Genomic DNA, 72,089 nt, shown 5'->3' with positions numbered 1-72,089 from the left:
ACTTTCTGGGGTACAGAGTCAGCTTGTTTTGTACAAACTGTCTGGCTTACTAAGACAGTCTTGTCTTAGACTTGCCAGCCAAGCGATATGAGCTACTGATGTACGTCTGGAAAATATTTATGATAAAAATTATGGTTGCAAAAAGAATAGCAAGTGAGTAGCTGATCCAGCTGGCATGCAAATTGTGCATAATGTTTATCAGCACAAATATGTTCATCAGCACTACCACCTAGTCCTTCTGGAGAACAGTAGGTACTCCGGGATCTTTGTGACCATTAAGCAGTAGGGTTTCCTGCAGCCCTGATAATAAATTTATTCCTGTCTTCTGTGAAACAGGAGAGGGCGTTTAACCATCTATCATACTGTCTGACAGAGCAGCATCAGGGTTTTTTTCCATCTCAAAGTGCATCAGGGCAAGTGAGGCACTTGAGGCCTTGGACTTCAACTGATATTTCAACTGGACAGTGCAACACCTTGGGAGTTCATTGAGCCTCTGGCACTGGGTAGAAGAACGCTCAGCAAAATCACCCCTCTCAGAAAACAGAGCATCATTTTAAAGTGCATCCCATCTCTGACATCCCTCCTCTGCCTAAGCAAGCTCTACACAGTGCAGCAGCCAAGTTGCATTGCAAAAGGGCGTCCCCAGGGCAAAGGCAATGCCAGCTGTACCCAGTGAGCGCTGTGCAGGTGCAAAATCACTGGAGGCAATTGGAGGGGTCAGAAAGGCCACAAGACAGGGAGGTTTTGCAAGGACATGGCATGAAAACTGCTGAAACTGCTCTTTGCACACAGGAGGAGGAGGAGAAGGGAGGCCCACCTGTGAGGAGTGTGCAGAGGGCAAGGCTGGGTTAAAAACAAAGCAGTGCCACCAGGAACTGCTGGCTCCACATGTCCTGCAGCTTTGTCTGTGCCACCAGGGTTCCCTTGCACAATCTGGATCTCCCTAGAGCCCCCATTCTGAGACAAATCCTCTGCTCCCCATGAGCACTGCTGAGCTTCCACTGCTCCCGGGTCTCTGCCATCTAAACAGCCACCTGTTTTCACAAAACTCAAGGAATTTAGTATTTTTATCTTGAGAGTGGTCAGAAGGCAGACATGTTTCCCTGGGAAACCAGGCTAAAAACAGACCCATAGTCTTCCATGTCTTTTGAACAAAATAATTAACCTGGGAACTGCTGTATTAGAGCATATCTTAATGCTGCTGAGGGAGGAGAAATCAGTTCCCAGTCACCTTCCACATTACTGTGGAAACACTGAAGGCAACATTTAGTGATTTCTAAATCAATCAGGATCTGCTTTAGCATCTGTCCCTTCTGAAATATCCTGACACCCACTCTGTCAGCAAAGACCAGCAGAGCATTGGAGCTGCCTCACTAGCCCAGCAAACACCAGTCACACTAGTTTTTCACTGTATGCCTTTCCAACCCTTTGGCAGTTCTACATTAGACTGTTTTAAAAGGGCCAGATAAGAATGAGTCCTGTCAGCAAAAAGTATGATTTGGCTCTAAGTCCATAAATTCTGTGCTCAGTTCCTTGATGGATGAGGTCTGCTAGTGTGACACAGTTCCTTGTATTCCCCTCTCTTCCCATAATAAAATGGGAAGAAAAGCTCCCTTTCCACCTCATTTCATATAAATGTTACTTCTTGGTCTCAGAACAGCTTGGTCAGCTTTAAGATCCAAGACCAGCTTTGTGCCCACCCTGCTCAGGCTGTCTAGAAATAATTTTGCTCTAGCGTGGGTCACCCAGACTGTGGGATAACTGGAAACTTCAGTGTTTATTAGTTTTCCTATCCAGGGCTGAGTGATTTTTAAAGGAATAATTGTTTCCAGATGTCATGCATAGTTTGCTCTGAAGGAATACTGCAATCTCTGCTAAGGTGACCAGCCTGGAGAGGTTGTTTTTCCCTAGTGGCTCTCTCAAGAGGATTTGGGAACACTGTGTCTCCCATGTGGACCCTGCAAATGCAGGTAAGACTCAGGGTTTCTGAAAACACTCTTGGTTGTATGACACATTTCACAAAGCTGAAATGTTGAATGTGCATCTGTGATACAATTTTTGGGTTGCTCTGTAGGGAGAACATTGTACTGGGGTGTTAGAGCAAGGCTCAGTCAAAACCAGCCAACCCTAGAAGACTTAGATCTCCACTTTTATAGGAGCATCCTCACATTACATGGAAACACACTTCTGATTATGCCAAGCCCTCTCTGACTTCAGAGTGCAAAGGCTGGAAAGACAGAGGCACCTGAAGAAGCAGCACAAGTTAAAAATAAAACTCTGCACTATGGAAACTCTGAGTCTTGACTGGTTTTGAATGCATTTCTTTAGTCAGATGATTTCTGTGCTTTTACTCTCAAAGATGTGCACACACATGAGTAAGTACAGAGTTTATGTAGCATCAAAGATTAGGTCAGAGCACAGAATAAATACCATGTTATACCTTACAGGAATCAGTAGTTACATTATCCAAACTTTGAGAGGATGCTCTAAATTACTCCTGAGCAGTTTCCAAGTTACATCTGGGTGCTCTGCTTTCAAGAGCCCTGCTCTGTCATAGATAGTAGGTATTAGCTAACAAAGGCTCCTGGATCTGTTAATCTACATTTCCAGTTCCAGAAGACATTATTTCCATAAACACAATTTCTTGTTGAAAGGTAGATATGTTGTACACATCACACACAAGATGAGCAAGATTTCACACAAGGCCCATGTAAAGAAGGAAGGGAAGAAAGCACCTTCTCCAGGACACAATAAAGGCATGTATTTTGGACACAGCTAGACCAGCTAAAACACTCATAAATGAAAATGACTGATGAAGACAGAATAGTTGCATTTTGTTGTCTATGAAGTCCTGCAGGTTTGCTTATTTGCAAGGAAACCTTGTATGATACCCAACTAGCCTTGTAAATTACTGGAAAATGCTGGGCAGCTGCAAGTGAAATGTGGGGAGCTTTGGGGGAAAAAATGAAGACATAAGTTGGTAAAAAAAAGCTTTAGTAGGACTTAAATGCACTATTTGAACCTTTTCTGCAATGGAATGATTAATTTTCTATGTTTGAAAATATTATTTCAATTCTGTGTAGTGCAGTAAATGCATTTGATTAGCAAAATCTACGATTTTTTCCTTACATCTTGTATGAAGAAAAAATTCAAAATTGCAAATGAAATCCCCAAAAAATGAAAAATTAAGTTATCTCTCTGCTTTACAACTAAGAGTAGGTGGTGTTGAAAACTGTCCTAATAACACAGGACAAGACTGACAGCACTAAAAAAAGGGACTAGAAAAAAAAAAATAGAGCTAGAAATAAATTGGCCTCTGCATCAGAGCATTCCATAATAGGTAGGAAAATATGTTCCTTTTTCTACAGAAATAGATTATACAGAACACCATAATTTTGTGTACAACACCTACTTCAAAACAGCCCAAAAAGCTGTAATGCCTAAAATAAGAAAATGACCAAACTTATGTCCATGTTCAGCAAAACTCCAAATTTCATTGCAGCACTATATCACATGAATAGTTAGTAAGTACATGCTAAAGTGTACTGCTGAAGGCAAAGAAACATGGGTCAAACCTAAAGGCTTGCCTGGGTAGGTCAGAAGGACATCCAGGGCAGTTTAAGCCTGTGTTTAAGAGATTCCTTGAATGGGGACAATTAATTTTAGTTGAGGGCATGCAAAGCACCACAAAATTTGTGATACTGCTGGGAACAGGCTGTAGCCTCCAAATCTGCACCCCTAAATGCACTCTAAGCAGTAAATATCTAAAATATTAAGGGAGTTTGAGAGATGATATGCTAAGCAATTGATTGTATCAAAGAATTACTGCAGATGGTAGTAGGGCCACCTGTCAGCACAAGCTGTCCCTTCACATTCTCCTATTTTCAGTTGTTTATAACTTTCTCACGAAATAGACTTTTTTTTGCTAAATATCTGATGCAATTAGGGATCTCTTTGCAATCAAAGAAAACCTCACCATCATTACCAAGACAAGCTTCTGAAATGTTCTGTTTTGCCCACATTGAAGTTGTCCACAATTCTACCCATTTTGTTGACAAGTCCTATTGCTTCCAAAATACTAAATCCTGGGAGTGGGATTTGGCACAGACTATCACAGTGAAGAATGTTCTTTTTGGCATCCCCATAAACTGTCCCAAACCTGACCAGGCCATGGTGAAAAGTGATCACAGTTCATGCAGGGCCAAGAGACCCTGGTCTCAAGGTGACTAAATCTTCTGACATCCAGCTGCAACAGTTCAATGCACCACTCTTTTCTCGGTAAAGTTTACATTTATTAATTTAATTTGATTATTTAATTTAATCTGATTATTTTCATTCTGATATTCCTGAGTGCTGAGTTCTTTAAATTATGCTATGACATCTTATATCATCAAACCACTCACAAAGCCTTCACACACAAGTATATAATAGTAAATATCTTAAAAATCACCATGCCACCTAAGTGTTCCTCTAAATACTTGCATTTTAACTAAAAACAATATAAAATAAGTGTAAGAAATAGCCTGCAAAAAGGAAAAAAATTAGTTTTCTTTTCCTTAACAGCCAAAGGACCCCACATCAAAACAGTCCATGGTGACCACAGCTCACACTTGCATAACAGTCACTTGCTCTGCCTTAGATTTGCTTTCACAGGTCCCATAAGCACAAGCAGTGCCAGGAGAAACTATGCTGTGGCTCAGTACCAGGAATATACATTACTTTTGCACATTTTAAATAATACTAAGTACTTTTTTTTATTTGTAGCTGCACTAACAGGTGTTATTGCAGCATCTGGGAAATGTTCTATGTAAAGATCCAATTCAAATTCATGGTTAGGCTAATTTTAAAAGTAAGTCTCCACTTTAAAGCAGAACTAAGCCTTGACAGTGCCCAATCCTGCAAGATGGCTAATTTTAAGAGGCAGAAATCCTATGAGATCTGATATTTTGCAAGATTTCCTATCCACATGCCTTCCAGCTTGAGAAGCAATTCAGAACCACAGCTATGGGCATGAATCCAAGCTTCAAAGATACAACGTGGACTAATCTCTATTTTAATCCCCACTTCTCTTGGGTATTACAAAACACACGTTTCTGGGTTTGGAGCTTCTGACTTTATCACTCTAACTTTGGAGCTGATACCTCTTGGTTCAGTTGAGAATGAAACACTTAATGACCTTACCTGGTAATGAGCTTTCCTTGCCCTTCTGATTTCCATGAAGAAGGCAGCATTGCCCTGCCCAGCCCACATGGATCAGCAGTGCTGGCAGCTGCTGAAAAGCAGAGGTCACTGTTCTTCAGGGGTGGTGTCCCTCTGGGATCTCCCTCTCTCCAGCTGTGGCTTTCAGGGTCCTCTTCTCCCTGCACTAGAACATCTCAGAAATCCTCTAAACTTGCATTTGCCAAGGTGGAAGCAGTGATTTGAGCACTGCAAGACGGCCAGGTTAAACTCCTGATATCATCAATATTCAGACACTTGCTAAAATGAACAACGATGAGTTCTGTATGCTGGCACTCCATAGTCCAGTTTGAGACTGATGGAACATCTCTAAATATGCTTTGATACAGTATAATAGCAGCTTGTTTGGATTGAGTTAGTTTGAAATGGAGATTACACCTTTTTTAATAAGATGCAGGGCATAATGGGACTTTAAAAATCTCTTGTAGCTTCTAAATTTTTCTGCAACAGAGTAGATGAAGTTGTTGAGGACCTGAATATTTCCAAGAACTCATCAGTGATTCAGTGTGCCATGCTCTGAGCAAACAGGCCCCTGGGGATGGTGCATGCCAGTGGTCTAACAACATCTCCAGCCATGAAGTAGTGGCACAATGTTCATTTCCCTGAGGACCTGAAAATGACATTTCCTGTAAGGCTCTTTGGATTCCCCTCTGGACAGGGACAGGTTTTTCCAGCATGGAGGTTTCTAAGCCCAAAAAGGAGCCTTGCTTTGGCTTCCCTGACCTTTTCAGCAGCCCCTAGGAAACATGTGGCAGGAAGGGAAGCTACTTTTCCTGATGCCATTCAGCTGCCAAAACCAGTAATCCCTCCACAGTATTCCTGCATCCCTGCCTGGCCCTTAGGCCACAGAGCAGAAGCCCCACGGGCATCAACCTGCCCCTAATTCACCCCCTGAGCCAAACCCACTACAGTGAATGATGACAGCAACCAGGGCAGGGGTGGTAAGAAAATCTGTGACCCCTTAGGAGAGGGCTGTGCCATTAGAAACGTGGAATATTCTATTTCAGTTGAAAGGGACTTACAATGTTCATCTAATCCAGTTGCCTGACCAAACAAGATGTCTGACATACAAAATATTAAGCAGAAACCTTATTTCTGGCATTTCTTCACTTCTACATCTCAGAACTTGCAACTAAACCTACTCAATATGTTGCATATGTTGTTTATTAGATTATTTGCAATCTTTCTTGCTGCTGAAGGGTTAACAGAGTGTCCTTACCTCCTGATGATCCTTAATTATAAATAATTAAGGGCACGGCAGAACTCTTCACTAAAAACCACTGTAGTCTTTTCCAGAACTGATTTCTAATCCTTTCCAGGACAGCTACACAATTTAATATTTTTTTTAAAAGTGCTGAAGCATATTTCACAACTTGGGAGCTGCCTGCCAGGGCAGAGGGGTGCATGGTCCTGGCAGGGAGGGCACAGCCTCAGCTCCAGCCTGCCTGGAGAGCCCAGCCAGCTCAGTGCCACTGCCCCAAGCAGCAGAGGCTCAGGAAGGACCAATTCCCAGCCCATCCAAAAGGACACAGGGATTTACTGCCCTGGCCACAGGGAGGGGGTGAGTGCTGCAATGGGGGGCTCCTACACAAGTTTGGAGAGGGCAAAGAAGGCACAGCTGAGAGGGAAGCGCTGACTGCCAAGGCCAAGGTGGCCACCTCAGCCCCTCTCCTTCATTACAGCTCTGCAGCTTCCCCTCCTTGTAGGTCACAGAGAGGTGACAATGGGCACTAAGGGAATTAGCTGGCTGAGCTCAAAAAGAAACCCCAAACAAAGAGGTGGGCAGCAGGTCCAAAAAGCTGACTTGTAAAAAACAAAACCTAGAAAGATCACTACTGAGACCCCCACATCAGAAATGCCTTCTCCTCTAAAGCCACTGACACACTTCTTGCTTTGTCGTTCATCTTGTAAACCAATCCATCTGCCTTCAAACCAAAAATGCCATGTAAATATGAAGATTATTAGGAAGCCTTTTTTTTCCCCTAGAGTAAATTAAACAGCTGGAGGTTACATTTTTTTAATATTGACAACCATTACCAGGCGTGACATAAAGCCGTTGGCTGCACACACAGCCCCACAATGTTTCACTGGGCCTGATGCAGCAAAATCAAGCAACTTGTGCCTTGTATCCAGCTGCAAATGCCAGACAGACTCCTGAATGCCACTGAATTTACAGCAACTGTCACACCCGAAGAGCTGATGCTCCCAGACAGTGGAAGTACACAATTAGGTCACATTAAACATTGAGGAAATACCACAGGAGTTCCACATGCCAGCTACAAGTGAGTGACACTGGGAAACAGCTCGTAGCTGGCAAATGCCATCCCAGCATCAGTGCATAATTTCTGCTAAAAGTTCCCAGATGAAATCTGAGGGTGCAGAAGTGCAAGCAATCACCCAAACAGGCAGTAATAACATTTCCCCACAAGGCAGAGAAGTGAGACAGGCAAGAACCAAAGACAGGTTTATTCCTCCTGGGAAGCCACCACTACCTCCTGTTCACAGAAAGGGAGTGGCTGGGGACTGCATTCCTTCAGGAGGGTTTCCTTTAGGGCCAGAAGAACAAGATGAAGCAGCGATGCTCACAGCAGAGGCCTCAGACTTGTGTAGGGTTTTATTCCCACGTACAGCATCAAGCATAGCAACTGGCTCTCCTAGCCCTACCACAGGAGGAAAAGTGTTTGCAGTGTCCTTACCATTGCACACACATTACAAAGTACATTCCTGGCCAGAGGTGGACTGGTGAGAAATGCACGGCCCACAGAGCCCACTCTGCTTACAGAAAGCCTTTTGCATCCTGTCAGCATCACCAAACTGTTCAGCCGAGTCCAGTCTTGCAAACCTGAAATCAAAGATAGTTGTCAGTTGCAAGGTAGCTATTATCACAGACACTCTGTTGCACAACTTTTGGTGCTTGCCATAAAATTGCACTGAAAAAGACGTCTATGCCCAAACAGTGATGATTATTTAAAACATTATTAAAAGGGCTCTGTACAGGACCTCAAAAGGAGGGCAATGCTGCATGGGGAGAGAACAGACCATAACATATAAACTTCAACACTGTGAGAAGTGTCAGTTTATGTCTTTTTACTCCAATGTATCTTGAAGTTACTTGTGGAGTCCACTGATTACAAAAGCACGTTTAATTTTGCCTGTGATCAAACACATACCCATGATGCAGCAGCAAGCAGTGCACCTCAGGGAAATGTCACACAGTTTTTCGGATGGTGAGTGGGCAGCACAGCTTTCTCAGCACATGAATTAACACCTCAATTCTTTGAAAGTTTCCATTTTTCCAATTTCTTCACCAGGCTTTTTCAGTAGAAACACTAGTTGTCACGATCAGTAATCCTGTTGCAATATTTCCTCACAGAGCATCCCCATGGCTCGCTCCCAAACACAAGAGCAAGGCTATTCTTCACACTTTCAGGTCAGCCCTTTAGCACAGGCCAAGAGCAGCATGTCATCCCAAAAGCAGCAGTCAGAAGGGCACAGACAGATGTGTGTGCAGGAAGTAACCTCCTGAGGTATTGCTGCTGCTGCATGACCAGGGGCTGAGAGCAAAGCCACACACCAGCACACACTAAGAACCAAGCTGAGCACTTAGAGGAAACAACCAACCTCCAAAATATTTTGAATTGTGTAACTTAATCTAAAATCCAGCCCAGAACAAAGACGGTAAAGTTATGACACCCTCATAAATCAGATTTAGTATGGTCTGTCACAGCACAAGATTACAATGTTAGGCTTTCACAGACTGGTTAAGATTGGAAAGGGACCACTGGGTTCATCTAGGTCCCAGTCAAGCAAGGGTTCCCCAAAGCAGGTTATTGAAGAATGTGTGCAGATAGCTTTTGAATACCTCCAAAGAGAGAGACTCCACAACCTCTCCACGCAACCTTTTCCAGTGCTTGATCACCCACACAGTAAAGAAATCCTTACTCATGCTCAGGTAGAACTTCTTGTACATCAGTTTCTGCCCATTGCTTTTTGTCCTATTCTTGGGTAACACCAAGCAGAGCCTGGCTCCATCCTCCTGGCACCCTCCCTTCAGATACTGACAGACTTTGATGAGGTTCCCTCTCTGGCATCTCTTCTCACAGCTGACCAGGCCCAGCTCCCTCAGCCTTTCCTCATACATGAGATGCTCCAGTCCCTTGATCATCTTTGTTACCCTCGGCTGGACCCGCTCCAGGGGCTCCATGTCCCTCTAGTCCTGAGGAGCCCAGCACTGGACACAGCACTCCAGACGGGGCCCCACCAGGGGAGGAGGAGGATGAGGAGGATGAGGGCTGGGTCGGAGCCGGGCGGCGCCGGCTGCTCCCTCTCGCGGCTGCCGGGCCGCGCCGGCCTCAGGGGTCGCGGCCAACGGGGCCTCGCTGCGGCACAGCCCGGCCTGAGGGGAGGGCCGGACCCGCCTGCAGGGACACAGCCCCGCTGCCCCCCGGGGACACGGCCCCGCTCCGCTCCCCGGGACACGGCCCCGCTCCGCTCCCCGGGACACGGCCCCGCTGCCCCCCGGGGACACGGCCCCGCTGCCCCCCGGGGACACGGCCCCGCTGCCCCCCGGGGACACGGCCCCGCTCCGCTCCCCGGGACACGGCCCCGCTGCCCCCACCCAGGACACGGCCCCGGCTGGGATCCGGCAGGAGCGAGCGCCATGGAGAAGGGGAATCGAACCGAAATACATATACCCCACTCTCCCAAGCCGTAATTGAGGGCGAGAGCTAATCAAAACGGGCCCAGCCTAAGCTGGAGGAGACCTGGGACAGAGGAGCTTGCATGGCTGATACCTGGCAAAGCAACAAAAAGCCTTCACCAAAAATGATTTAATTAGTTTCTGTTTAGCATAACTTTCCCTCCCTTACTCCCCGTGCCCTCCCCACGACCCCAGCCTGCCTGGGTTTTGGGGAGTAATTTTAGGGCTCCGTGTTTCTGACCAGATCTCATCTACTGTGACATGTGACAGAGCCCAGTGAGTGGAAGGCTCCAGCCCACAGATACCCAAGAAAATCTAAGATTCCCTTGCTGCTCATGCAGTTTTGTTAGATGGTTTGTCAAAAGTTATTGGTGGCTATTTTTTAAATGGAAGGAGTAGTGAGAAAATAGCTTTGCAGCATATTGGGCTAGCAGATTGTTCAGACTCTGTACAGGGACAATAAAGCCTTTAGGAGCCTTTGATTGACATATATAATGAATGTAGCTGTCAAACTTTTGTGCAGCAATTTTATTTTGGCAAGCTATTTCACTGGCCAGGGTTTGCATAAAAGGAATAATCCACATTGTTGTGGTGCTGCTATTTACAGAGCCTAGAGGACAGTGGCATCAGTACGGAATAAATATTAATATTCAAATTTCTTTTGAAATACATAATTCTGTATGCAACCTATACTACATGTGCATCTTCATACAGGGAGAAAGGCATTGTTCTGCAGAGAGAAGGGGGCCTGGAGCTGCTGGGAGTTGTTCATTCACTGATTCATTATGTAGCCTTTGAGAAGGCACTTAGTCACTCTGCAGTTTAATGTTTCTCTCTGTGAAGCAGAGAACAAAGCCTCAACACAAACTGCGATCACTGTTATCAGTCAGAGTGGCAGAGGTCACCCAGCCAGCATGGGGTCAAGGGGCTGCTCTGAGCAGCCCTTGTGTGCACAAAGCCCAGGACAGCTGTGCTCTTCTGAAACAGCTTCTTTCTCCTACCAAAGCAGTGGCAGGGTCAGCTTGGGCTACCTAAGGCAGCAGTTGCTGCTTACCCGCCACCTTTCCTTGGTTATGAACAATAACTTGCCAAGAAATCACTAGCCTCAGAGAAAACAGGCAGAAAGCTACTGAGAGGGCAAAGCAAAACATGAAGGAGAGGAAGAAAATAAAAATCTACATAAGCAAGGATGACTCTCATACTGTATTTGCTATGCAGTCAAGCCCACAAGTGGGTTGTATGTCTGAAGGTGGAAATACAAAGATATGTCCTGTTCCCTGGAAAGGTAAGCAACTTCTCAAATTATCTTTAGAGGCTATTATTAGCCTCACTCCAACACTGATGTACCCTGTGCCCAAAACCTCAGCACGCGCACATTGGATCCATAAAAACAGATATTCACAGCTCTGCAGTTCATAGAAGTGCTGGGCCCATGCTTTGGTACCAGTATAATTTAAAAAAAAGAAGTCTGAGTAGTAAGTGAGGGCATGGAAAGGACATGAAAATCCAACTTGAGATGCTGAGGTCAATGGACACACATTTTTTAAGAGTGTAACAGGTTTGTTCAGTCATTCCTATATTAAATTCTAGAGATAGGAACTTTGTGTCTACCCCCAAAATAATAGTATTGTCTGAGACAAAGCCAACTTGGTACGGTGTGCCAGAGCTTTTCCCAGCCCATTCATGTCATAAAGCATCATATACAACCAGGAAGCAGAACAGGAGCTTTATGTCCCTCTTGCTTGGGTCCTAAAATACAGAGAAAGGAGACAGGGCACAGAGCAAATAAGAACCAAGCCTTGTCCTGGTTCACAACACAGCCCTGTAAGGCTTTAACACAAAAGATGTAACTATATGGTGTAACATCTGTGGGGGACACTCTTGTCTGGCACAGAGGGGTTCTGCAGATGGACTTCCAAAGTGGAAAAAAGAGTACCAAGTCGACAATACCAATTACTTTAGGCCAAACTGCAATACATAACTATAGATTCCATGTATAGATCCAGCCTTAAGCCCAGGAGCAATACAGGTGGGGAGAAAGGAGCCTGGGTGATTTAAACTACATATATAAGCAGTTCAAGGTAGCTGAAAGTAGCACTGATGCCTCTGGGTTTCTGTGTTCATCATTTAATGTGAACATACAAAACTCGGAGTGCAGGAGCCCAGGGATGTTCCTCACTGGCTTCAAGCGGGCAGTTTCCTAAATGCAGCACTTGTTGGTTTCCTTGGTTTGCTGACCAGCAGTGCCACCTCCCCTCCCTGCTGCCATGGTGCTCAGCCTTCCTCAGTGTCAACAAAATGGCATGTTACTCTACTTTGCCAAACTTTAGCACTGAGAATTTAATTTCAAACAGTTTGGCATCTGCTTTAGCCAAAACAGTTCAGCCATTTCCAGGAATATTATTAAAGGAAAAATATACTGCTTGGCACATATTAAATAAATCCAGGCAACCTTTTATATGAGGATCTCTAGCTGCAGAAGTGAAATTTTCAAATTTGGCAGAGAAGTGGCCTTTGTGGTAGAAACATGTCTATCCCTATTAAAACCTACCTAAATTTGGCCAGATTACAGGGCAAGGAAATACTGCAATTAAGGACTCAGTAAAGACTTTTGAGAATTGCAGTTACTTACTGTTCCTGCTGTGGGCAAGAGGTCCCTATCTCCTGCAGCTTGTGCTCACCCATTACCTTGGCCAGTTGTGCCTGCACAGGTCCTCCATGGCTGGATGATGAAATTACAGAGCCAAGGGTGACTGGAGAGACCAGCATTCCTTCTGACATCTCCATATATTCCCATCTTTTTTCTGATAGAGGACAGCCTCATCTGCCACACAGCCCAGGTTCAGTGTCAGCATCACAAGTGCTGAACAGCACTAGGACACTGCAGAAGACAAAGTGTGACCAAACAAATCAGGGCAATTACAATACATAAATGCACAGCTGGAAGAATTAATGTCAAACAGACAATGGCATTGCAGACAACCCCTAATAATGAAGGCTTGAATGTGCTGTCTCAGTAAAACTCTAAGAATGAAGTTTGTGTGCAGTATAAGGAGAGTTTCTGAGAGAAATATAAATATAGGCCACCATTCTGCAAAACTTCACAAACCCAAGCCCTTGCATTCATGTGGCATCTCACTGACTTGGCTGCAAAATCAAGGCTATTCATGTTAAAAGCACAGACAAGAACATCTGCTCAAACTGGTGTGTTTTAAGAGTATTAGTTAATTATCCAGACAGTTTTTCTTATGTCATGGAAATGCAGTTTGAACACTGGCAGATAAATGCTCTTGCATTAAATATGGAGGAATCAGTATTTGCTGTTGTATCTCTGACATGAATGGGAGTGGCATGAGTAGGTGGGCTGTAGGCTCCCATTCATCTCTTACAAATAGGGGTTAAGAGGATTTACAGATTTACAATGAAAGCACTCACCCGATTGATAGTTACAACATTTCAGTAATTCTTCAGTCTTGGCTCATGGGAAAAGGACAAAGCCAACCAACTTCCACCTAGACCATGCTATTCCTTCAAGGATTTACAGCCCAGCACATCAAGGAAATGTTTTCAAGACAGGGAAAAAAATCTATGGAGGAAACACTCAAGGCAGCCATTAGGAAAAAAGGTTCCACCTTTCACACAAGGGCATCTTCTCCCCAATCTTCAGCACAGTGTGCAGTCCTTTCATGTATCCATGTGTGGGATCTCAGGACTCATGTCCATATACCAAGAACTGGCATGTCATCATCATCCTAGAGAATGATTTCAGTTCATGAAGTGCTGCTAGAAGGATTATCATTCCTCTCACCAAAAGACTCGACAGGCTACAAAGGAAGAGTACAAGGAAAAGTTAATTTCTTTGTTCAGGATATGTACACCATCCCTTTTCCTCACCCATAAAGCAGGAGCAATACAGAACTTATATACGTATATAGAAGTTCTGTAGCTATAATATAGATTATATACTTCAGTACATATATATATGTAGCTAGACATAGATCTCTGTATTATGCAGAGATCTGGTTAAAGCACGGTGGAGAGAAGAGGGAGTCTGTGGGGCTTTTGTTCCGTGGGAGAAGCAAACCATACCTCCTGCAGAAGGCAAAGAGTCCCTGCAGACTGCAGAAGGCACTCAACAAACAATTTGGGTTTGTCACTCTAGTGCTTGGTTAATGATTCACCCTGAACAGCCAGGCAAGGAAGAAGTGAGCTTGTCCTCCTTAAGTCCACTGGCTGCATTAAGAAGAAAGAGCTCAATGTGGAGCCAGTGCAAGAGAGAAACTTCCCACCCACAGTGCTGCAGGATGCACTTCTCCAGGAACATGAGCCAGGATTATGCATCACAACAGCAGGTATGGCTGAAACAGGTATGGGCCAACCCAGCCACACGTGGACCTTGCGTCATATTTTTCATTAGCAGAACCTTTACACAGTAACTGCCTCCCAAATGAGGAAACTGCAACATAAAAAGCATTTGGGTGACTTCCTGATTGGTGACTGCAGAGCCACAGCCTCATCTCAGCTCTTCCACACACTCAAGCTTAGAGTGCCTGCAAAATCCTTTTCCTTTTATGCCTCTGAGTGGTTAAGCAGCATGGCCAGCCATTTTGCAGGGGCTTTCAAGTAAACTACACACTTGATGTTTACATGTTTTTGCCCATGAGACAACTTTGATATACTTTGCGAAACATGTGCTTTCACAGAAATCTGATGAGGAAAGCCACATAACCAAGAACAGCAAAATATTGTTCTGTTTGGAACAGACAATTTTAACAAGACTGTTTTAATGGGAAAATAATTTAGTAGATATTTTTAAATGTTGGCAGCAGGTTTTGCTAGAAAAAAAATCTTATTATATCATTCATTGGACAGATTGCTAATCTGCAAAAACCCATCATTTGAGACCCAACAAATACCATTCTAATGTTGAGAAATCCCTTGACTTCTATGTGCAGCTTTGGAGACGGTGATACAAGGTCAAGCCATTTCTGAGTGTGAAGTCTCCCCAGTACTTAATTTTTCCAGGTGACACTTGCTGCCACTTTGCTGTTTGAAGGACAACTTTAGTTATTACAATGTTTCAACAGAGGACTGTACAGAATGACCATGTTCTTCTTCCCTTGTAAGAGTTGTATAAGCAGATAAATGCTTCTGTGTTCAATAACTAAAATTAAGATTCTCTCTGCCTGTAGGTCCTTCAGGAATGTTGCTATTCTGCTTGAGCAACCACATCCTGTTCTGCATCCTATGTGGATTTGTTCTGTAAAGTGAGAGACATCAAGCTAAGCAACCTTCCAGGATTGCTGGTAATCTCTTGAGAGTCTACAGTAAACATTTGTTTACAAACTGGATCAGATCTGATGAACTGTACAATTTCCCAGCACTCAGGAAAATGTATGGGACTGGCTTTTTAATCAATGCAGACACAGGGGTGGACTTATAGGCCAACTATAATTTTTCCTAGAGAATGCTGAGTATATCTTTTTCCCAGTTGAAGCTACTGTTCCGAGTTTTCCCAGCACTTCAGAATATGTCCAGCAGTGACTGGAACCTCTATGCAGTAAATCCACTCAGGCTTACCAGGAAACTGGAAACCCAGGGTACATATGTGCTACAGTCCATGTAACCTGCTACTGCTAAGGGTATTACAAAAATTTTGAAAGTCTTACTCCAGATCTTGCTCAAGGCTGCACAGTGGATTTGCCCAAGTCTGATCCTGCTGGGAAACCATCCTACTCAGTCGGTACAATTCACACACATACAGTCAAGGACCTCCCAAAGCATCAGATAACCCATAACAGGTCCATAACAGGACCTCAGCCATGTTCCCATCTTAGGCAAGGGAGATTTGGCATTTCTTGGACAAAGTCCTGTATTTCCAAGTTCGAATACATGCTACAGGCAGTGGTAGCACTACTGAGTGCATTTGCAGACCCAGCTCCTTGATATACCTTCAGGCAGCTCTCTCCCCACCTCCTGCATGCCTCAGCACATCAGGAAATCAGACTCAAGTGCCTGATTTCTCAGTATGGCCAGCTGGTCTGCACAGACCCAGTGCTTTGCCACCAAGCACCTCTCAGAGCAGAGCAGAGCAGAGCAGGAGCAGCTGGCCTCCAGCAAAGCTGCCACAGACAGATCCCCGGAGCCTCACCGCGCTTCACTCAGAGGATGTCTCATGGCTGCTCTGACTTGGAGGCGACCTTCACCCCACCTGATGAAACCAGCAGTGGGCTGAGGGCCAGCCTCTGGGCCCAAGCCTGTGCAAACATCTGCTGGGAATCACTCAAATGGCCTTCTGCTGTGGAAAAGAAGTCTGATTTTGAACTTTACCCCAAAGATCCATAGCAGAGGGCGCTTTCTGTGCACAGGCTGAGGCATCACGTCACAAGCAGTCTCAGCTGAACATGCCTATTTATGGTGCAAAGCTAAAGGTGCTATGAGTCAGGTGCCTGAACAGGGATCTCTAATTATACCTTCCAGCTACATGTAATATGTAAATATGCTATGTGGGCAGGAAATGTATGAAATAGGAAGGCATTTATTATAATTATTTTTAAAGAATTTAAAAAATATTTAAGTATTTGAACTTTATTTACAGCATGGCAAAAGCTGCTGCAAAGAAAGCTGGAAGTGAATAAACTCCTTACCCACAGCTCTCTTACAGGCCACTCAACAAGAGGAAATTAATGTAAGTTTTCTGCTTCAGTTTCTTTATTTTTTACAGCCACACCAGGCAAAACCAAGCTGTTCAATAAACTGATCTGAGTTTTGCAGATGGAAAGGAATTTATAAAAATGTAATACAAGAGTATTTAAACTGTGGCTTCTTCTAACAAAGTGGACAAATTCCTGGATTTCTTGGTTGATGTTCATAGCAAATTAACCTACTAGGAAAAATGCTGAAGTGACAGCAACAAGAAGCAGAGCAAAGAGGCACAAGGTGGTGAACAGCAGTGGTGGGAAGGTCCCCAGGCTAGCATGTGCCCTCAGGAGAAGGTCCAGGATGACACTGGTGACAAACACAGTGACCTACACACTTTTGTCTGCTATGCTCTGTGATGAGGTCCCCATATATGCCCATCCCTGGCCTGGCTGCTGCTCCTTGGGGATAGCCTGCTCCCCTGCTCCCAGCTCTGACTTGGGAGCCTGCAGTGTAGGATATGCCTATGCAATCTCCAGGAAAACCATCCAGAGTGGCCACAACACAGCTCCCTGACCAGAGGGATAACGGATCAGAAGATCCTCAGGAGTATTTTAGAATCATTCCTGTAAGAGTGGTTTGAACCCAAGGGATGGGTTTGGACAGTGACTCATAGTGCCCGGTGCACAGCTGGAGCAGGACTGCATGTGCAATTACAGTTATTAAAGTCAGCCAGCTATAAAAACTCACTGCTTCCAAGTGGCATCTGAGAAACCACAATTATTTCCTGTTCAAACTGTAGAAGAAAAATGTGGTATTTTTTGGTACCAGCAAGCAGCAGAGTTTGCAACAGCTGTACACGTTCAACTGAAAGGGAAATGACGGGTTTTTACAAATTTAGGTTCCAATATTGAAGGTCTGTACTATGAAATTCATCAGCCATGAATCATTTGTATTACAGATGTGACTTTAAGACCTTCATTGTCAGGGCAAGCTTTGGACCTGTGATATGGTCAAACCCATGCTAAATGTCCCTGATGTCATCTATCTCCTCCCTTCTAATTTAATGAGGGGGAACAAAACTTACTGATAGAATTACAATTTTCTAAAGAGTAAAATTAATGCACAGAAGTTGGGAAGCAGCAAAAAAACACTGTTGAAGTAAATTCCTGAATCAAGTGAAGAGAACCTTGGACAGCAACTGTGGCTCAAGGCTCCCATGAGAGCAGTGAAGCCAAGTCTTGTGCCTGACTTGTTTCCTGACATGCATCTGGGAGCTCCTTGGATGGGACTGGCATGAAACCTCCACAGCAGGATGATCGCTCAGAGGCTTACAGCAGACACACCACAGAGAAGAAAAATGTCCCACACCAACTCTGTGGATCAGATAGAACCAACATTTCAGAGGAGGTATCAAGGGAGAGGATTAAGAGCAAGGAACAATTGCATCTGATGTCCTTGAGCCAGCTAAGCTGTAGTGCTCCTTGTCTAGTGGGCAACTGCCCCAACGTTTTGGGGTTTAGCAGCTTTAAATAGTCAGTTAAATTGAGTGTGGCAAGGAGGAATAGCCTGAAATAACAGTTGTGTGTATATGATGCTTTCCAGTATGCTGATAGTGAAATTATTTCTTTGGAGGCCTTACTACTTCTTCTAACAGCCCAAAAAGCTGTTAGGTACAAGGCTGGGCCTTTTTCTCCTAGCAAATTTGTCCAGATTTCACCCTGCTAGAATCACATAGCCAACAAGCAAAGAAAACTTGGAGCTTTTTATTCCAAGGCACCGAGAGGAGGCAAGTTCCCTAGAGCCTGGTGGTAACAGACTGACTTTGCTGGAGCAATAAAATCTGCACCCATTCAGCAGTCCCCAGTGCCTGGTAAAGTTTCTCAGAGAAGCTTGGGTGTTTGTGGATTTGAGTTATCTCTGAATTCAGAAAAACAGAAGAAAGCTGTTGACAGCATTTAGCTCACATAGCCACCATAAGAGGGCCAATGGCAATCCTACACCAGCATACATCTCTGCTTATCTCCACACTTAGCAGAATATTTTCTCCTCTACTTCAAAGCATTCAGCCAATCTCTAAGAGTATCTTTTCGTTTCATCAGGCAGATTCTGCTCTTTAAGGTATTAAGCCTGGAGACGAATATAGTTGTAATGTGATGAGTTCAGTATTTTCAGGCCTCTCTGGCTTCATGAGAGACTTCAAAAGTCGGCAAATAATTCAGATTGCTTTAAATTTTTATTTTCTAAAAAAAATCAAATTTGAAAAACACACTATTGAGGATTTTTGTTCTCAGAAGTAACAAATGTTAGATCAGTCTGACTTCCTTCATCATCACAAACAAAATTTAATGTAAATATGACATGTATTCTGACTATTATCTCTAGCTCTCATAACAGAAAAATTCTTTGGTTAATAGACTTTTCTTTATGTTCTATAGCTCAGAACACTACAGTATTCTCACTAGTTTTAATGTGTCTCTTCACACATGATAGACATTTCAGGCGTTGCCATTAAAGGGAAATTACTATTTCACATAATAAACTGGTATAAATAGGAGATTCCATCCCAAAATGTGTAGTCCTATTAGGAATGGGAACGTGGGTATGTCCCAGTTTGCAGTGTAAAATGCTAATGTCACAATGTATATTAATTTGTAATACTAAAAGAACCATTTCCACAGATTTTCTCCTATGTATCCATTTAACAGTTTCAGGCAAAGTAAATGGTACATAAATCTTAATTAAATAGATTTAAAAACAAATCTTAAAAAAAAAAAAAAAAAAACAAACCCCAAAACCACCCAAAAATCCCAATGACCAGGCATCATCATCAGAACAGTAGGTCTGGTCTATTTAAATTTCAACAATTGCAATAGGAAAGAAAAGACAGTGAATTACTTACAGTTTGTCTCCATGCCAGCTTCAAACAAACAAACAAACAAAAAATAAATCCAAGTTAGTTTTTAAATGTCTACCTTTTTAGTCACAATTATACACATGAAGCACAGAGACACACAGGACCTCGTTCAAGTGACAACACATGTAAGTGAATTACCACACCCCGTGTTCACACAGCCCATCCTAATCATCTCTGAGGAGCTGAACAGCCTTTCTGTTGCACAAGGAATTGCTGGGATTATGATCAAAACTCTTTGGGGTGTGCCCTGAAACACCAAATATTGGGATGTTTGTACAATGGACAGTTACCTGTGACGTCCCTGTAGCTGGTTCCCCTTGCTGGAATTCATCAGGCTGGACCTTTGGCCATCTCAATATTGCCACAGCACGAGCTGTGTGTGAGGCCTTTGCCACGCCATGTAGGACTGCTTTTGGCAAACCTGCTCCAGGATGACCACAGGGCTCATCCTAAAAAAGTTTGACTGTAAATACACAGGGAAGCCCTGGGAGCAGCAGGGAGCACTGGCAGTGTCTCCCAGGCTGGTTGCTGAGGACAAAGAGCGAGCTGACTCAGCCCGCACTCCATGCGATAACACGACAGAGGATGAGCACACAGGCAGCCTGACAGGCCACCAAACAGCACTGGATCCCAAGCCAGACATGGTATGCGAGGAATAAAGGACACTCAAACTTTCTTTCCACAAATACACAACAAGAAATCTCTTATTTGGAGCAGTGACCTAATGCCAGCACTGAACAAAACACAGCTGTGTTCCTGGAAGAGCATGGCCTTACAGAGAGTCCAGTGGAGCAGCTGTGGCCTCTCGGCCATGCTGTGGGACATTCTGAGGAAAGAGGTGAGCCTGCACTATCTGTGGCCACCTTCCCCATGTTGCAGCTTCCATGCAAACAACATTCAAATGCACAGCTCAAAAACTGCAATAATTTGACAGGCTAGCTGAGGGGGGAGCTAGGGCTGGGGGGTTGCATGCCACAAAGTATTCCATGAATGCTTCCCAGCCCTCCACACAGGCAGTGCTGCCTAACCCAATCCACTGTTTCTAAGTCTACCTACTCAAGTACTCACAATAAATCAAAACAGCCCCTCACAGCTTTCCCTTACATCCCCATTGTAAACTCATACTAATTTCTCATCTCACACAACAGCATTTAATCACTGTAGGATAAACAAATCAAATCAAATCAAGACAAAACATAAATGATTAAAGCCTGCAGCTTCAAATTCTGTATTTCTAGATCTACAAGCTCACCCACAGAAAATCGTAGGTGATGTGCTGATCCAGGTCTGGATCTCATACAGGAGGAATCCAGCCCTGTCATTTTTAACATGGGTTCCAACACCAGTTGAGCTAAACAGGAGCTGGATTGCAATGATCCTGATGGGTGACTTCCAACTCAATCCTATTCTGTGATTCTGTAACCCATCACACACATGCCTAGCACACCTTCTAACTTTCACCTTATGTCTATGCTGACCAACAACTGCACAGTAAGTTCTGGGTGACGATGATACATATGCACAAGTTAAGTAAGCTGTAGAATTTGGAAAGTCATTCTGTACATAAACACATTGTAACAAAGTTTTAAACTTCTTTTGCATGTTTACTGATTAGTTAAAAAACCTTTATGTGAAGACATTTTCCTGAAGTCTTTCAGTCTTTTCCTCATCCATGCAAAGAGAGTGGCTTGGCAGAGAGAAACATCCTCCCAAAGTACAACTTCAATAAGCTTGAAATCTTTCAGACAATAAAAAGTATGTGTCTGTCAAAGCACATATTCACTACACAAGAGGTCACAATATCATTTTTACAGGAGCAACATTCATTTCCACAGACTCTCCACTCGGTAGAAAACCCTGCTATCCCTGGAATCTGAATAAATGATGAGGTGCAGTATTTTGCAGTCCCTTGGAGAGAGAGGAGCAGGGCACTGTTCTGCTGAAAGCTCATCATTCCTGGAAGCCCTCACATCAGCACACTCCTTGGTAAAGATACAACCACACTTCCAGGTACCTGCTTTCATTACCCAGTTCACCAGAATAGTCCAAGCTTTGCTGAGTGGCATTTTAACCACATTTACTATTTTAATCTTCTCACATTCATTACAGGTGGTGTCACAACCAGCTCTTTGGTTCCATAACCTTTAGATAAAAGAGCTGAGACCTGGACTTAGATTGTGGAAGGTGGTCCCAAAAAATTTCATGCTGTTTAAATAAAAACCAAAAGGTTCCTCAATCTCCAAGATAAAATGAGATGATTCAGATTTGTGTATCTGCAGTTTTGGGAAAAACTGTAATTAGCACAAAACTCAGATAAAGCAGTAAAGCAAGTGCAAAAGGCAGTTTAGTCAAGAGAGAGGCAGTGCAGGGAGGGCCAGCTAGAAGGGCATGCATTGCTCACCCTTGTCATCAATTTGACAGCCAGCAGAATGGTTGCTAGGGGCTCAGCCATCTGATCTTCATAGATGTCTTATCCAATTAAAATACTTACTAAGGAAAGAGGTTTTAAAATAACATCTAGAGATGAAAAGTAAAAGAGAATGAAAGGAAATGTTTCTAAATCGATAAGCTTTCTAGCCATTGCAGGATGGAGGAGAAAAACAGTGTTTGAGCAGCAAAGATGGTCACAAACAAACTTTTCATTAAGAAGCTCAGACATCAAACAGTGTTCCAGAAGGAAAGGGAAGAACATGTCCCTGCAGAGAAGTGATGACTAAACTTGAAGGAGAGAATCTAATTACTTGGCTTAAGCATTCATTTCTGCTGTTAATTAGGGTATCTCCCAACAGAAAATCAAAGTCATGATTTAACACTGAGGACCATATGACTAAGGGCAATGAATAGAGCTTTGAGTGGAGATGCTGATTTAAGACTGTGAGCAACTCTGAAGCATAGTGTTGATCAGTGTCTACTTGATTATTACTGATTAGTTAATTACTTAGTTATTTTTGGCAAAACTTGCTGTACCACAACAAATTATAAGCTATTACTGAGTCAAGTTAAAATGGACATAGTAAGACTAGATAGGAGCCCTTTGAAAGAACCCGAGGGGGGCAATTATACTGCAGAAATTATCCTTACACAGAACTGAAAGCAGCTCACTGCTCAGAGTGCAAATTGCTCATGATATGGGTAGCAAATTATCTCTGTACTCCAGGAGAAGGCAGCCCAAGGAGAGCCCAGGGCAGATGGGCACAATCTCTTACCTTGTACAGGACGAAAGGGATGCCAGAACTGGCCCTATTAGGATGGAGGGATTTGGTCTGTAGGCTTACTCAGGCAGGAGCCAAGTCAGATTGTCTCCTGTCACCCCAAAACTTCTGGCTAAAGGAGGATAGTAAAAGCTCTCTAACCACAGGGCATGGAAAGCAAGGTTGGGCACTAGATCCGTTCTCTGCCCAGCCTGAAATGGGGATCAACTCTTGTGCCTAACCCCCTCTCTTTCCACCTACAATAGGTATCCCCAAGGAAGCCAAGGAAGATTGAGCCACATTCAGAGCCTCAGACCATCCTAGGCTGCCTCTTGAGGTGGCACTGGTCCTGGGAGGAGCATAAGGATTGGAAATGGAAGCTTTGTGAAGAAGTTAAAACTGCCAGAAAGCAGGACTCAGGGCAAGCTCTGGAGGGCAACAGTGCCTGTGAGGCACACAGTGCATGCAGCAAGTGATGACCTGCTGCAAAGTGACTTCCAAGGCATCCACCAAGAGCTGCAGCCAAGTAGTGCTTCAGGGCGGTGCTCGACCTCTCTGGGCAACTGTATCTCTGGAGCCTGTACCAGTCCTAAATTCCAGCCAGAGATACCAGACACCTGAGAATTTAAGGAGGTCTTAAAGTGACACATACCAGTCTTGCAAATAGCTCTTTCGAAGTTTGTGCTGGAACTATTTACAAGCACTTTTCCTTTACCCTCCAATATAACAAAACAAACAAACAAACAAGCAAACAAAGATATAGTTGAGGTGACCCAGCACATAGATTAGGACTCCTTTAAGTATGGAATCAAGATGAAGCTAAAATAATTTAAGGGGAAAAAAAAAGCTGAAGCTATTGCTGTTTCTAGCAAACACTTGAGTTAAAGCCCTGCTCACAGAATGTTTCCCACTGGCTTTTTCCTGAACAGCATAAACACTGGCAGCACTCATCTGATGGTCAGCATTGACTCCACCACATCTGGAACAGTTTAAGCCACAACCTTCATACAAAGCCATGCCCACAAAGTCAGGAAAGCAAACCTGCAGTTTAAAAGAAAAGCTGGATAGCTCAGGCTCCAGTGGTCATTTAGAAGAACAAGGATGAAAGCATCCTCCAACCATAAGTACACAACGTGTGCCAGGCTGGGGGTGGAGAGGAGAGCATCATCACAAGCACTGCTAGGGCAGAAAACCATTTAGCTGAAGTATCAAGGCGTCCACACACCCGTAGTATGAATGGCTATACAAGCAACCACTTGAAGGGAAAGTGTCTTTTTTCTTCTTGGCACATAATGAAACTGAAGACAAACGGTGTATAAATAAAACAGGGCGCTTCTGTAGTACAGAATGATAACAATCTCAGCAATTCCTCGGCTCATGCCAGGAAATTCTCCTCACACACTGCGTGCAAGTTTATCAGCCTTATCAGACTGGACACAAAAAATAAAATTACAAAAGTGAGGAGGCAAAAGCCAGTGTCTCCACTACGGAGCTTCTAAGGAGCAAACACCACTTTACGTGGGAAAACCCAAAGTATGGCTTAACAAAGGCTGGGTTAGGCCATAAAGGGCATTTGGCACTCAGTGCCACACCACTGCGACCCTATGAATTGTGTACATCATGGCAGCCATCCCTGAGCAAAACCACTCAAGTGCAGATACACACACCTACCTCAGCTTTACCGCCTGCTGAAGGGAGTGTCACACACGTGGTGCTCCTCACCAGAGCACAAACTGTTGCACAGATGAATCAAATATCTTCACTCTTCTTCCACGAAAGGGAAACCTGAGCACATCCCACTTGCCCCATGTCCAGCCAGTCTGATTCCAAGCAGTTCTTTGAGGTCCTGTGAAGTCTTTGTCCCACTCTTGAAATCAAGATGAATTTACTTATTCCTACTAAAGTAACAGATGAGAGCTACAACTAATGCTATTCTGAAGATCAGAAGCCCTGTAAATGGCGATTTTTATTCATCTGGTAACTTTTCAGGAGAAGCGGTGAAATCTCCACTGAAGGTTTACAACTCTGACTTCCTAGATACCCCATGACACCTGATGGGAAAGTGAAAGCAGTCTTCCAAACAGGTCCTGCCAACATTATTTCATCCACATCCAAGCTATCAGATGTTGGGAAGCGCAGATGTGAAACCACCCTAATGTTCCTCACACCACCAGCTGCTTCAGAGGTGAAGTGACAACGCAAACCTTTCTTATGGATTCATTTGTCCAGGTCCTCTGTGTTCAGTGGCAGCAATGCCACTTCAGCAATCTCCACCGTGCTTACAACTCTTGCATTCCATCTAGGAAACCAAATAAATGCTTACTGGACCCTTAGAAGCCCAAGAAAAACCCTGTAGGAACAGATTCTGCCCTGCACAACCTGTGCTAGTGTAACAGACAAGTTCTTTGCAGGGCCTCTCCTATATCTACTCCATATACTGACATGTTCTCTTCTAGGTACCTGCCAAGTCACAACACAGCAGCTTTCTAAGAGACTCCTAAAATTCCCTTCCCTAGCAAAGTGATGCAGAAGATACTGATTTTAGGAACTTTAGCTTCAGAATACCTGGTGTTTTGCAACCCTTTTGAAGTATTACTGTGCCTGTATTTTCCTTAGCTAAATACATAAAATACTTAATATAATATTAGGATATCTGCCATAAGTTTTACATAATTTGAGCTTAATATTTAAAACCCACCACTACAACAAGTGAATCAATTTCCATAACTTTCCTTTCTTAATCAATTACAGATTTATTTCAGGTGAGTTTAAGACACATAGGCTTCTCCATGTACCAATGAAGCTTAAAACTACACGGGCAATCTCTATATAAAACAGCCAAAACCACATGGTTTGTTTTCAGGGTTTCAGTTTTCTATTAGTCCACCAGTGATGAGATATAAATACTCCAATGAAGCCTAGACTAAATGTATTTTTAGGAGCAGTGGTCCAGAAAACATATAATTAACAAATTAAGAAGCCCAAAATAGTTCCACAGAGCAGCCCACGACACTTCTTCAGCTTGTCACATGGTTGTTGCTGTGCCCAGCTAGAACTGCTCACCAGCAGCATTTTGCTCAGTTTTCATAATTAGCTATAGGGTTTGCACTAATTTGCTTTGGGAGCAGCTCCCATCAGGCACAGAGCAGAAACACTCTTAGTTTACAGGATGACATCTACATCTGTTCCTGAGTTTGTGCTCATGGGGGCTGTGCTCTAGAAGACACGTCAATGTCACAAAAACATGTCCTTAGCCCACAGCTGGAGAAACAAACACTTTAAGCGATTAAAGTGAAAACTCACTAAACTAATTGATGAATTTCAGAGAGTGATAAAACTTTGGAAGACAACAACTATCAGTCTGTGGATCTCTTCACTCAAGTATTTTAGATAAAAGAGAAAAGAACTCTAACATGAGTTACTGATTACTTGCTGTTCTTGACATGTGCAACTAAATACTTGTAAAACTATGCATTTACAGCAGGGACTTAAACTCATTAAACCCACAACTTTTTGCTCCCAAACAAATATAAAAAGAAAACAATATGGCAGTTTATACCCTGTTTATTAAGACAGAGCCATCTATTACTTAATACACTGGTTGGGTAGCCATAAATCACATTAGTTTCTTACTCTATTAAGATGCAAGACAGTTTGGCGACCAAATAACAAAGACAAATTAGGCAGGGTGGAGAAACATTTAAGCTGCAGTGAGTTAAAAACCATCTAAGCTGGGGAGACCTACACCAGCAGAGTTACACAAGGTGCTGGCAGCGGGTGACGCTCGGCATGGCGTGCTTGCCAGCCAACTCCTCGAGTGCCCAGCGGGCCTGCCAGGCCCCTCAACTGGAATGTCAGAAAAGGTCCAGGGACCGTCGGGATGCCGCTGTTTTGGACACCGACCAAAGAGCGCGCCACCAAAGCTACAGTTTCTGTGTAGGGATCGCATAGTTCTTTGTAAGAATGAAGGCTTCTGGTAAGAAAGTTTATAGTGCAATCTGAATTAATTTGTGCCCACAGTGTCATTATTCATTTTCCCAAAACAGTTTAAATATAATTGTGTAGGAATTTGATATCTCTGTAAAGATATTACAAAGCAGTGCTTATACAGTTGGTGACTACATAGATTCAATTTTAATCAATACATCTCTTCAAGCTTTTGCAAAACTACAAGCACGAAAGCAAGAAGTGGCAAAGCAGCAAAGTGCTTCTGTATCTTCTGAACGCTATTAAAATTCTCAGGGCTCTAAGGAGTTCAGATACCCTATCACACAGGAAGCACACCCCGTGTTCAGTTAACAGCTGCTCAGGGAAGAGCAAAACCTATTTCTGCTTCCTCTTTGCCAACGTGCCACCAAGTTACAGCTCCTGCTGAGAAGTCAGAGAGGTTGCTTTACTCCAGACAAGCAAGTTCAGATATGTTTCTGCTTGTCAGCATAGCTGCGTGCTTAACATGGAAATTTGTAACATGAGCCGTATTGCACAGAGTTACACACTTTTTTTCCTACTGAAGACAAAAAAGGGTCAAGCACCAGGAGCTTCAGCTCATAAATTCATTGTGTTGGCCCTAGGGAACCTTGCTGGTAACAGCTGTAGCCTTAATGCAAATTTACAAAGGGAACACTTACTCAGCTTGAAAAGCATACACACAACAGTTACCCTGATAACAACAAATACAGTATCAGGTTAACATCCTGTTGATAGACAATTTTTGTAAATGGAATATTTTACAAAATTATAAATGGCAATGCTTCATTGAAATAACAGATTTAATTTGCTTCGTGAAACAACTATTCTTAAGTCAGTCTGGCAATATGCAAGTAAATTGAGTAAAAGCACCAGATTTCAGTTTTCAAAAGATTGTAAGGTTTAAGCCATCAAGAGATTGTTTGGGGTTTGATTTTTTTTTTAAAGAGTCTTGATTTAAGACAGTGACAGGGGAAAACTTCTAAAAAGCATCTTCAACAGATCCTTATCTCATTGCAAAACATTCACTTTAGGTATTTTGACATAAAAACATCAAACCTTTTCCTTTTCAAAGTCCTCATCAGGAACATTTTCAATTAAACAAAAAAGGCTTAAAATTCAGATATTTGAAGTCAACTACATTCAAGAGATACAACTCATGGTCAAGCTAAATGATTCTCTGTACATAATACTGCAAAAAGGAAAAGAGCAATTAGCAGTGTTACACCATGCTTCATAGGGATTAATACTTTAAAAGCCAACTGATTTGATTTCTACTTTAAAATAAACAGGTATGAAAAATCTCCTTTGGTCACAGTCCAGAGACAACTGTTTAGGTAAGTGTGATGACAGCAGGAAAAAACACACCAATCAACTAGTCATAATATATAGAAGTGCAGGTGAAGATACAAATACAATAGTCCTTTTAATTGCAAAGCATGCCATACACAGACAGAAAATAGACAGAATTTTTAGAATTCCAATATATTAATGCTCATCATATTGGTGTACTTCAGTAGCTTCAAAAAATTCCATGAATGTAAACATGCTTGGAGGCATCTTATTAATGTATAAATATAAATGTGCCCGATACTTGCAGACTAAGTTTTGGCACATACATGCTCACTTCACAACAAAACTTTCAAAAAATGAGGCTCAAAAAGTGCTGTCATCATTTTAAATGTGAGTTTTAAATGTCTTAAATGGAGAAACACTATTTTAGAAAAGAATCAACTAAGATTCAGTTCACATTTTTCCAATAAATACTGTCTTTCAAGATAACTTTGGAAAAAAAAAGAACCATGATGCCTGCAGATATATCTCTCTGGTATTCAGCAACTTCTGACAATGACAATTTCTGTCTTACATGCAATTCTTCAGCAGAGAAAAGCTTTAAAGCATTCTGCAAATATTTTGGCTTGCACATGGAGACTGGAGCAAACAGGTTTTTTACTAGAGAAATTCAGAATCTTTGCTTGTTTCTATGCAGTGCTGAACCTTAAAGTTAAACACGGACTTAAGGATTTGAGTGACATCTCTAAGGCTTGACTTCATATTGTCAAACACTACAGAAAAACAGACACATCTTTTCACAAGTCTATGCTTCTGATTTAAGGACTATCATTTTGTAAGCAGTAAGTCTTCAAATGCAAATAAAATTTAAAAGTACATAAATGCAAAACATTAATTAGCAACGTATTTTCTTCACAAGTTCCATTCTGGCAAGTAAATTATCTGGACAAGTGTACTTGCCTTACAAGTATTTTCATGAATTATGCATTTAAAACTGATAAACACCATAGACCTGATAAAACTGCTAAGAGATCCTAAACTCATAGACCCTTCCTGGATACTCAAAATATAGTATATTTTCCTTTCTCCAACTCCACAGGGGCATAAAATACCTTTGGTAAGATTCCTCACAAAACCCTCCTACAGAGTAAGCACTTTCTATAGCTCTTTCTGCTGAAACGAGAATCACCTCAAAAAAACACTTGACAAGACTGAGGCTCAAAAACTCATCTGTCATGTAACCAAATTAGACTGGAATAATACAAGTGTACCTTTTTACATTGAATCCTACTGTTACATTTAAAAAAAATAAAGCAGTCGTTTGTGCACCTCTTTAAGAAATGTTTAAGATTTTCTAAATGAAACCAGAATGAGAAACACAAATAAGAAGTCAACTATTTGCATTCTCCACCTACTAGCATTTTAATGCCTTTAGAACTGAAAATGTATTCATTAAGAAATACACTGCAACTGGAATAGTCAACACTCAAGTCCATCAAAATTTAAAAAGTGATTCATTTTAGCATAACTACACTAGCAAATTATTCTGTATATTTCAGTGAAGCAGAGCTTTAAAAAAGTTGTAGAGAAATAGATAATTCATTTTTTGCGTGTTTTAGGGGAGGAAATCTCTCCATAAAGATTATTTATACAAATGCAAGAGCAAACTTTCTGAGATTAGGGTTTGGGGTTTTTATTTTTCTTTCCCAAAGATTCCACCACATGATTAAAAATTAGATGAATGTGTATTCCTGACCACATTGACAATGGCACAGCTAGTTCATGACAAGCAACTGCAACAAGAGTAAATGAAAAACACGTCCCTGCACTGGGACAAAGCTTGGCTGCAGGCTGACTGTATGACACTAATATTGAAAGCAAGAATTGAAGTAAACTCATCTGGCATTCAGATCCAACTGAGGGAACAGTGAGAACGACACAGTGAAGGTACACTTAGGTGCAATTTCATGCTGGTGACTTTTTCCTCTTTTTATGCTTAGAGCAGATTTTAAACCAAGAGTTGCATATCCAATGACACATACACAATTCAAAACTTAAGAGACCAAGAGCACAGTTGTACACATAATTACATAAACTTAGTATTTACATATTCTAAACAAAGTTCCATTTTAACAGTTGAAGTCTTAACACATGAAAGAAGATAATCTACTACAAAGAATGCATAACGGGATCACAAACTTTGCACAAGCATATAAACACATGTTTTAAAGTGCTTTCTGGGTGCTTCAGATTAACCCCTCGCAGTATGAGCTATTCTGTAGTGCTGTTCCAGTCATTAGAAAATTACTTAAATCACTCCTCTTCAGGTGCATTGTGAGTTCAGGAATAATGACAACACCATTGATGTAAAACCTTTAGGCTCCACCAACATAAACATATACATTACTTAGGTCCAGATGAAGTTGTCAAATACTTTGGTTTATCATAGCTTGGGATAAATATTTGATAGAACAAAAATTGCACCTCTCCACTCTCGAGTTTGTTTTTTTTTAACTAAAAAAATACCCCAACATAAATTGACAGTATTCTTTGGTAAAAACAGAACATTTGGCCAATTTGTGTGTACATCTATTTATTAAAATAGCCTAAAAGTGAACAAATGCTGCTGCTGTACTGTCAATTTACAGGAATAAGCATTCCTCAGTGGGGAGTATCAAAATATTAACCTTAGCAGTTACCTATACAAGCTGAAACACTTTCAGCAACCATTAACAGGGGGTCAACAAGGTTTTAGAACATTTTTTGCTTAACATTTATCCTTTGCATTACAAAAACCTGTAAAATGCTCTATGCCTGCAGACAAGTCCACTACCTTGCAGTGACTACAGAAACGTTATTCAATGGTGTACACTGTCAAGTTGCTGTAACAAAAACCAGGAGTAAGGTGTGCTGACCAACTAATACTCAACTGCACAGTACTTGTGCATTACCTATCCTAAATACTAAGAAAAGCCTATTAAAAATTCATTTAACTGCTACAAGTTAGGTGAATATATAAAAACAGAGCAGATATACAAGTATAACACTGAACATACTGTACTTTATTAGCACAAAAAGCCAGAACAAGGCACAGCAAGCAGAAAAATACATCAATAGAAGGGTTAGTGTAGCATACAAGAATAACATTTATTGTACTTGCAGCCAAAGTGTTTCCTACCTCGCACAGGTCACTGCCGTAGAGAAGGAAGGAATCAAATACTGTAGCAGCTGGTAAAGAAACTAGGGAGCACTCAGAATTGGTACAAAACATTAAACAGGGGTCAGGGCATTCCAACAAGATTTTAGTGCAAAATATCTAAGACAGAACTACTTTTAAGTTCCATCTCCAAGTAAATAAGCAAACAGAAGTTAGAATCTTGTTTCTAAGTAATCTGTTGAAACTATCATCAGTGCATATTACTTTAAAACATTTTTAAAAGCGCAGATGGAAAGATATTTACAAATAAAGTGTACCAGTACCTTTGAAACCTGACATTTGCTTCAGATATGTCAGATTTTGTACTCTGATTATAATAATTCAACCACTTGTCATGTTCTCCATTAAAATATCAGACAACTTAAAATAATTAAGAATTTTTTTCTTGTCACTATTACCTTCCACTGTAAGTTACTAGCAGTCAGGACACCAAAATCTGTTTTGGAAAAAACCCACAACCTTCTGTTTCACAGCAATAATCTAATTCTGTGTCCTGCCACAGAAGCAGCAATTCACACTGGAAGATATTTTTAACTGTCTGAGACAGTACTACTTTTGCTAACAATGCCACTTAAATCTCCAAGTGTTTGTAACAGAATTACAGTACTGAGCAGGCATATTCAAGTCTTAATGATCAGGAAACATTATACACTGTGAAAAGCATGATTCATCTGTTAGCCTCAAAGCACCATTAACTCTTAATGGACTGCTTCTAATGAACTGCTCTTCATTACAAGAAAATATTCACTAGTATTTGGAAACTTGTCTATGATCTAAATTATTACTTTGAGTTGAGGAAAGTTTTCAAGAAGAGAATTTTTAAAAAAATACTTCAAATATTAGCAAAATGCCCCTCCGATAAAGCCTTTCTTTAACAGCATTTAACAGCATTACACGAATGCCCCATGGGAAATGCCTCATAGTTTCTTCATCCAATTACTACAGCTATAAAAGGGAAACAAAATATTTAGAAATTAGCAAAAATATTTTCATTAGGCCTTAATGAAAAACGTGCAGAATTGTGTCTGCTTATTGTTTCCAAGAGGCATCACAACTTAGTTTGATTAACAGCAGGCAGCATCTGACAGGATACTAACACTCAGCTTAAATAGGGTATTGCAGAAAAGCTAGACGCCATCAGTGCGCTTGCTGCAGTTAAACTGTAATACACAAAAAAAAAGCACGTTCCAGAAGCTTATTTTGATTTCCTTTTACTTTGTTTTTATAGGTTCCCGCTCCAGCCATCGCACCCTGACTTTTTGTTTATAGTGATACTCCTTTAGAAAGTCTTGCAACATTGAGGGTAGAGGAAGGTCATCGATTCCATCATAGGTAGTGCACCTGCAGATTACTGCCCGGCAGATATACTGCAGACTAAAGGGGAAGGTCCTGTTCAGAGATACGGTGAGCAAGGGTTCAAAGAACATGCAAGAGCTGGGGTCCTTGTAGTGTTCCAGAAGCCCCGTAACGGTGGAGGAGTGGAACACACAGGGGTCATGGGCATCAAAGCTGAAGTTGTGGTTCCACTGCTCAATGCGCGCGTGCAGCGAGCGGTTGTAGCGGCGGAAGCTCACCGAGAAGAGGTAGTCCTCCTGCGCAGAGTCCCTGAGCAAGAAAGTGCCTTCAGGTTTCCCCTCCAGAAGAGCTTCTGCCTCATAGCGGTCCATGACGCCCCAGTAGCACGGGTTACCTGTGATCTGGAGCAAGTCTGGCACAAGGCAGTGGATGTAATCGATCTGAGTGTGCACTTTCCAAGCCCCCTGCCTGCTGATATGGCCATGGCTCTCTCCCGACATCTGACGCTGCTTCTGCCGGCGCGACTGCAGGCAAAGCGTCGTCGTGTCCTCTTCGGAGTCACAGCTCCCTGGAGGTGTTATGGTTTTGTCCCCGGTCAGCTCAGTCATACCAGGGGCTAACTTTGGTCCCAGTTTATACAATGGATTTACCTGTGCTGTAGCTTCAAAAGTGTGTATTTGGGCATTGGGAGGGGGATCAACCCCTTCTTCAATACTAAGCCTACGTCTCTCTCTGAGTCGGTCTTCTTCATCTTCTGTGGAAACCAAGGAAGGATCAAATGTGTCAAAGAAAGTCGAATGAGGGCTCACAGGTGCTGTGTGTTGTTTAATCAGATGCCACTTCTGGGCCAGATCTGAGCCTGCAGGAAAAGGGCATTTCTCAAGCATTAGTTCAGAGAGGTGGATCTTTCTTTTGTTAGAAAACAGAGGTTTGGACTGCTTGCTGTAAGTTCTCATGGGAAAACACAGCCCAACAGTATCTTGGAGACGCTGCCGCAGAGAACGGCTGCCCACTGTCCTGCTGGATACCGCGTCCATGTCATGGACTGAGCTCACCCCGTACCTTCTCTCCCTCCTCTGCAAACCGCTTCGTGTTCTACCAAATCTTTTCTCAGTATCCAAGGAGCTCTGTGTTTTGGTAGAGCAGGAATGCTTCTTCTTCCCACCCCAAGGAGCATGCCGAGAATAAGAGTCCCTTCGAGTGAGCCTGGCTCCTGTGGTGACACATGAGTCATTCTCTTTCTCAATGCTTATTTCAACAATCTGAGGAATTTCTGTGACACAGTTTTGGTTCCGCCTTGCTGAATTCTTTGAAGGACTTAAGCCTAATTGCAAAGCAATGTTTTCTCTCAAAGGACTGCTGGGCTGTTGTTGAGGCAAGTCACTTATCTGGATGGCTTTCTCTTTACCAGACGAGCAATTATTGGAGTTCACAACTATACTTTCATTTTGGCTTCCACCCTCATGACTAAAGAGGTTCTGGCACCTGTATTTGAAATTGTTCCACATCTTTCCCACTTTATCCATGGATTACGTTATCTAAATCAAGAGGAGAAGAAATATTAAAATAAAAATACAATTTTAAAACATGAGGATACATCTTCATGTTAGTTATCATTTAAGTTACAAACCCAAGATGACTATTATTAACTAAATGAAATACATTTTAAAAAGTGCCCTAGTCTTTGCAGGGTTATGTGGAAGCAAGATGCATCACATCATTTCAACATTTAGAAAAATATCCATATTTTTGATTATTTTCTAAATGAGTATTTAGTAAAAGCACCACAAAGAAGGTGTTTAAGAAATTACAAACATTTCATTTACAAGTAGGCCCTCCTATTTTTCTGTAGGCATGTAGGTAGGTCTGCATAGTTGTATTTGATAAATAGGAAATACACAATCTAAAATCCTTCATTTAAGAAAGAATTTTTAAATCATATGTTAGGTATGACTCCCTGATAAGCTTCCAATAAGCAGTAGTAAAACAAATCCTGAATAAGAACTCTTCAAGTCACTTCAGACTAGGAGAGCTGTTAGTAAAATCCAACAAGTGCACTGCAAATGTCCAGATGTACCATGTAAAAACAAAAGCTCCAGCTGCACACCACATAAATTCCAAGATATAGCTTTGTAAGATTAAAAGAATTAGCACAAAAATAGAAATTTAGGGGGGAAAAAAAACATTCATCCTTATTAGATGAGACAATCACCAAAAGACAATTTTAGAATTACAAAGTCTCTGATACATTAATATAAGCCATATGAAACAGCTGAAAAAACCCCCAGCAACCAATGGTCGGCTTTATTACTTAAGATATAAAAGAATGAAAGAGCCCAAGGAGCTTTTCTATCTTTAGTAGGAACACTTAAAAAGAAAGCAGCTCCACAGCAGAAACACGATGACAGTGAATCATGAAGATACTGTAAAAAGATAAAAACATTAGCAGTGTGTATTCTGAAACTACATCTTTAGAAACTGAGTTTGATAATTGGAACAAGACTGCCAAAATTACAGGACTGCCCTAGGACAGAGAGAAACAGGCTAATTCTGTACTAAAAAAAAGGCAATGCCAAACTAAATTAGATCTAATTAAGTTCTGAGAGAAGTGCTAAACTTAAAAGACTAAAATACGTCATCTTATCTAATTTAACTCTTTATGGAAACTGCTCTGTTCATTGGAAACAGATTATTTTGCAGCAACACTCCTCTGTTGCTGCATTACTTTTCTGTTCATAACGGGAGAGGAATCTGAAGCAGTGACTAAATGCACTGGGGCTCATGACAAAGTGGATGATGAACAAGTAGGCAATGCTCTGGTGATCCAGCCCACAAGTCCTTACAACAGGAGCACAGCTGTAAGCCTACGACTTTATAGCAGAGTCCACTGAGACTGGAGAAGAGTCAGAGGCACAGCTTACATGAGAAACATTAAAGTGAATGAATTGTAACACCTGACTGTGATAGGAACAAAACCCAAAAGCTTTCTTTCTCACTCTGTCATCAGATGATCCAGCAAACCCAGGTACCCAACCGCACTAAGCAAGACCACAAGAATTGAGTGCGGATGAGAGAGCTGAGGAAAAGAGGAAATCAGGCCTCCAGTCTCTGAAGGTTACTGGTACAAGTTATCTACAACAGTGCTAAAGGACAATCTGCACAGCACCCACATGGTTATTAAGGAGGCAAACACTTGCAGAGCAATGTTACACATAGAAGATGCTACACAGGTCCATGTATACATAAACACTGTAAGCAAATGAGCAAAGCACGTCTTCCTGATTAAAATAACAAAATCATTAAATTCTTTTTTGTTCTGGAGTTGTCTGGATCAAGCTGGGGAAATTCTAGGAGCAGCAGAATTACTAAAATCAGACCACATACAAATTTGCAGGAAGCAGCCAACATGTCTCATGTCATTGCAATGATCATAGCTGTTTGTGGTGTCTCAGAATACCCATGCTGACCATGGAGGAGCACATGTTTGCTGGCTGCCAGCCGGTCAACACAATATATATAAGGTTGACTTCTACACTTTTGTCTCAAGTTGTAAGTTTTTTATTCTCTTCCTAGACAGAGAGATGTTTAAAATTTTTGGGAAGAGAAAATAATGAGATAATATACAAACACCATTCTCTTGGCAAGTCAGGCTAGAAAATGTACACATTTTTGTGACAATGAGCTGGAATTACTTTTCCCTCCAAACAATCACATGCTATTCAGTGGTGTCTTTTACTCTGAAATTTCTCTTTATTGCTCTTCCTTTGTGCCACTAGTCCAAAAGGTCTTAGGGTAGAAAGTTCTCTACATGTGCCCAGAAAGCTTCAAGAACAAATAAAAATAAAAACCAACAAAACACTCCACCCACAACCCCCCCAGCATACTGGCTTGACAGACTGTACTTTTCTGAAGTTAAATTTAAAAGGTTAAGTACTTTTTGTCACACTCAAGAGAATAAAGATACCTTTCTTACCCAGAAAAGCAAATGAGTCACTGAGTCTTGTCTTGAGAATATACCTCAACATGAACTTGCTAGATTGCTTCTTTGACTTGTGGACATGTTTACTACAAAGGGAAAAGCAGAAATTTTGTTAATAGTTAGAATATCTTTTCATTTAGACATTTACTGTTAATCACTGATATCAAAGGGATATTTTACTATTTATTTCTGAAATGTGTCCATGTAACTGCCTGGTCTTTATACATTTTTAATGCATATTAACATAAACAAAAAGCTTCACAGAACTTGCTTTTTCTATACATTAACAACATTTGTCAAGTAGTCATGGGAAGGACTCTGAAATAAAACTTTTGACAACCAAGAGCAAAGCCACAGTATCTGGATCATTGAAGTGCCAGGCACAATGGGCATAATCAAGCCTATGAAATGGTTCCCCCACATTTTGGTTTCAAGTTGTGGTTGGCAGTGCTCTCAGATCACCACATACTGTCTCTCCTCCTTGTTTCCAGCTGCTACATCACATCAAAAGGCAGCTAAAAATACACACTTTTCTAATATTACTTTTCCAGGTAAGCAACTGCTGTACTCTCCACAAGGATGTTACACGATTGTGAAGCAAGAGCAATATGAACCATGATTCTAAAAATGGGAAAGTGGAATACAAGACAAGTTCTTTATTAAAAGAGTAGGTCAGCAGTTCCCTAAAATAATCATCATTGTTTTTCAGAAATCCAAGAGGAGTCGAGGGATTTAATATGCTCACACCACTGTCAGAAATCTAACAGTAATAGAACAGAGAAGATTTATTTGCTTCTCCATGCTAGATTCAAGAATAGCAGTAAGAGTTAAGAGAAAACATTGGGAACTTATACTAAAGCTTTACACACAGAACAGGAAGAAAAATATTGAAATGTACTTCAATGAAAAGCTACAGGGTTGAGCAATCTCTAAGTGGATATTAAAAGTTAATATTCCTATGTAGAAACTCCAGAGCAATGGCAGCAAAGTCCAAGTATTACTAGTTTCCATTCCTTTCTAGAGGCACTAAAATTGCTGAAACATTCTTAAAGTTAGGCCACACTATTGCTATTGAGATTCCATAAAAGTAACCTTTTCAGAGAGCAACAGAGTGACAAGCACCAAGGATTTAGCCAATGAAGAACAAAGCACAAGTACAGTTCTTCTGCAACTGTAACATTTACTCTCACTTATTTTGTTCTGCATTATGTTCCTAGCAAGTTTACAAACACAAGACAGTAAAACCTATTAAAATGTGTTCAGTGCAAGGCCTTAACAGAGCAAATGCGAGGTAAAGTTGCTAGAACAAGGGCTATCCAACTTAAAACAAAACCTTACTTGGAACATTAGCTCATTCAGCCCTCTGAAGTTTGTCTTCATTGCAAACAATACCAGAGATACTGTTTTACTGGGCACAGGTGGCAAAGGGGCTGCATGCAAACCATTTAAACTCATCAAAAATTGAAAAAACCCACATGGATGCTTATCCTGAAGTGTCATGCTTCATGGCACTAGCTTTATATGGTTCCCATTATTCTCAGTTCTGCTCAGAAACGTGAGCAGTCAATACACACCTATCACATCACCACTGCCAGCCAGCTGACACAGGCTGTAGGACAAACTGCCAGGTGGGGAGTGGTTTCTTTGGGAACCAGCCTTCCCTAATGGAAAACAGTTCCTTGAATTTGGGCAAATTGTCTCAGTTAGACATCTCAGACTTGTGTTAGAATAAAAGTTGAGTCACTGGTAAAGTATTTAAAATTCAACCTAGTGATTTTAAATTACTTTAAACCAATGTGCAACAGATGTGTGGTTTCACAGATTTCTTGTGGCAGCACTAAGCTTGACAAAATAAAAATTGTTTCTGAACTGGTTCTAAAGCCATCCTAGTTTTACAAAGGAGCACCGCCAGTGGTTATTCTAGCCTAAACAGGAAATCCATTTCATTCCATCAAAATCCACAAAGTGAATCCAACCATTTGTAGATTTTCTAAGAAAAAAAACCCTCAATTATTTCTTCTTAGAAAACTAGAGGTTCTACTGATGTTCTTAACACAATCTCTTTTCAACTAAAAATTATTTCTACCTACTTTGAACTGGCATAAATGATCTTAAAAATAACATATAATAAGCACTCTATAGGGATTACAGAAGCAATGAGCAGCAATACCTTAGTGCTATACTCCCATTTGCAGTAAATTTAGAGACATTCAAATGCATGAAGTTTGCATGAGTGTAGTCTTCAAGTATTTTGAGAGCACAAATACTGAGACAACAAAGAAATTTTAAGCAATATGATAAAGCTACACTTGCAACTTCTTTGCAATCCTAAAATATCACATATTAACAGATTACTGTGAAAACTCAGACCATTCCTTACAGAAATGTCACAGGCAGAAAGATCTGCCTAGATCTTGTGACTTTGTAGGAACTCTATTCAAAGTCAAGGCTGTGCTCTGTCTGGAAGATAATACACTCGTTTTACTCTCACAGTTCACCCAATTTAAAATTTACTCAGTATGGTTTATTATATTCAAAGTATTAACTTCTAACAATGTACCATCTTCACAAAAGATGATACACTGCACAAACTATGATATCTTACAGAACAGGCTAAAAAAAAAAAAACCTACAAAGTGAAGTTGCTAGAAACCTGCACACTGTTTAGCTCAATATTAGCTGGAGCCTGCACAGGCAAACTGGCTACCACATTCCCTGAACCTGGTGCACAGACCACAGAGGTACAAGCAAAAGCCTGGAGGGAAACACTGCTTCTATTTGTGTCATTCCTCAAAATGATTTGCTGAGCAGTGGCAAGAGACTCTTATTAAAGACACTGCTTCCATTAAGGGCTGCTTGCTGAAGAGGTCACTGCCCTGTGTACCCACTGCCAAATGCCCACTGCAGGCTCCTGCTGCAGGGATGCCCTGAGGGAGCTGCTCCCACCAGTGCTCCTCAACCTCATCCAGTCACAGTGAGGAAGGCTGGCAACCCCTGCATCTGAAGTAACCCACTCGAGGAAGGAAGGGCAGTACTAAGGATTACAAAGCAATTTCCTCCCTTCCAATGCACATTCCAGAAATAATGAATTACTACTGTAATACTAGAGATAACGTTTCTGAAAAACAAGGAATTTGTTGGCTCAAGAGGAACCATGCATTTTTCTACACACACAAAAATGTTGCTCACTGCAGACAGCTCAAAGAGCTGATTTAGAGGCCTGGAAGGAAAAGGTGGCTGCTTCTTTTTTTAACTAAAGAAGGTAAAGGGGCCAAGTGTCTCAAGTGCTCATGAAAGCCTTATTAGGATAAAGTACTACTGGTTTTTAACTATTAGGCTTTGATAAATTGGAAGTGCAGTTGCATAGGAAGATGAATACGAAGGTTTGAATCCCCAAACCAAAACTCAAACCTGCCAGAAAAGAGGTAAAGGATACAGAGCTACAATTCCAACAACACACAGAATTGGCCTAAGTCAGCACTGCAACCAAAAGAAATGGCGTCAGCCTCTTCCTGGCCACCTGTGCTGGTGCAGGAGGTGGTCTGTACACCATATGGCTGCTCAGTCAACCAGCTCAAGGAACTGATCCAGACTAAAATGAATTCTCAGAAAAAGTCTCAATCATTTACTCCATCTGGTTTATGACTTCTGTACAAACATTCAAGTTAACACATGGGAGGAGCAGATGAGGAGGGAGGAAGCAGCAGCCAGGGCAAGATTGCTTCCTTCCACAGCAGCACTGGTTAGTTCTGCTGAAGTTATGATGTTCTTAGATGGCTACTTCGAAGAGAAATCTCCATTCTCAACTGTGGAGCTCTGGCTGCAAAGAAAGAGATTAAGACTCTATTTAAGATGCTGCTTTGAACACTTATATTTAAAGTCCAGCCACTGAAAACCTTTACTTCAAAATTAAAATGCTGAGTTGGCTTGATGAGTTCTGCTAAAACACAAGGAAAGCTGCAAGTTTCAAGGACTTAAGCTGGCCGACTGTCAAGTCAAAGCCAAATAATGATATTTTGCCATTGCTCCAACCTGGAGCAAGAAGTCAACTCCTCCTCCCCCTCCTTGGTGCAGATTTGCATTGAGCAAAATTCAGTCTTAGTTTGGACAGCTGATGTTCTGCCAGTTTCTCCTCAAGCAGCTACACATTGGTAACTTCAGTTCAAAAATACTGCTCCAAGACTTTCAACAGTGCGAACATTCTTGTAAGCCCCTTACTAGGCTTTGGGTTTCCAAAAGGACAATTTTGGGACTATGTGTGTTCACCCTGCATTGAAAAGTACTGCACAGTTGCTATCCATTTCTTTGCTAATCAGAAAATCTGAAATCCCTGAGGCAGACAAGCCATCAATAAAAGAACAGAAGGTTATGGCACTGAATCCAAACTAGAGACAACTGCTTTTTAAATACTTCTTTCCCTCTACTTACACAAGTCTAGTAGGTAATAACCATCATGAGGAAAGCTGGTAGTTCTAATTAGGTAAGAATCACAGAGCAAACATGAGTTTCAGATATTAAAACAGAAATAACACCATACAGATTTACCAAGAACTCCACATAGTGGTAGATTTCTATGCTAGAAACTGCAAATTCAAGACAATGGCACACATCAATTCCAAGTCAAGAAACCTTCAAATCATTTAGGCAGCATCCTGATGGCAGCCACTCATTGTAACATGTAAGTCCACACAAGCAACATTAAATTAAAGGAGTTTCCTTTAAGCTACCTCCATACACTCCAAGCAGGCAATTCAATTTTACCTTAACATTTAAAAAAACACCAAAAACAATGAGCATTAAGTTAGCAAGGTAAAATACCTGCCATGAAAGGGAACTCTAGGTGATTTAGTGTAGTAATGGCTCCCATACTGTTACATTTAACTCTTCTCACACAGAAGCTGCCACTATACTTTTTAAAAATTCATGTGGATAGAATAAATGGTTCCAGTCAGTGTTCAAGTTAAGTACAGCAGCCCTCTTGATGACTTCTGCAAAAGCCATAAGTACTCCAAGAAAAATGATGGAGCTCTCCCCTAGTAGAGAAGAATTTGTTTCTACTTCTAAGAACACTAATGAAGCATATCCTCCTCTACAAAGTTCTAAAATATAAATAGGTATCAAATTGATAAAAAGAGTGATTTAATGGTTATTTGTATGTAATTCTTGGAAGTTCTGAGTTAAGAAAAAGCATACCTTAATAGCTGTGCCTCACTAAAAGCAAAGGAAACTGGAAGCAAGGTTGAAAAGATGAGTCAAATCACATCCCACATCTTTGACAAGCTCAGTAAAAACAGCCAATTTAATATATTTTGTAAACAGAGCATTTCATTCAATTGCAAATGGCCTATTTTCCAAACACAATCCTTCTGTTCTGGGGTCAATTTACACTGGTTTAACAGTCCTATTTCTTCTCACTACATTTTTCAAAAGCTCAACAGCCTGTCTAATGCCTCACCCTCACCACTGTATCCATGCCCCCCATCAGCTTACAGGCAGCTCCTGGACACAGAGCTTTGCTCATGCACCCTTCCCCTGTGTCCTTTCAACCTGACCAAGCAAAAGATCATGTTCTCCAACACAAACTAGCTACTTGCCACCTCTTATCAACTGATAAAAACAAAGTTGTACTTGTCTTTCTCTAGCAATGTACCTAGAAGTAATCACATAGGGAAAAGCATTATTGCCATTCATGAAATTTGCATAAAAAATAAAATAAAGCAGTCATTCTCTCAAATTTAGGTGAAATGGAGCCAAAAGTTCAAAAGTTTCTAAATCCATGACAGCTGAGAAGACTAACAGCCCAAGCTGCTACCCAGCTACAGCTATGCTTACAGCAAGCAGGAGGTGGCCTGAGATGGACAGTCCTAATAACAAACTTATAAAGTGACCTTCATAATGACTTAACTCCCAACTCACATTCTGTCATGCCAGAAGTTTGGCAAGTAAATGCTATCACTACAGCACCACTGTAAATCTTAGATCAGTTTCTGTACAGAATACACTTTAATAAAATAGAAAACTGAGTAACTGCAGAATGAGACCAGGGGATTTAATCTGCAAAGCATTTGGCAAGCAAGGAGTTAAAATCCTGCCTAAGGCTAGCCCACAGCTGCTGTCAGCAGTCAGGCTTGTCAAGAGAAGCTCTGGGCTGTCTTGACAAGACTAATTGGCAGCAAGCACCTGGTTCCCCAGGCTGGGCCTGGGGAAGGAAAAAGAACATAAACCCTGCAAAGAAGAGGGAGAAGCAGCTGGAAGGCTGCCAGTAGGTCTAGCCTGTTTCATGTTTTCACTTCAATCCACAGGCAACTTCATCCTAGACTCTACCCAGCTAGAGCTATCAGAAACATTTCAACTTCCCAGCTGAAGGAAACCTGTGCTTTGTGGTTCTGTACCTGCAAGTTCTGCCAGTGAGCACTCACTAAGCCTTGGAGTGCAGGGTCCTGCTGCAGCACAGCCAGCTGCAACATCAACACCAGCACTAAATTCCAGTGCAACTGACATTTTGGTTTTCTCTTACCATACCTTTAAAATTATAGACTAAATTGCCAGAAAATCTAATCTAAGACTGTTCTGGATATTCTGTACATTGAACACATAAAGCATGAGCAATGACAACTTATGAACATTGCAAATTAAACTGCATCTTTAAAAAAAGTAAAAAAAAAAAAAAAGGTTTAAAAAATCCCCAACATTCTGAAAAGTAGCTAGAAGTAGAATGTATGAGGAATTTTAAGTGGGATTTCCAGAAAAGTTAAAAGACTTTAAAAATATTTTGACCTCTTCTAAGAATCAAGATTTCAGTGAATGTGAAGCTTTCTGAAATTCTGCCCTTGTTTTTTTCATATTAAAACTCAAGTTAAAAAAAAAACTAAAAGAATTAGCCTTGCAGGTTTAGCCCCTGAGGTAGGAAGATCTTTCTTAGGGGTAAGGAACAAAAAAAAAATCCTTTAGTTAGTTTAGCTGAGTTTGTATAACTGAATCAACAAGCATCTAGCTATATATAGACATACAAAAAAATTGATATATGTAAAATATGTATAATATCAATATACATCAGAATTTTTTGTGTGCAAGACAGTGTAAGTACAAACATTAAAATGTCAGAATTAAATTTCTTCAAAGCAAATTGCTCAGCAAATACATTGATTATGTCTTGGCCAATTTTCACATCTTAGGCATTTTAGCTTGCTAGTCAAGAATTCTAACAATGTAGAGCAGCACTGAGTTTCCACATCTTAAAACTGGAAATGTGGAAGTGTACTTGTACATAGTCTGAAAAACACTTCAATCAATAAGCATTCATGCCAATGGATGGTGCTTGGGAGAACAAAAGATTACAGTGGAACAGCTTGATAGTCAACCCATGTTAGCAGTAGAACAACCTCACCCAAAGAGGCAGAGTGTATCACTGTGCTCTTACCTGGGACACCACATGAACTATTGCAACATTCCTTTAACTGCTCATGATACTAAGCAGCACCAATACAATGATCCATAGGCAATATCTAAAAAGAAACTGCCCAGGGTAATGAGATTAAAAGTTACTGTGTTTAGTTACTGCTCTAGCAAAAACAAAAAAATGTTTCTCTGCCTGACAGCAAAGGGTCCAGCCCTTTGCAACACCTGCTCTCCATTTATATTTCAAGACTACTAGTGAGTAATCTAGAGGCTCTCTTGGTCTCCACTCATGAGCTTCATGACTCAGTGTTTTTTTAAAAAAACAAACAAAAACAAATATAAACATCTAACCAAAAAACCCCACCCCAAAACCAAACCAAGACAAACAAACAAAAAAAAAACCCAAAACCCACCCACACCACACTTTCCTTGTGCCATGCAAAAACAGGAATGCCCATGATTCAAAACACAGGATCAAGACATACCATAAAAGCTTCAAGGAATAATATCTAACCCTTCAACAGTCAGAAGTGTAAGACTATGACTACCTGCACAGGATATGCATTGCAGAGACTGAACAAGCACTGATAAGAAAATCAGGTCTTTCCTCTGAAGAGCATCAGTTGCCTCAGTCCACTACAACTGAGGTGCTAACTAGATTATTACACTACTATCTTATCTTCAAGGTGCTAGACTCCATTGCACAGGAAGATGAAATAGGACAGCAAGATAGATAATATGTGGCTGCATCTTTCTTCTTTGTTTTACATAAAGCAATCAGTTAAATAAAACTATTTTAATGAAATGCTTATTCTAGCAAAGAGGCACCTGTGCATGTTCCATAAGTGAGCCCCCACAGGATGAGAATTTTCTAAGAAAAATATACGTATTTGGTTAGCTCCTAAATTCTTCTCAAAATATAGAAATGCTTTGCCTTTTGAAATCACCTATCCAATCCAAAAGCTGTCTCCAGTTATCACTAAAGGATTGTTCCAGCAAGACCCTAGCCACGAATCACTAATTCACTGGTTAGCTAATGGGCATTCCTATTAATCAATAGGCAAATGGCCTACCTAAAAAGACAACTCACTAACCTGTGGTCCCACCTGAATACCTGCACACCAGCTCATTCAGTATTGGAAAGCTGCTTGGTATCCAAGGGCTCCTATCTGATATGGATGAACACAACTTACAGGCTGCAGGAACTCCAAGAAGATGCAGACCAGAAAAATGAATCTTTACAACACCATTGTCAGCTGCAAGGGACTAATAAAACCTGTAATGCTCTTTGGCCCTGTGAAAGCAGAGACTCAGTTACATGAATGGCCTACCCTGCTTGAGCAGGGAGGTTGGACCAGATCATCCACTGCAGACCCTTCCTTCTAACCTTACCTATTCTGGCATGCTGTAATGGCTTAAGAGGCTGCATGCCATGCAGGAAGAGCCTGCAGCACCACAGAAAATTGAGCAAACCTAAATCAGTGATTACTGAGTGATAAACTTGTCAGAGGGCAGCTATTGAAGAGTACAGTTCTTTCTAGGTTGTTTCTCATGAACAGAATTCAGCCATAGAAAGGGCACCCTAAGGGTGATAGTCCATGACAATTAATCTACCACTGCTTTGCTCCTATTAAAAAGGATATTCTTGCTTTCCTCCCATCCCCTTGCATCAGTTCCAGCATTCATCTGACCTCCATTTTCACCCTAAGCTAATTGATGGAAGCATCAGACAGACAAACAGCACTTCAATGAGAAAAAAGAAGCCAGAAGAGAGAAGTGATAGCATGGAGGTAGGAGAATTTTAAGTCTTATACCAAGAGAAGGAGGCAAAAGAACCATGTCTACCAGCAGCAGTGAGCCATTAATGCTGGTTTAGCCATTTCTGTGAAACCTACTCCTTAACGTTAACCAGATTCTCCTTATAACGTGAAATACGTTTTATTAAATCAAAATCTTAATTGTAAAACAAAAACTAAAACTTAGCTTCAAGACTAACACTCATCTAGAAAAACAGTGTACCCTTCAGAAGATCAGGAACTGTAACACTGCTAACAGGGAAAACTATTAATATAGAAATATAAGAAAAATTCACCTTTATTTTTTCAAAAACATGGTTCAACTGCTACATGAAAGACCAGACATTTTCTGGTATTTTTTATAAAGAACAGGAACATTTTAAGAGCACAGGAACAACCTGTTCAATAAAGAGTTCAGAAAGTTTTGATCCTTAAGTATCCTCCATGATGAAAAATACTTTGATTCTTGATGCAAAAAATAAATTTAAAAAAAGTCATTATGAGACATGGCAATTTCCACATCTAACAACTTTCACCCAGGGGACAGGAATTCCTGAAGAAAAATATGCAGCATGGTGATCACAAGAATGAGAATTCCAAATTCTAGATTCAAAACTAGATGAAAACGAAGAAATTTTCTTAAAATACTTATGCACAGTGACAGCTGGAGCACCCTTCAAACCATTATATGAAGTTGTAGGGTCCAAATAACTAAAACCATTTGTGCAAGTTCAGAGATCTCAAACTCTTCTGCTACAGACTGGCAGGACTCTGCCACTTAGGCGGGGGGAGGGAAACCCCAGAACACTGCCTAATGTTTGGCTGTACACAAGGCTGCAAAATTCTGATTGCACTGGCACCAGTGGCACACAGACATACAAAATTAAATTGTAGGTAACTTAAAACATGTCATGATTTGAAGAAAAATTATTTATCTTCATAAGAATTCTGATCAGCAGGCAGACCGGAACATTCTTGCAGCAAAATCTGTTTGCTCCTATACTGAATGAACATGGAAAAGAAGCACCTGATCCAGCAGGTACCAACTTCCCAAGAAGTTCACACTGCCACAGTGGGCTCTGCTGCTGCTTCAGAGGAAGGACAGCAAAGAAACTCGGGGAAAGCTCTCTCACACAGCTCCAAACACCTACATAATTAACACAGATTTTGCTACAGGGGAAATGCTTCTGAAAAAAGAAATTTTCAGCTGTGCTGTGTCAACAGGCAACGCATCTTTCCTAAAGTTTAAACTAGTCACCTTAAAAACAGCAAAGAAAGTCAGTCTACTTGGTGGCCCCGAAGTCTTTTCCCAACGGGACATGATTCTGAAAATATTTTTTCTCTTTTCCTTTTTACAAAATAATTTATTTACTACTTTCACCTAATGCTTCCTATCATCAGGCACATTTGATTGCTTTCTCTAGCTTTCTGATTTGGTCAGAATTTCACAGGCTAGGTAGCTACTGAAAATAGTTCTTTGAAGTCTAAGTTGTTGGAAAAATGTCAAAAAACTTACATTTTGGTCGCCTTTAAAAAGCCACCACCTCATTTTATAAATGCAGGAAGTTCAGCCTTTTTGTGGAGTATCTTCTGCTATATTTACAAAGGTTCAAATAAACTTGGTCTAGTTTGGAACTCCTGAAGAAAAATACCTTTAGGTTCATCAGCCTAGTAGTCTTTTGAGATTTTATCTGTGAAGGTCTCTGAAGAATCCTATTGAGTTTTTTGGCTGTCACAGCACTGAGTCCTGACCAAATGCATAGACCCTGTGTGTGGGCAGTGACTGAGCACCCCCTACAACCCCAGCTACATACACGGGTGATGAGTGACATCCTTGTGGTGCTCAGAAGTAACAAAGGCATTCACATACAGAAGAAGCCAAGCTTTAGCCCAGTATGGACACCTCAGCTTCTCTTCAATCTCTACAAAAAGTCACAGTCAAAATACCAGTGTTGGCAGGAGCCTGGAGGTACTGCAGAGCCAATGGGGCAGGAAAGGAGGAGGCACAAGTGCATGATTCTGGAGCAGGCACATGTCAGGGCTGTCTCGGAGATTTCCCAGCTGGCTTTGTGCCATAGGACCCCCCTCAATCAATTCACTTGGGACAATTCTGGCTCCCATGCTCTGCACAGCTTATTGCAGCCCAGAAATGTACTTGAAAGAAAAACCCTGCTGAGCATACAGAATGCAGAGTCTCCAGGGTAGCCCACAAAAAACAAAACAGAAAACTGTCATGTCCAGATCAGAAATTTTCAAGAAGAGAACTGGCTCAATTTTTACAGATTTTCATGTAAAATTAAAACAATACTGCTCAGCCAGAGGCTGCCCACAGACAAATTTCATGTAAATGTTCCAGTTCAGAGGTGCACTACAATATTTCAAAGTAGAGACTGACATTAAAAAAAGGCACAATTATTCTAGTTCTGTTTCTGAAAACAGATGAAGAATTTTGGCAAAAAGCTTTAAACAAAATTAAACTCAAGGCAAAGAAAAGCCTCTAAGTATTTCAGTCCAGGAGGTCAGAGATCAGGAAAGTTATAAATGATTGATTATACCAGCTCTCAAAATTTTTCCAACACTTCCTATTATCTGTGGAAGAAACAGATGAAGGAAGAACACCACTGGGAACAATGACTTGTGTGAACTCCCACTTTCACTTAACCAGCAATGTTCTTTGTTACAGAAGTCTACAGCTGGATAACAAAACAGGGTGCTTTGTCAATGATACAAAATCAAACCATTCAAATTGTGCATTCTGACTTTGCAAACTGCTGGGTGAACAGCTGGACACTCTAAGAGTTATCTGTGTGATGACCAGTGTCAGGTTCAGTGAAATGACAGCACAGGATGGAGCCAGCAAACACAAATAAAACATAATAATATCTTCCTTTCTAAAAATTCCAATTGCTTGTTTACTCATTGTGATCAGGTAACATTAACACTCCATACCATCTAACTTTTTCCTGAAAAAATCTGAAGGTAAATCAGAGTGACCTTTGCAAGCCTCAGAGACAGACTCAACTGGAAGACTTCACAGCCTTGATCCCAAACAATGTCAATGTCATGCTCCATCCTAAGAGAGGAAACAAGTGAAGCAACATGGGCATATACAGGGACAGTTAATTCTGTCAGTAGAGGACTTTTAGGCCTACAGCAAACAGGAGCTAAAGTCCATAAGGACAAGATCAGACCCCTCAAAGAAAAACCCCACCTCAACAGTAAGAAAATACACAAGGACAGTATTTTTCCTTCACTCTTCTGACTCTCTTACAAGCAGTCCTGGACATTCTATTTAAATTCCATCACATATAAGTAAAACCAGAAACAGCCATGGCCCTTAACTCTTTATATCCAGTCACTGTTGTTCAACTCCCACTATGGGCAATTGTAAGCTATTTGAAGTATCACCACACTAGCACTACCTGCACCCAGCCTAAAATTATTGCAATACCTTTGAACACAGCTACATTTGGTACAAAGTTACCTTTGTCTAATTACTCTTTTTTGTTGTTGTTGGGGTTTTTGTTTTTAGCTTGTTTGTTCTATAGAATAGAGTATTTCAGTTGAGAGACCTACAATAATCACCTGCTCTGCCTGACCAATTCTGGGCTGACCAAGTTAAAGCACATTTTAAAGGCAATGTCCAAACACCTCTGAAACACTGACAGGCTTGGGGCATTGACCACCTCCCTAGGGTGCCTGTTCCAGTGTTTGAACAAATGCCTCCCAATGTTCAATCTGAACCTGCCCTGGAGCAGCTTTGAACCATTTCCACACATCCCATCTCTGGATGCCAGGCAGAAAAGCTCAGCACCTCCCTCTCCACTTCCCTTCTCAGGGAGCTGTGGAGAACAATGAGGTCATGCTCAGCCTCCTTGTCTCCAAAGCAGACAAGCCCAAGGCCCTTGGCTGCTCCTCACAGGACATTGCTTCCAGGCCTTGCACCAGCTTTCTTGCCCACCTCTGGATGCAACATATTCCCAAAACAGATTTCCATGGTCATTTGTCCTTCCTACCTGATGAGAAGGGAGAAAAATGCAAAAGCAGAAATAATTCTTTTACCAGGCTGGCACTGTGTTACAGCCCAGGGATTTGGCACCACAGCACCTGTGGCTGTGCTACTGCCAACACACTGCCAGCTTCAGCTTGGCAAGGACGGCACAGAACTCCACTTCCCTCACTTCATGGTACGCTCCTTTGCTGCTGCTCCTCACCAAGAAGGCTCAAGTCTGTCTTTCTGTCTGCTCCCACAACAAGCAGAGTGCATGAATACACAGTTTACCCCCAGCTATTTGACTCCTGCACACACAGGACAGGTCTGCTTGTGCAAAGCCTTTTGAGTAGCAACTTTGTACACATATTTATTTGAGCCCCAGGCTCCGCTCCTGCATAGAGGCATCACTTCCCTTTAGAGCTAAATACACAGTTCAACTCCAAAATTAGTAAAAAGACAAAATAACATGCAAAGCTAAATGAATGGGAAACAAAGATTAGGAGTACTGCATTCAGCTATACTTAAAAGATTGGCAAACAGTGCTATACTGGTAGGCCCACTAGCAAGATTTTGTAAAAGAGAGTTACCTCTGTACACTGACATTCTTTTGGAGATTTGGCTTTCTTTCATCACTGTCCCAAATCAAAGACCAGAATGTTTTCATATGTAGCTGTATCTGTAACACCACAATTCTTATCTACAAATCACAAGGGTTTCCAACAGCAAAGACCAAGACTGTTTTCCCATGCTAACAACAAACTCCTCTATGTTTGCAAAATGCTTCCCTTTGGATCATTCCTTATAGCAAGACTATGACGTTTTTATAAAAGAAAAGTGCATCCTGGGCATAAGGAAAACTTACAGTGATTAATGAAACCACAGAACTAAACATCCTTCAGAAGAGAGGCATCAGCTGAGCACTCTCACACACTAGTGAATGACTAAAGTACGTCATCCTGCTGCCTCAGAGCACCACTACTGCCTCTTCAGCCCTCCAGACTGCAGGAAGGCACATAAACAAGCAAGGCTGAAGAGAAGAAGTTCTCTTAGGTATGTCATCCATGATGTCAGCATATTCTTAAATCAACAACTGCTAACTTACTGTCCCCTCTGAATTCAGAATAACTTGAAAAAAGACAGGGTACCATGCTTTAGAGATGACGACCTTACTGTTGACAGGAAGCCTGGCAGCAGCAGGTTTTAAAAATATCTCAACATCAATTTGCTTCTAAGAGTAAAAACTAAAACACTTGCAGAGAATGGCTGTCTATTTTACAGGTAAGCTGTACTCCAGTAACTTCCTCACTAAATTAAATCAGTTTTATACTTTGGGCAACAGCTCACACTACATCTACAAATTACCTAGGTAACAGTTTTGAAAACCTTACTAGCACCTATTCCTATATTTGCCTTTGGCAGAAAAAAGTTTTTGACTCATTTTTACGTTCAATTAATCCACAGTCACATTCTTCATAAAAAGACTTCTGGAAAAACTCAACTTGCTGGAAACAGTAACTGTAATTACTGACCCTCTTGAAGTCAGCCAAAATTAAATTGCAAAGTAGATTTTCTGGCATTCCAGCTAAAACTTAATAGTACAAAGAAAAGCAAGTCTACAAGTGAAAGAAGAAACCAGGCCCGTATTTGTGAGAACCCAGAAAATGAGATACAAGTGGGGAGTTCATAGGGGAAAACTGAGAATAGACCCTGAACATTCTCCTTCTACATTTGTACTACATAACAAAAAGAGTAAAACTTCTCCTTTGCACATCTTTGTAGTATCAAATCTCTGTCCAAAAAAAGCATTATTATTAAAAAGGACAAATAAGACTTCGTGAAATTTCATAGTAAAGAACAAATCATAAACTGTAACTGTATGGCATTTTATCTCCTTACATAACATTATTCTCTTTTCTCTACAGTTTCCAGGTTTGTTTTACTTATTGCTCTCTGCAATTATGAACCAAGTCAAACCAAAAATCGTGGTGTCTCTGTATTTCTCAGGAAAACAGAAAACACCACTGCAGGTGTCCCATTAGGAAACTTGTGTGAAATTGCACATGCCACTGTCAATGAAACTGTCAAATCAAGATTCTTTTCACTTATTACAGGCTTTAAAGCAAGTACAAGGATCACACATTCCTCAACCATGCACAGATATGCTACTAGTATGCCACATTAACTTTACTAGCATTAAAACAATTGGCTTATCATGGTGCAAAATGAATGAACATTCCATATTTGACTAACGCTTAAAAATATAGAATTCATGGGCTATGTAGACATTCTGAAGCTTTTGCTTCTACTGAATTATTTGCATAACAGAAAAAAAAAAGTGATTTCATTATGTGATAATTTTTGAACCTATAAGCAAGAACTTCCAGGACTAAAACCCAAATAATTTCTACCTTAAAAACCATTCCCAAAATAAGCTGAAGATTTGCAGTTACTGCTATCTATTGTCATCTATGATACTACAGGAGAATATTTTCTACCCACATAAGCTATTGTTGAAAAAGGGCTGTAAAGTTCCTATAGAGCACACTAGCAACAGGGATTTCCATATGTATTTAAATATAGGTACTGTCAAAGAGACAAGCAATGGTACATTGCTATTTTTTTCCATTTTAAAAATTCTGATGAAAACTAGTTGTGAAAAAAGCTAAACATCAGGCACCAAAAACTACAACAGTGATCATCAAATGTGGGGAAGGGGCAAACCAAACAACACTCAAAGCAAGGACATTTCAAACTTTCAAGCTGCTTAAGAAATCGGGTTCTGGCCTGAAAGGAAGTGTAAGTTCAATCAACAAAAAGTCAGTTTTTCCTGAATTATACAGAACTACAGAACACAATATTTTTCCAAATCTAGTGCCATACTGAATCTAAGTCCAAACCTTGATCTAAGATACAAGATGCCTACTACTATTTCAGACACCAGTTGCTCTACTGGTCTGTGTCTGGACCTTAAGGCACCAAACCTCATTTATTTTGTTCACAACTGTTGGACAAATATCAAAATAGAAAATTTGTTCAACACAGTGGTCATCAGTCCCCCTCATAAGCAACTCTGAGCTGTAGTGTGTGCAATTACTTGACAGTTTTGAATGTAAAAGTCACAATCATTCTGACAAAACCACTGAAATTCCTTTAAAAGACACTTCACTCCTAAAGGAGTTTGAGAGAACAAAGCCATGTTGTATGCTCATGGGGACTAACAATTCTACCAACAAAAATGCTAAATCCTCTAGCAAATGCTTCAGACCCCAAGGAATTTGAGAAAACAAAGCCATATCATCTGCACATGAGAACTGATACTGGGCAACACAGACTCCTGAGGCAAAAAACTTTCTCACTTCTCACAGCACAACTATTTGAGCATTATAAACATTAAAACTCCTGATTCCCAGATTTTATCTTTTTAGTTCCAGTAAAGGGAAACAGAACATCATCAGGTCAATCTGAAAGAGTGTGTGTGTGTTTATTAAAATAACTTTTGCTAGAATACAATTCAATAAAAGTACCTCTATAATACAGACTACTATGTAGATTAACTGAATTTGGAAATAATTTAACTGAGACATGAAAGAACCAAAGAAGACCTAAGAGAATTTAATTTGGAATTGTCATATTGGAAGACTAATTGCTAAGTTATCTTTCTAATAAAGAACAAAAAACAGATTTTCTTTCTCAAATAGACTAACTGAATAGGGGTAAAAAAACCCCAGTATTTCTACAACTTTACTAGTGCACATTATGCGAAGTGTCAAGTATAAAGCCAGATTTTCTGAAAAAGACCATTTCAAACATTCTCAACTAAAGAGAACTAAGTTATGGAAAGAAACCAACAATTACAATGTCATAATCCAGATGGGACAGAATTTGTTAATTGCCAAACCAGGCTATATGCTAATCATGTCAGCAAATACTAACAGGCACACGGCACACTCCTGAAATACAGTAATGGGATGTAACATAAGAATAGCCCTGACCATCACAGGGTACACCTAATAAAAATCCTGTCTGGCCAATACATGCTGCTCAGTAGAGAATAGAACAACAGGTGAACTATTTTTTAACACAGTCCTCATATCCTTTCACAGAGTCAGTACTCTGCAGTTCAGTGTTTTTAAACCCAGAAATAGTACTTTTGCATTCTCCAAGATATACTATACAATCAATACTTTCAATCTCTTAATTTAAATCTAAATTATGACACATAATCTGTTTTACATCTGTAAGAACCAGAGCTCCTGTTGTCAAAGCTCTTGCTTCCATAAGTAAAGTTTACCAAATCTTAAGAACAATAAATATGAGGAACTTATTTGGTAGATAAACCACACACATTTTTGATGATAAAGCTGGTTTGATACTGAAACTTTAAATCTGATTTACATTCCAATCTACCATCACTGTGACAATCTGCATTAAGGTCTCAATGTACTATGAACAATAAAATTAAAGCAAAAATCAAAGATCGGGTTTGTTGCCAAAATTTTAGATCATGTCAAATGTCCAAATGAGTTAAACTGCTGGCAAGAACCTGCCAAAATACCCAGTGAGATACTGGCAGCAGAAACTTCACTCACTGAAAAGAGACTTTTCTTACCTTAAGAGTGCGGCTGGATGAGACTTAAAAGAGAACAAGTCACTGCAGTCTGAAGGGACAACGTAACACCATCTCCCCTCTGTACCCCCACGCCCTGTCACACAGCCCACAGTTGGTCTCCCTTAACCCACTACCAACTAATGCAGAGGAAAACAGAAATTAGAACAGTGTGGATTAAATCAACTGGTTGAATAAAAATGGAGAAACTGTGTCAGAGAATCTGGAGACTCCAAGCGGGTAATAACACAAGTGCAATTTAAGACAGGTCAAACAGAAGCTTTATTAACACGATCACAGTGAGAGAACATTGAGAGCATCTTTCCTGGCTCTCTGCCAAGCAGCTGCAGACCCCCAAACCATACATTGTTTCAGAGAAAGGCAAGGAAAAGCAATCACATCAATGTCAACAAAGCCAGGTACCCTCCCTGGGAGGGATGGACTCCTTAGGTCTGCTGCTAAACAGCCATAAATCTAATGAGCACTCTGGCACTAAATAATGTGACAACATGGAGATGGCTCGTGGTGGAGCCTACAGGGGTGGCCTGGTATTATCCTATCTGAGATGCAAAGTCGGAAACAATCAGACTGCTAGCTTTTGGTTGAAAGGAATGTTGTTGGAGTAAAGATAACCCCTTAGCCAGACCTCTCAATCTTAACTGTTAATAATTTTACCACCGCAAGGCTTTGACAGCTTAAAAATACATTGCTGCCTTCCTCTTCCAAGCCAAGAGTAAGACCAACAAATGGAAAATCATATCTACCAAGTCAAAAACACTGCAAGACACAACTCAATTGAAAATTTAACTTATTGAGCAAATATTAAATTAAAAAAATATATATTTGATAAAATTGATGAGTTAGTGCACTAGTGGAATGATTAAAACACCTCCTTCACAGACCCCAAGTATAAAAGCTCCCTCAAACCAAAATTCAGTAATAGGTACTTTTTCCACAAGTAAATCAGTCAGTAAATCAAACAGTGCTGCACATGTCTTGCTGCAAAACCAAAAACCCAAGGTACAGAGGCAGAGTATGTAGTTTGATATAAAACTAGATGTACCTAAGCAGATGAAATCCCAAGAATCAGAAGTTAGAGACATCTTGGAGATGGAAGTTCCCTGTTTAAGTTCTTTTCAAGAAACAGGGTCTACCCCATTAAACATGTTCATCTTTAGCTAGGCAAGTTCCATGAATAAAATTAAGTAAGTCAAACTGGCATAAGCACCACTGCTTATTTTTGTTAAGCTAAATTTTTGTTATTAGAGGCCAAAAAGTCGAAGAAATTATCTTGATCAATTTTCATCAGAGTTTTGATCAAGCCGATTTCATTCAACTGCTGTCCCTGAGTCTCTACTAGCCTAATGGGAATATTAGGTAGTAAGCCCCAGACATTTTTTATCCCAGAATTACAATTCTTAATCCTATGACTGACATTTGAGTCTTGAGCAATGAGGCCCAAGTTATTTCATTTGGGAGCCAGGCTGACCATTGAATTACTATCAGAATTCATTCTGCTGAGGAGGAACAAAAACATATCAGATTTAGTACTGCAGAAAAATTATTTTTGATTGCTCCTACTCCACTTCAATTTTTAAGCAACATCTCAAATTTCACCTCTGTAAATGTGCTCCAGTCTGAAATCACTGAAGCACTTACAAAAACCGTAAAAGTTTCTGCCTCTAACAAACTGGTGCTCACCACAGGTATTGCAATACAACAGTATCTTAAGGAATGTTTCACGATCCACAACAGCAGTAAAATACTTCTTGTAAAAAACCTTGAGTTTACACAGACTAGTTATGTAGCGCACTGAAATTGCTATTATTCTGCTGCAACAAAAAGAAAACCAAATTTCTGACTTCTCTGATCCTTCAACTACTGTAAAGATTCAAACTTTCACAAAAAAGGAGTACTGTTTTAAATGCTTCAGTTGATAATGCAGTACATCATCAAAGAGTCTCCAGCTAGCCCTGAACACACTGTATTCGGCTACATAAAGAAAATACTTCAGAGTCCTCAAGAAGTATTACTGATCTGGGCCAGCCTCCATCTCCCCCTCCTTCTTATCCCAATCTTTCATAGATAGGCTTTAAATGCTTTGCAGCTGTCCAACATTAAGGCTGAAGAATTCAACAACCACGGCACTATAAAAACACAGGGTGAAAAGCAACTATGTTCAGGACCTGTTACAGAGCTAGAAGAGGTTCCTGACTGCAAACTTCTTCACCAAAATCTGGATAAGGTCCCGAGAGCAGATAAAACTGTCAAATTATTCCTTCTTCCTTCCAGATAATTCTTCAATTGAGTGCCTACCATATAAACTAGTGCAGACTATGCATAACTGCATTGAGTTTTAGCCAACCTCTCTCACAGCCAAAAATATCAACCACCACCACTGCACACATTTTCTTACTGAGATTTTCAGAAGGTCTGCATAATCTTGTAACTACAAAGTTAGTGAGCCATTCCATATTTCCTGAAACTAAACTGCACATCAGATGATTCACCAATTAGTGTATTCATGAAGCTTTAAGAACCAATCAAAATTTCATTTTTGTTGAAAAATTTAACAGAAATGTCCAGCTGTATGCATGGAGAGAGCATGTGGGCTCTTCTCCTTTATTTAACTTAACTAACAGCTACGTTAGCTGGTGAAAAATATTCAGTGTGTCAAAGTTAATTTATCAAGCTGACAAAGTATAAGGGCTCCAGAAGGTATAGCATACATTTACTAAATTTTAAATACAACATTTTAACTAGATATAGCTCAAAGATTAAAATAAGCTGTCCAACAAGCAAACCACACAAATACATATCACTCCAGGGCACTTCTTATTTAATGGAGCAATTGCATGCTTGTTTCAAACTAATGCATAGGTCAGCATATCAGAAAAGCCGGTCATCCTTCAGACCTCAAATCCCATAAATCAAAACGTGTTCTTTTACACTAGGTGGATATCTTTGGAAGAGAGAGGGCTACTCACTACAGTGCAGGCCATGATCAGATGGAGGGGAGGCACTGCTTGTTGTACAACCAAACCTTGCACCCCCTGGAAGCCTCTAGGCACAAACACAACCAGGTAAAACCAAGTGCTCATTTCCCCCTAAGGCTGAAACTAGGAAGCACAGCTCTTGGGAAAACAAGCCAAGGAAATCAGCCTAAAGCAGACAATTATTCAGGAATTACTTAACTAGCCAACCTATTCCAATACTTTGGAATAAAAATCAGTATTTTAGGAGTTTATGACGAAGCCTTTACATCAAGTTATTTCATCTATGAAGTCAGGAATGTACAATTTAGTAAACAAAAAGGCATCCTGTTTAGATTTTACATTTGTTTTCACTATTTGCAACAATAAATATATTACCACCAGCTTAACTAAATTTTAAGAATAGGTAAAATTGCTGTATGGAAGTTACATGGAGTGATCTGAATCCACGAAGTATCTATCAAAAATTTAGCTATTTTGCAGGAAGCTATCACAGGATGAGGTGCTTTACAACTATTAATAAAAACCATCACTACTGTTTGATTAGACTAAAATCCATCTCTAAGCATAACGAATGAGCCCTAAAAATGCATGTTATACCATCTTTGGTTATATGTCCATCAAGGAAACATCTAATTTGAAGAAAAGTCATCTCTCTAGAACCTTGCTGCAGAGAGACAGGTTTCACATGTTGCAAAGAAGATTTAAAAGAAACCCTTTCTGCTTGAACACAGTTGATTTCTAATCCCTTGCATTTGCTCCCTCTTTATTAGATGTACCTGCCATCATTAAAAGAGCAACAGAAGAGAAATTCTAGATATTCCTACAAGGACTTATTCAGCCATTTTTGCAATGCTCTCATACACATGGAAGTCATGTCAAGCTACTGCTACCCAACTGTCTGAATTCACTGCCTGATTTGTATTGCTAATGCAATGCTGAAAACCAGAGCAGAGGCAGGGCATTTAGACCAACTGGAAAATCAGAACAGATTTCATCCACTCAGTCCACCAGGTCACAAAATTGGTTTGTTTTCTCTTTCTTGTCGCTTGCTTTGGACTGACAAATAATTCACTCTGCCATACTTAGTCATGTACAGAAATGTAAAGAATTGGATTGTTCTGACAGAAACTCTATTGCTAAGGCTATTGCTTCGATATGAGGTCCATTTGAGTATCTTGGTTTACAGACTGACAACTGAATGAAGTAGGAGGTTGCTAACTTGGAAACTTGCCTCCTTTCAAGTGTCTCACGGCAGCAAACTCATCAGCTGAGGATATTCAAGGTAACAGGGGTTATGCTCAGGCTGAGAGCTGCACGAGATCTTCAGCACAAGCTTCTCATGGCACAAACTTGCACGACACAAGGTCGTGAGGTGCACGGATCACACTTCCAGATTTCTATGGATGTAACATTCCCCAACAATACTGGAATTAGCTCTAGTGAAAAAGCATCTTTGGTTTGTGTGGTATGGCCTGGGATCAGACCTCACAGTATGGGATATGGTGCCACATGATGAACAGCATAAAATGTATTGCTTACAATCAGAAACAGTGCAGAAAACTTCAACAAGCTTTACAGGAGAGGGAAAAAAATACAAGAGGGGAGGATTCTGTAAGTATTCAGGGAATGGAAGCAGACTATTGTACATGCTGGGTTCATAAAACCACATCACCAGATTATACACAACCCTGATGAAACAAACATTCAGAGACAGAAATGTATTCCATGGGATTAAGCTCCTGTGATTCAGTGCAAGTATTGAAGTACAAAGTTGACAACAACAGCAGAAATAACTCGATTTACTGTTCCTACAATTCCAAGAAATCATTCACAACTTCGAATCAGATGCGTATAAGGACCACTTGCAAACTTTTATGCGCTCTCACGAGGGAGCCCGGCCCGCTGCCCAGCGCACGCCGCTCCGCAGCGGGGGTTAACGGGAGCCTGGCCGCCCCGAGGTCCCTTCAGTGGTCATTCTGCCAGGACACTTCCATACGGACAAGCCGTGCGTGCAGACTGGGGCACAGGAGAGCGCCGAGCGCCCCGCTGCTCCCGCACCGGCCCCACCATGGCCCCGGTGCCGACCCCGGGCAGCGCCGTCCGGCCGGGCAGGTTCGATGCCCGCTCGCGGGGCTCCGCTCGAGCCCTCAGCGGGGGCCGGCACCGAACGGAGCCGCCCCCCCGCACCGCTCCGCGCCTCCCCCGCCCCGGGCGCCCTTCTCCCGGCCGCGGCTACAGCCCAGTCCTCGCCGTCTCTTCCCCCGGCCCCCGACGCCCTCGGGCCGGGACAGGGCGGCAGCTCCCGCCTCCCTCCCGCACGGAGCCGCGGCCTCGGCGAGCGGCAGCGGGGCCGCGGCCGCCGGGGGGCGAGCGGCGCAGGCAGGTCCCGCCCGCCCGCCCGCCGCGCCCGCGCCCCGATCGGAGGCAGCACCTACCGCTGCGCCGTCCCGGCGCGGGCAGCAGCGCCTCAGCGCCGTCCCGGCGGGGGCAGCGCCCGTAGCATCCCCGGCCCGGGCCCGCCGCCGGTGCCGCTCCCGGAGCGACCGGACCGAGCCCCCTCCCTCCCTCCGCCCAATGTAAAATAGTTCCCCGGGCCCCGGAGCGGAGACACCGGGAGCGACACCTCGCCGGCCAATGAGAGCCGACCTGGCCCCCAGCGGCGCCAATGGGAGCGGCGGGCTGGCGGGGGCGGGGCGTCGCCCAGCCAACCGGGGCACGGCGCTCGCACTGACCCGCTAGGCTGTCTCCGGTGGCCTCCATTGACCACCATCTTGGAGTCGGGCGCGATGCCCGCGCCGGGAATGGGGCGGCCGGCCGGCGGCCATCTTGGGTCCGGGCGGAGCCACGTGCGGGGGCGGGCGGCGGGGAAGGGGCGGCCGAGCGGAGCCCCCGCCCCGCCGGCAGCCGGAATTCCCAGCGACAGCCGGCGTCAGGGGCGGGGCGGAGCGGGAACGGCGGGGGAAAGCTGGTGGCTTCTCACAGTGCGGCTCCCGGGACGCCGGATGCTGCGCAGGCAGGGACCGCCTCGGCACTGCGCCTGCCGGCGGCTCCTTGCGCGCTGCAGGGAGCAGCAAAAGCTTAACGCGTGGAGGCCCTTGGAGACACGTCGGTATTGTGGAAAATGCGTATTTTAGGATTGGCTTTTCGCAAATATTAAAATGAATATTATATGTGTTGTGTTAGAAAGTAATGCTGTATTAATTCTCTTAAGTAGTGTGTTTAATATAGTTTTAGGTTATAAAAATTGTTAAAATAGAAACTATGCTATGTAGGATACTTTTTTTAAAGAAAGGACTGGCAGCGAGATAGCAGCCACAGGACACCTAAATCTTTCAGAGAATGAGAATTTATTGCCCCAGTATCAGGAGAAACGAACTTCTTCCCGCCTCGAAGGCGCTGTTAGGATTCAGAGGAAGAAGTTGACGATGACCAGACAGAATCCTGTGTTTGAATGGAATTTATGCATCGTGTATGAGATGTATGAATACGCAACAGGCTAATGTTTTTAAGGGTTAATCCTTTGTTAATGTGTGCCCTTTTTCGGGCCTGTGCTGCCCAGAAAAAGGTACCCGGGCGTCCATAACTCTTTGTTTCTATTGTCTCATATTGTCCTAATTCAAATTGTCCAAATTATTATTACTCAAATTGTATTACTATTTTTATAACCATTTTATTACTATTAAACTTTTAAAATTTAAAAAAACCCAAGTGATTGGCCTTTTTACAGTGCTGTTGGGAGCAATACCCCATTCAAAGCAGTTTCATCTCCCTTCCCCCGTGTAATGGAGAGCACATCCATGACTTGGCCTAAGCGCAGATGAAGGACCATCCGATCGCGTCGGCAAAGGAATCGCTCTCTGCTGCACCAGTGCAAAAAGATGGCTGCTATTCCAAGTGACACAACATATCACATTTTCCTGTGTCTGGCAGGCACACTGGGACACTACGGTGCATTCAGATGAGGAAGGATGCAGGACCCTTCGGAGGGAAGGGTCCAGGGTTTACTCTACTGGGAGGCAGCAGCAAGCAGAGAATGGCAGGAGCCGGTTCTCTCGGCATCTTTCTCAGAGGCTTTTGAGGAGGACACAGAGCGTGTGCTCAACAAGCTTGCAGGTGGTGCTAAAGCAGGAACAGTGAGTGCTGAAGGACAGAGCTGCCATTTAAGTGCATGTAGACTGGGTGGGGAATGACATGATAGGAAGCCTGTGAAACCCAGCAAGGATGAACACAAGGAAATTTGACGGGTCCTGCATTTGGGAAGGAACAGGCCTCTGCAACAACACAGGGTGGAGACTGATGGGCTGTGGGGCAGCTTTGAAGCAAAGGATGTGGGGTCTCGTTGGACAGCACATTGGTGTCAGGCCAAGAGCATCCTGGGTCATACTATTGGAAGCATAGCCAGTAGGCCAAAGAAAGAGATTATTTATTTCTGCTCAGCTACTTGTGGAATAGTGCATCCAGTTTGGGGTCACAAAATGCAAGGAAAATCTCAACAAACTAAAACAAGTTCAGTGGAAGGCACTAAGTGCTCCAGGGGAAGGGGCAGCACTTGCCCTGTGAGCAGATTTTGAGGTAACCACCCTGGATTAGCCTGAAGAAGAGACAACTTAAAATACTTCAGCATACAGAACACAGCCTAGCATCTACATTACCAGCAAAAAACCCCAAAGATTAAATAATACACTGTATAAGCAATTCTGCACCTTGGAAGAGGATGAAAAATATAATGAAACATAGCTAATGGATGTTAGTTGCATTCAAAATGATACTGATGAGGCCAGTGTGTGAATTTACATTTCTAGAGTGGGGTAGCACTCATGAAGGATTCATGTGCACCCCGCACAAATGCAGCTGAATTGCCACTTGGCAGCCCTACATAAACAGTGCAAGAAAGAATGTGCTAACACGTAGCAACAACAGGCAAAATAAATATAGAGCCAGCATAGCCAGGATCTGGTTAACAGCTCAACGTGGGAAAATGCAAGTGCTGCACCAGGGGAGCAGCAGCCCCAGGTGCCTGTATGTGCAGGGGGCTGTCCCAGCAGCTTTGTGGGAAGGTCCCGGTGGGCACCAAGTTGAACACGAGCCAGCAACACTCCCTTGATGCAGAGAAGGGTAGCAGCATCCAGGGCTGCATGGTGCCAGCAGGTTGAGGGAGTTGATTCTGCTCCTGTCCTCAGCACTGGTGAGGCTGAACCTGCGAAGCTCCCCGGTACAAGGGAGGCACAAAGCTACTGCAGAGAGCTCAACAGAGGGTCGCTCAGGTATTAGGGGATTGGAGCACCTCTCCTGTAAAGAGGGGATGGAGGAGATGGGGCTGTTCCGGCTGGAGGAGAGAAGGCTTAGAAGAGGATCTTACTCAGGTGTATAAATACCTGAAGGGAAGATAGAAAGAGGATGAAGCCAGGGGTTAAACCACAAGAGTCTTTTCTGCAGTTATCCAACACTGACTCCACTTGTATAAAAGTTCTATGAATCAGTTTTAACCTCAACTTATAGGCTGTTTCGCTTTTTAATTAATTCTGTAGGAAATGGTAGCATTTTCATTTCCAGTATGCAGTAAAAATTTTTATGCTAGATACTTAAAACTCATCAGAAGTATAAAGTTTTAGAAACATAAACCCTCAGATTTGCTACATCTCTTTATATTTGTAGAGCAGGTCCTCTTGATTTTACCATTTTTGTCAGGATTAAAGTTCAGCCAACAGTTTTCATCTAATGAAAACACCTGCCATTCTGGCCTGCTACAAGGACAAAGAACTTACAACTGGCTGGAGAGAAATAATCAACTGCTTTGTTTCATTTTAAAGATCTGATGATAGGATGGAGGAAAAGAAAGGAAATAGGTGGCTACATGCTATAAACAAGAAGAAAAAATCCTAACACCATTCCTAATACCAGCAGAGCTAGGCTGTGGGCAGACCTCAGCAGGATGGAGACTTTGCAGCTGGTGGTTATCATGCCCTGACCCACACAGCTGTAGGACATACTTTGATTTTGTGAGGGATCATTGATGCAAGGGACCAGCTCTCAGCCCTCAAAGCATGATGGAACTTGCTGTGGCTGCTCTGCACTGCTGTGTGGGGCTCTGAAGAGCTCTGTCCATAACACTGGGAAGGATATGAGAAAGTCATGGACTGTGGTGGGTGTTCCAAACTATGAGGCTGCAATGAGCGTATTGGAAGAAATCAGACCACCTTTCTTAGGGTGTGCACACAGTCTTGAATGAAAAGCAATTCCCTGGGGAAATTTCTGGGCAACCCCATCTTTCATATGGCAATTAATTTTCCTGATGGAGGGCAATGGTCTGTGCATTGTAGGAGGACATGGGGATGCTGTGAGGAAACACCACTTGGAAGAAGGTGATCAGAGGTTGGAAACTGAGCTGGCTGCTACCTCCCACATTGGCTTGCTTTCATCTTTCAGTGTTTATTTCCCAGGCACGCTGCCAGCCCGGGGTGTGTGCTGCCAACAATGCAGCGCTGCGGGGCATGCTGTGCACAGTGCCCTCAGTCTGCCACTCCTGGGTGACACTGCCCACTTTCTCTGCTATGGGCCACCGTGCTTGCTTCACCAGCCCCACATTAACCATGTTTCCTTAGCCCAAATCTGCTGGATTGTTGCTGCTCTGTGTGTCCCTGGCTGATCCTGCTTCTGTATTGCAAATTGTCTGACCCTGGCAACCTCTGCAGCTCTGGCCCCAAGCACTCTCTCCCACTTCCTTGTCCAGAATTTATCCTCTCTTCTGCCTAGAGCAATTCTGAGAAAGCAAATGCAGGCATAGATCTTATGATGATCTTAAATAAAACTTTTTCATTCCAGATGGAACTTAATAAATTTGAAGAAGTTAGTCAATGTACATGTTCTGTCCTCACTCCTAACAGCCACATACCAAACCTCAGTGTCAGGGGTTGTAAAACTAAATTGGACTTCAGCAAGGCAAAAGAGCACTTTTAAATTCTGGCTGATGTGGCAAGCAGCCTTCTCTGCAGACCCATCATCTGTGCCCAGAAATCTGTGTGTCTGTGGAACTGAGGTGCAGATACAGTGGTAGGAATTTCCTGTGCTAGGGTGCATTTCTAGGCCATGGTGACACAGCAAGCCAGAGGATTGCCCATGGGAATCAGGGTAGTCATCATTAGTGTGAGTACTCCATGCTGCCTCCTTACTTCCAGTCTTTTTCCATTCAGAGTGAGATGAATATTACTCTCTCCTTCAGCCAGGCAGAGAAGAATAATTAGTGATGGAAAACCTAGTATAATAGCAAGGAAAGAGAGGAGGAGTAAAACAATAAGCACTTTCATTATCCTGCTGAGGAAATCTTGGTGTCTGTGGATAAATCCTGTCAGCAAAGGACACCTTGAAGCAAAAGGCTGATGAGCATGTACTAGATAAACCACAAGATTTGGCAAGAGGGACTTGCAATAGGGACAAGAGATTTCTGCAAAGCAAAAGTGGACAATCCTGGGAAAGGTAGAGCAAATGCAGGGTCTTGTCTGGTGTCTAATCTAACAAAAATAATCCCAACATGGCACAGCTTCAGGATTAAGAATGGAGGAACCTTCATCAGCAGGCCAGCCTGCTGGGCACCTTCACCTACCAAATGCTGCCCTGCTTTGCCTTCACTGACCTTTGGCAGCTTTGCTTACATGTAAAATCAGTCACAGCTTGGTGATCTGTTTGTTCACAAGCAGAATCATGTTAATTTTACAGGACCAAAAGTTCTATCTTGCCTAAATAAATAGAAGGCAAGGTTGCACTTAAGAATGCAAGAACTTCAGGTATCAGAAGAAAAATAGATTTTTAAATGTTGATTTGAACATCCAGCACACCTGCCCTAGCCAGGGACTACCCTTCAAAGAAAAGGCAAGGCTGGTGATGTGACTGGACTAAGCTGGACAATATAAATCCAAGTTTGTTTAATCTGGGCTAACTGAACATGACTAGAAATAGAGGGGCATGAAATAAGGATACCTCAGTGTAATCACTGTGGTGGAGGAAGAGCTCAGAAGGGGCTGGTTACTTGCTTTCCAGCCCTTTGCTTCCCTCTGCCTCCTCCACTGCAGCTGAGCTGGGGAAAAGACCTGGAAGCCTTTATGATTTTTTTTGGAAGCTGAGTCATTTGGGTGGATGAAATAAGAACATCTATGATGCTCCTTTCTCCATTGTTCCGGACTTTGAATAAGCATCGACATCAAAGCTGAAACATCAACTTTCTGATTTGGTTGCAGGATCCCACTTTGCATAGGTGTTAATAGTGACTCCTCCTGCCAGAAAAAGGACAACCAGGCTCCAGGACAGCTTCAGGCAGGCACAACACATGCAGTGACACTCACAAGTTCTCTGACACGTCCAAGCACCACCCAAGAGTGTAGTATGCATTCTTCATCTTTCTTTTACTGAGTAATACAAAGCAACTGCTAGAACCGGTCCCTAGCCTACCCTCTTTTGCTTGTTTGTTTGATCATTAAGTAATTTCCAGTCATCCCAAGAGTTGAGAAGTCTGTTCTTGCAGGTGCAAGGAAGGTATAATTTTTCCTTTGAAATGGATTTATTTGTGATCTAATGTGGTGCTCTGTTACTAATTCATGAATTGGCATACTTTTGTCACCAGTAAACAGTATCTACCATGATCTTAAAATGACAGGGTCTGAAGGTTTTGAGAGGGAGCTTGACCATTTGCAGAAAATCAGTGCTTAGCCTTTTCTGAAAACCATCTTCAAGGTATTTCAAACTGAATTCATAAAAGCAAAGAAACTTCAAACCATTAGTTACTTTTGAAAATTTTAGCCAGGGAACATTTTTTTTTAGTGCTGGTTGTGGAATCATTAATTATCATTGCACAGAATGTAATAACAAAGCAAAGCTCCCCAGTGGATGAAAGCAAACCACTTCTCTTCTAGCTTTTCTTTTTTTTTTTTTTTTTTTTTTTTTTTTTTTTTTTTTTTTTACAGCAATAATAAAACATATTATTATGCACTTCCAGCCATGAATGTTCTCCAAAGCAATTTGATATTAAACTCCAAATCATCTGACTGGATGAGTTTTTACAGATTGTCACAGCAGAGCAAGCCAGCAATGTTATTAGAGTGCTTGAGGCACATTGCTGTTTCACAGAAAACGAGGAACAATTAAAAATTTAAAGAGTCCCAAAGTTCCTTTTCTCAAAGGGGATTTGTGGTACTGCTGAGATTAGAGCCATTCCTATTCAAGCAGCTGTATTCCCGAGGAGACCTTGGTTTGTGCCTGTTTAGTCTGAAGGATCTGGTTCATTTCACTGGGGCAGAATACTAATGTGAGCTGGTGGCTCTGTTCTCTGCACTTGTTTCGTTTTCCTTCCTTTCTTCAGCAGCAATGCATTTGCACAATTTTTCAGGCTACAGCAACAGTAGGAGGAGGTTGAGTTGAAGCCAAATTAACACCACCCAGATGCGTGCCAGGCTTGTATTTTCAGTGCTTTGTCCCTCTGACTGTCCACTGTACTGCAGGATTGGCAGACCATGCCTTCCATGATTCAACATGGAAGACTGGTTTTCAGCACTTGTAAGAGCAATTTTAATCTGCAGAAATCACCATTAGTTGGAGAGAGGTGAAGCAAAATTGCGTGTGACACCTGACACCAGCATCAACAGGGCTGTGTTACACTGACCAAGGTTTTTTACCGAACAACCTACAAAATAGCTCTAAAAAAATCTCTTGGTTCTCCAGGTCACTTGATTGTCAGCAAAATTTGAGTGTAAAAAATCAAAGCAGCTGCACAGTCCCCGAGAATATTTGTGCAGGCTGTATTCTTCTGAGGCAGTGCCTACCACAAGGTAGTTTGGGAGACATTCTGGTTGGTGGCTTCATTCCACTTGGAGATTTCCAGACTTGCAGCAAAGAAGTTTTGAACAACTTCTGTGTTTTCAAAGCACTGAACATCAGCAATATAGGATTTAGGATTTAGCTATTTTATTTTCATTAAAATCTGATGATAATCAGTAATGGTTGGTGTTAGTGGCTACTAACATGATTTTTGAATGCAGCTAAACACTCCCAAGCACCGCAATAAGGGCAGCAGCTCTGTTGTGATCCCCAGGTAGCCCAGGCTGTCTGAGGAGGAGTGAAACAGGCTAGGTTGGAAATGAAGAGGGACAAAATTCAAGGCAATAGATAAATTGAAGAAGTTGGGAAAGTTTCAAATGTGAATATTAAACCTAGAAGGGAATTAGATTGTCATAAATGTGCTATATTTTGAAAATATTTCACGATTGTTTGCCTTATTTTTTAAATGAGGGAAAACTTTTATTACATGTTCAGCTAACTAAATAGTAGCTAATAACCTTCTAAAGTAGTTTTTTAATATTTGTCTTCTAGGTTAGAACAGAATATATTTATTAACCTACCTACCTTGCCATTGGCACTAAGAGAGCATAGGTTTAGTTTAGGCGAGTTACCTGGTGATAGAGCCAGGTAAGACAACTCCTGGCTCTCCTGCCTCACACACCCACACACACAACCCAGAGTGGTTGGCCAATGTCCCTAGCAATGCACTGAGCACATCTGTCAAGCACAGTGCTCTTCCCAGCTCTGCACAGCTGGGCACTGATACACCTCCACTGAAGCTGGCCTTGCTCTTCCAACTCCGTGTCACCCTGTTCTGGTGCAGTGACAAAGAAAACAGTGAGCTTTGGGGCACTGTTGTTGTTTCCCACAGGCATAACACATTGCTGGGGATCTTTTCCAGATGCCATTTTGGATTTCAAATGGGTTCTTGGGATTGACTTTGGTAAAGTCACCCAGGTTGCAAGACGGGAACAATAAACTGCATGTCTCATCAGACCTTCACCAAGTAATTCCAAGAGGGCCACGCTTCATTGCCAGCTACACAGACCATTCCTACATCTAGGACGGAGCCTGCAGTGTCTGTCAGCACCAACATGGACTCCAGAAACAGTCATAGACATGTCTGAGAAAGCAAGCAGCAAGTTATGGTTGTTTTCAAGCCTCTTCTGAGGTCAGAGGAGGCCTCAGGGAAGCATCTCAAAGTGTGAAACCATGACCAGAATAAAGGAGATTTAAAGCACAGATTAAAAGGAGCCCTTATTAGAGAACACATTAGAAGAAGTAGGACAACCAGAACATTTTCTCAGGATGTGCTCAGAGCCACACAGGAATCGTTTCAAAGAACAGTGGCTCATGACTGAAGGAGAGAGTTTAAAGTGTTTTTGGAGATCATATGTCTCTCCTCTTTACCACAGGTTTAGCCTTGCATGGGCAAACAGTCCAATTCCAGCACAAGGGGCGTCTCATTTATTACTAAATGATGCTATTTAAGTGTTGGCAGTTTGAAGCAAGGGTGCAATGCTAGATTTTTATGCTCTTAACCCTCTTCAGCATTTTTGGGATGAAAGCCCATTGAGTTAACCTCCACACAGTGGCTGGGTGAGAGCAGAGCTTATGGTCAAATACTACTGGTTCCAGTGCTTATTTACTTAAGTGATTATATTGTCTCCAGTCAGGCTATTTCCATTGATAAAGACCATTCTTGTGGTAAAGGAATGTACTAGTAGGGGTTTTTTGGTTGTTTTTGACTGACAAGTAAATGGACTTTTACCTGGCAATATCCCTAAAGTATACGTAGCTGTATGACTAGAACAAGATTTACTTGAAGAAACTCAAACATTCATATTGAACTTGCCTTAAAATTGAAATGTCAGAGTTTCCTATCTTTGAAATATCTAACTCCCACTGATTCCAGTGAAATAGATAATAATTACCCTTGAGGATTTGAACCTGGAGCATAACAGAAGGCAAAATATAACTCATAGGAATAATAGAAAAATAATTCTATTGTAAAAATAACTTGTAGTGCTGTTGCAGTGAATAATCTGCACTTGGGTATTTCTTTTAAAGGAATTTCAAGATTTATAAATCTGGTTCTACAGTGTTTTAGAATTCAAATCTGAGGTAGACCATGGGTTTTTTTTTCAATGCCACAAACGTATGCATTTAGTTTAAAGTGGTTCAGCCTACAAGAATGAGTATGACTTTCTTGACAGGCTCTATTTTCTCCTATATGTATTTGATAATGTAAGCTACAGAATCACTCAGTTCTGCCTGTGTAAAGACTGTACCTCTGCAAAATTCCAAAAGTTCTCAAATCAGTGTGCTAGAGATAATGAGCTATATTGACTGTTATAAGAACAAGATATGGATTGAGCTTTGATGTTAGCTATCACCTGTGGGAAATATTACTAGAAATTGGCAACAGCCAGCATTTAACTTTGTGTGACAGGAAATGTAAGATATGAGGTTAGTCCCAAAATCCAGGTGATTTTGGTGAAAGAAATCAAGTTTTCACTTTTAAGCACAAACCACTGTAATTACAAACAGGCAGTTTGTATCTACAGACAGACAATGAACTGTCTGCCCAAACAACACTTAACACTTCTGGTGTGCTTTTGAGTGAGAATCCTTTTGATATTCTGAATCTAGGTATGCTTACCTTGGATTCAGTAGAACATAACAGATTTTCAGGTACCTTGTTTTCTCACTTTGTGAAATTAAAACATTCAGGTAGCTTTCCACTCTTCATCATCTTATTATATAAGTTTTCAAGTGAAGTGAAGGCTCTATATAAGTGAAGGCTCTATATTTTAATCCTTGGAAAGACTGCTACACCTCATATTTCCCAGAATCTCCCTAGGCCACACAAGTAAAATTTGGATGGTAAATCTGAGCTTCCCATTCAGAGCTGGACCTGAGTCCATCATTCCCTGTGCTTGGCCTCTGCTTTTTGAGTGGAAATTACTGTAGTGCCATCTAGTGCTAATCTGCTGATCCTTGTATTTGCTGTATAGTTTTCAAGGACATTGCTCTGGATTCAATACTTCCACCTCTAAACACTCTGAAACCTTAAAAATGCAATTACCGTTCTTGGCAATATTCCCCATTTTTTCTCAGGCAAGTCATCATATAGATTATATACATTTCTATAACAGGCTTTGCAGCAATGCATTAAAATTGCTTTTGAGCAGTGTGACAGTATGGAGTGGGGAAGGAGCTGGAGATTATCTTGCAAAGAGCATGTGTTCCCATATCTTCAAAATGTGCAACTTTTAAAAATAGGAATGCAGAAATTGCTCTGGAAAGTATGCCTATAGAAGGGAAGGAATCCTTGTTTCAGGGATGATTTTGAAGCATCAAGCTCAGCCCAGCTGGTGAAGAAACTATTCTTTTCCCGTATATGTGGGGTGCTATATCTGTTGAAAAACTCACAGGGATTGTCACAGAAGAAGAAGACTTCCAAGACATTCAGTGCAATTCTGTTCACTAAAATGTACCTGGTTCATGCAGCAATTCTCCCTATTAACCCATCCAGGTCTCCTACATTCCCAGACTGGGAGGACTAGAGGATTTTGGTATGGATATGGGACAGCTGCCCTAAATTTAGCTGAAAAAACCAAATACCCAAAAGGCAGCATCTGGCTGTCTGCAGCCTGAAGCAGTGTGCCTTAAGACACCTAATGCCATATTTTTGAACTGTTTTTAAAGTATTCCTACAAAGACAGTCCCAGTGAGAAACCAATTGGAAGCAAGCACCTGGGGACTTGTGAAGATCCTGCTGGGTTCCTGTCTACATCTGCAGAAGTTTTTGAATCTGACCTCAAGACACCTGGAGGTCAAGCAAACCTACTTTGCTAAAAGTGGCTGATTTTGTGAGCTGTGGTACAATGTGACCTGTGGCCTGTGGGATTAACAAAAGTACCTGCTGTTGCCAGATGTTCCACATGTCTCCCCTGACCTCTTATTTAAAGGGCTGGCAGCAGCTACCCACCAGCAGTCCAGCACCCAGTGGGCCAAATGACTAATTCTGTTTTCTTGGAGAGCTCTAATGTTGACACATTTATCTGAAGTAGTTTAAGGCCATGCCCATGATAACAGGTGGGTGGTAAATAATTTCAGGTAAGTAACAGGTTCCACTTAGATCAGTAAACTCTATTCTATGATTTCTTTAACCTCACAATCATTATATAGTTCAAGAACTATATTGGGCTTGCTCTTGAAAAGTCCTACTGATATTCCCAGCATTTGCCTTTTCATCACACCTTCAATATGGATCTAAAATTAGACTCTGTTCCTGAAATGAATATATCGCTCTTCAATACACAAGCTGCAAATTGAACAACAAATTCTTGTCTCAGCATGGAATTAACTTGAGGTAAGATAGGAAGTTTTATGTTTTGCCACATCTAAGATAATGAAGTAAATAATAAAAATTATTTTCCATTGAAACTTCCAGCAATTTACTGGCTCACAGAACAAACTTAGCCTGAAAGAAAAACTATAGGTAAGATACTAAAATAGGTAAGAGAGGGAAGCTTATAAAACTTTAAATGAAGATTTACAAGAATTTAACACAACCTACAAATCTAGAAGCATTATGACTTTTTTTTTAAACTTAGGAATAGGCACAAACTTCCACATACTTGATATAAATGTCTAGACCTTATTTTGTTTGAGTGAATTCATGTCTATTTAATAAGCAGAATGGTGCCAACAATTTTATGGAGAGCTCCACATGGTTCATTTTCCTCTGGAATGTCTCCAAGCAAGTCACACTCTTAAAAAAATATTTGGCCCTGATCCTGTAAAGCCTTGTGTATGTGTCAAGTTTTACATGCTGTGAAGAGCCTCATTGATTTAAATAGAGTTAGTCACTAAGTAAAATGTTAAGCCTCTGCACAAATTTCACCAGGTTAGAACTTTTGTTTGAAATATATTTATGTGTTCTCAAGCTTCCTTTTGGAAGAGCCTCTACTGTCCATTGCTCCATTTTTGTGTATCCAACACTTTCTATAGCTGTTCTAGTATTACTCCAG

General features: G+C 41.6%; 1 protein-coding gene across 2 annotated transcripts; it reads right to left on the bottom strand.

The window, feature by feature from the left end:
- Nucleotides 1–26,232: 26,232 nt before the first annotated feature.
- SOCS5 (suppressor of cytokine signaling 5) lies at nt 26,233–59,790 on the bottom strand. Of its 2 annotated transcripts, XM_059468095.1 has the most exons (3): nt 59,661–59,790; nt 36,430–36,521; nt 26,233–33,994 (listed from the first exon to the last, which is right to left on the bottom strand). In XM_059468095.1, exon 3 carries the CDS (start codon nt 33,980–33,982, stop codon nt 32,372–32,374), a length of 1,611 nt encoding a protein of 536 aa, XP_059324078.1. In that variant the 5' UTR covers nt 33,983–33,994; nt 36,430–36,521; nt 59,661–59,790; the 3' UTR covers nt 26,233–32,371. The 2 variants fall into 2 exon arrangements, with proteins under 2 accessions (XP_059324078.1, XP_059324077.1); XM_059468094.1 differs by lacking the exon at nt 59,661–59,790 and having other exon boundaries at nt 36,430–36,651.
- Between the last annotated feature and the right edge of the window lie 12,299 nt (nt 59,791–72,089).

Source organism: Ammospiza nelsoni, chromosome 3 (assembly GCF_027579445.1).
Source record: "Ammospiza nelsoni isolate bAmmNel1 chromosome 3, bAmmNel1.pri, whole genome shotgun sequence".
NCBI lineage: Eukaryota > Metazoa > Chordata > Aves > Passeriformes > Passerellidae > Ammospiza > Ammospiza nelsoni.
Note: the sequence above shows the minus strand (reverse complement) of the source record. Positions and strands in the feature narration are given on the sequence as shown.

What these genes read in the sequence shown, in the direction of transcription:
- SOCS5 (XM_059468095.1), bottom strand. Translation starts at nt 33,982, where the DNA reads ATGGATAAAGTGGGAAAGATGTGGAACAATTTCAAATACAGGTGCCAG.